Here is a 72089-nt window from a genome sequence, read left to right on the forward strand (position 1 = left end):
CATAATAGTGCGGTGCTCTTCGTCGATGGAAGCGTTGCAAACCGCTCCCAGCAGATTATCCGGTGCCTCTGAATGGACAGAGGTCACCAGCACAGGCGTCTTGCCCCTCTTGGAAGGAGGCCGCCTGCCTGAGTCCGGAACCATTGGAGGTTCCGGCGCGGTGTTCGGCTGGGGGCCGAACTCAGAGCCCTCGGGAGCCTTGCTCCCTCTGCTCCCTGAGTCTGGAAGGTCGCCTTGAGGCGCCTCTGGGACTGTCTCCCCACGACCCGGTGCCTCTTGAGACAATACCTCGGCGTTGTCTGCAGGGCAAGGGGAGGTGGCAGTCGGAAGGGGATCGCTATCGATATCCGACGAGCCCTGGGAGCCGTCCGACGATACATCGATGCGGGCTCGTGGCGGTCTGCATAATCATAATTCAGCGTTAGGAGAAGCGGTGCGACAAAGGTATGCTATGAACTACTCTGGCATCCGGATACTTACGACTTCGCCAGGGGCTTGGCCCTGAGCAGCCACTCTTTCGGGTTCCCTTGGCCTTCTTGGTCTTCTCTGGCACCTTGTAAGGAGCCGGGGTCAGCATCTCTGTCAGGAGAGCATCCGCAGTGTCTTCGGGCAGAGGGGCCGGACAGTTAATCTGCCCTGACGTCTCCACCCAGTCCTGTCAAAGGCATGGAGATCAGACCCCGCACATGATTAAGCTAGGGGAAATAAAATATCCTACCGGATGTATAAACTTACCGGATTCGCAGGGCGCTTCGCGCATAGCCCGCAGTCCTCGGAGAGAGAGGGAGGGACCTCGGCGCCCTTGAACAGCACCCTCCAGACGTCCTTGTGCGTCATGTCGAAGAGCTTACTCAGAGTTTGGTGTTGGGCCGGGTCAAACTCCCATAAATTGAAATCCCGTTGTTGGCACGGGAGGATCCAGCGGAAGAGCATGACTTGGACTATGTTGACAAGCTTAAGTTTCTTACTTGCCATGTTCCGGATACATTTCTGGAGTCCGTCCAGCTCCACCGATGAACCCCGGGACAGGCCCTTCTCTTTCCAGGAAGTGAGCCGCGTAGGGAATCCAGATCGAAACTTGGGGGCCGCCGCCCAGTTGGTGTTGCGCGGCTCGGTGATATAGAACCAGGCCGATTGCCACCCCTTTATGGTCTCCACGAAGGAGCCCTCAAGCCATATAACATTAGGCATCTTGCCCACCATGGCTCCGCCGCACTCCGCTTGTTGGCCGCCCACCACCTTCAGCTTGATATTGAAGGTCTTCAGCCACAGACCGAAGTGGGGGCGGATGCGGAGGAAAGCCTCACAGACGACGATGAACGCCGAAATGTTGAGGATGAAGTTCGGGGCTAGATCATGGAAGTCCAGCCCGTAGTAGAACATGAGACCATGGACGAATGGATGAAGGGGAAACCCCAGTCCGCGGAGGAAGTGGTGGAGGAAAACTACCCTCTCATGAGGTTTCGGGGTAGGGACGATCTGCCCCACAGCAGGCAGCCGATGCGCGATATTTGCGGCTAAGTATCCGGCGCCGCACAACTTTTTGATGTGCCCCTCTGTAACGGAGGAAGCCATCCATTTTCCCCCCCGCTCCGGACATGTTTTGAGAAGATTAAGGGGAAGGATGTGGACTTGGGCGTTGGAGCTCGAGTGCGCAGGAACGGATGAGCAAGGAGGAAGAAGGCGTGGGTAGAGAAAGGTTAAACCTTATCCCTTTATAAGGGCGGCCGAAACCATGCGCCCCCACTAGCCTGGTAAAACTCGCTTACCCACCAAGCGCCGTAATCGATGGCGCGGTTGGGTTACCCACGCCCGTATTGATGAGAATCCCGTGATAAGGGGACACGATCTCTGCTTTGACAAGACGTGTCAAAAAACTGCCTCGCGTTATGTGCGGGGCTAGTTAAAGGAAATGGTTCGAATAATCGCCGGGCCATGGCATAATGTCGTGTTGCTAAAACAAGTCAGCAAATTGGATTTGTGGAAATATTATTCTCTCTACAGTGGTATGTGGAACTTATTTTGCAGGGTCGGACACTATCCTTGTATTCAAATTCTTCCGTGGTGTATTCGGAGGAGGAACCCGCCTTGCAATGCCGAAGACAACACTGCGCACCGTACTCATCGTCATTCAAGCCTGGTTCAGGGGCTACTGAGTGAGTCCTGGATTAGGCGGTCTCCGGACAGTCAGACTATATCCCTTGGCCGGACTATTGGACTATGAAGATACAAGATTGAAGACTTCGTCTCGTGTCTGGATGGGACTCTACTTGGCATGGAAGGCAAGCTAGGCAATACGGATATGTGTATCTCCTCCTTTGTAACCGACCTTGTGTAACCCTAGCCCTTTCCGGTGTCTATATAAACCGGAGGGTTTTAGTCCGTAGGACAACATACAATCATACCATAGGCTAGCTTCTAGGGTTTAGCCTCTCCGATCTCGTGGTAGATCAACTCTTGTAATACCCATATCATCAAGAATAAATCAAGTAGGACATAGGGTTTTACCTCCATCAAGAGGGCTCGAACCTGGTGTAAGTGCATCTAGTGCCAACCCTAGTTGGTTTTGGAGTATTGACGACAAACCTAGTTGAGGGACTAATGTGTTTGTGAGAATTGCAGGATAACACAGATAGAAGTCCCTCATTGATTCGGTTTTCCTACCAGAGATGACCCCTAAAAATGTAAGAAGACATTGAAGACAAAGGCGGTATGTGAAGACATTCACATTGAAGACTATGACAAGAGAAGACATCGCATGAAGACTATGGAGCGCGAAGACTTAGTTCTTTCGTCGTTCTTTTTCTTCTTTGTTGAGTCATAGGAACCACCGTACTGTTAAGTGGGGTCCAAGAGAACCAGTCAGAATGACTGAAGTGATGCTTAACCAAAATCCTATGTCTTTGAGTGAAGACTATGAGAGCAAATCTTGTCCAGAGTTGGATAAGTCAGCTTTGCTTGTAGCCCAAGTAAAGTTGTCGTGTGTGTTTAAAATCTGACCGTTGGAACATGTGTCAGTTCCTTAGTGACCCAGGGTCATTTCGGACAAATCAGGTCGGGTTTCCTAGTGGCTATAAATAGCCCACCCCCTACAACCATAAACGGTTGGCTGCTCAGAGTTAGAGTACGACTTTTGTCGTTTGAGAGCAACCCACCTCAAAGCCTTTGAGAGAGAATTCCTTGCGGGGATAAAGCCCTAAACACCCAAAGCCAAAGAGTGTTAGGCATCACTTAAGTCTTCCTGTCTGTGTGATCTGAAGACTTATTACAATTGAGGACTGTGAATCCTCCAGCCGGTTAGGCGTCGCGTTCTGAGCATCCAAGAGTCATTGTGGATCGCCGGTGAACGAAGTCTGTGAAGGTTTGGAAGTCTACCTTGAAGACTTACCAGAGTGATTGGGCGAGGACTGGGTGTCCTTAGCTCAAGGGGAATAAGGTGAAGACGAGGTCTTCTGAGTTGAATCTCAGCCTCCCTAACCAGACGTACAGTTGTCACAGCAACCGTAACTGGTCCAACAAATCATTGTCTTCAATGAGTCACTAGTTTCATCCTTCCCTTCCCTTTGCTTACTGTTGGTTCTTGTGAAGTCATTGTATGATTGCATTATTTTGTCTTCACTGAGTGACTACTTGTTCTGATTGGCTTCACAATATCTTCCTACCTGACCTTACTGGCTAGCTGCTATTAGTCATTATGCTTTCACTTCATTGAATACTTGACTATGGTTTGCCTAGTGTAGTCTACCTTCCGCTTCATGGTAATAGGTTTATTTCTATCGTTTGTCTTCGAAACTTCCATGTTTTGAAGACTGCCATAAAAAACGCCTATTCACCCCCCCCTCTAGTCGATCACTAGCACTTTCAATTGGTATCAGAGCAAGGTACTCCCTTGTTCTGTGTGATCCGGTTTAACCACCTGGAGTTTTAGCTATGTCGACTGCAGGGATAATTAAAGTCTCCGCTGCTTGCCCCATCTTTGATGGAACTGAATATCCCTACTGGAAGAATAAGATGCGCATGCATCTTGAAGCCATTGATGTCGACCTATGGTATGTCGTCAAGAACGGCGTTCCCAAGGCTGGTGAAGGTGTCACCGCTGCTGATGTCAAGAAGTTTGTTCAACTGGACTCCACTGCCAAGAACATCATCTGTGTTCATCTGACCAAAGGACAGTATGGCCGCGTGAGTGCTTTGGAAACATCTAAGCTTGTCTGGGACTGGCTCTCCAAGGTCAATGAAGGCGTCTCAACCCAGAGAGATCAGAGAATCAGTGTCCTTTGCAACCTCTTCAACCGCTTCAAGAGAAATGACAATGAGAACGTCCAGCTTACGTTTGATCGACTCACTGACATCACAAATGAGCTTCAAGCTCTCGGCGCCACCGAGATCACCAAGCATGAAGTCGTCAAGACACTCCTGAGATCACTTGACAACTTGTTTGACACCCTAGCCCTGATGATTCAAGAATGTCTTGATTTCAAGACACTCGATCCGTCTGACATACTTGAGAGGCTCAACACACATGAGTTTCAGCTTTTTGAGAAAAGAGACATCTACAGTCCCAACTATGGGAGAACTCGTGCCTTGAAGGCAAAAGCTGTCTCCTCATGAAGAAGAATCTGACAGCAGTTCTGATGATCCTGAAGACATTGGAAAGGAGCTTGCTATGCTTGTGAAGAAGTTCCAAAAATTCACCAAGAAGAAAGGCTTCAGAAAGTCTTCACGGTCAAGCTCAAGGAATGATGAAGCTTCTCCTCATGACTACAAGAAGAGAACATGCCACAAGTGCAAGAAACCTAGCCACTACATTTCTGAGTGTCCGCAGTGGGACAATGAGAACAACAAGAAGAAGAAGAGCAAGGAATATGACTCTGACGACAAGAAGAAGAAGAAATACTCAAAGTCTTCTTCCAAGTCTTTCTCAAAGTCTTCATCACACAAGAAGAGCTCATCTGGCAAGGCACATGTGTTTGCTGGCAAGGAAATGGATTCAAAGGAGGAGTCCGCTTCTGAGGAGGCAGAGGTGGAGTCTGAGGAGGAGTCTGATTCTAGCGTTGCAAGTCTGGCTACAGCATACGTTGCCAAGTCCATCTTCAACACTGATGACAATGACTTCATCACCGACACCGATGCAAATGACAAGGACTACTCCGCTCCTACCTACTGCTTCATGGCACGCGGTGCCAAGGTAAACACACGCACTAGTTACTATCAAACATCTAGTGAAGATGACTCTGATTGTGGTTCAAAACCCAGCTACAAAACACTTGCTAAAATTGCAACTGAACGACAGAAAGCTATGGAACATATTCGAAAACTGTTAGACAAAAGCGATGATCTGTTAGACGCTGAAATGACTCGATCTCAGTCCTTAATTGAAGACATACAAAATCTTCACGTTAAGTATGAGGAACTTGAAAGTCGTCATGAAGCGCTCTCAACAACTCATGAAAAGCTTTCCTATGATTATCTTCAAAGGAAGCAAGATCTTGAGAAATTGAGAGCGGCTCATGAAGATCTTCAAAAGGAAAACGAGTCACTTCGCGCTGAACAGATCAGTTCCACCCAGGAAGGATTTGAACCACCATGTCTTAAATGCATCGAGCGTGACAACGCTACTTCTGTTGCTAAGTGTTCTACTACTGCTACTGTTGCAATATCTTCAACTGTTGATGTGGTAACTAACCCCTCTGTTGAGGATACCACTGCTATTGCTGATGAGAATGCTAGGTTGAAGACATTGCTTGAAACAGGGATGTACAAAAGTCTCAAAGGGCATCAGACACTATGTGATGTCCTCAAAAGGCACATCCTGAACCGAAACCCTAGGAAAGAGGGTGTTCGGTTCGAAAGGAAAATGAATGCTGATAGCTCTTACTGGAAACCTGAGCAGTACCCCAAAAACACATGGGTTGCTGCAAAGGAACCTTCAGCGGATCCATCCACTCTATATGGCTTCACTTGTGCTAATCCCATTGTTATCGATGAATCCTTTGATGCAAACTATAAACTGTTTAAGAATCAGAATGGTGAAGTGTTTGCCAGGTATATTGGAACTAACTGCAGGAATGGACCGCCAATGAAGAAGGTCTGGGTGCCGAAAAGGTGTTTGGAGAATCTTCCTATGATGTCATCATGACACCACAGGTGAAGAAGACAAACCACAGACCACAGGCTTCATACGGTCCAAAGGCTTCATACAGACAGAGGACTCACCTGAGTCGCACTAACGCAAATGTTTTGCAGGGAAACCGTACTCAGGCCTGTGAATATGAGCGCGTTTCATCAAACCGCCATGGTCATAAGACCAAGAACTATTCTACTTATTCGTATGAGTACTATTGTCCACCTACAAGACTTTTTGCTAGGGCTCCAAAGCCAAAGTTCTTAGATGCTGCACTTAGACTCATTGCTTCAAAGCCACCCTTGAAGATGTGGGTGGCTAAGAAAGCTTAACTCTCTTTTGCAGGGAAAGGTCTCCATCCGAAAACCAGAATCATCTGACGCTACTGCTGGAGACCTTAAACATCTTGTAGGGCGCAAGATCAAATGCCCAAATGGTCTTATTATGTACTTTGTTCCTGAATCGCTTGCTACTTGCCCTATCAGTCCAAATCTCGATCTAAGCTTTCATAATCCACTGGTTCGTCAAATGTTTTTGCTTCACAATTCTCTTCGTGAAGCCTATCCTCCTAACTACACTGTAGGGTACGACACCAGCTGCTTCAGAATGGATTATTGATAGTGGGTGTACCAATCACATGACTGGCAAGCGAAGCCTTCGTATGGACTCAACACTACGTCCATCTGACAAAAGTCACATCACATTTGCTGACACTGGTAAAAGCAAGGTATTGGGTCTAGGTAGAGTTGCAATCTCAAAGGATCAACACATGGACAAAGTCATGCTTGTTGAATCCCTTGGTATCAACTTAATGTCTGTTTCAATGCTTTGCGATTTAAACATGATTGTGATGTTTGGAAAATATCGTTGCCTTGTACTAATGTAATCTGACAAGTCTCTAGTGTTTGAAGGGTATCAGAAAGATGATTTGTACATGGTAGATTTCTCAGCAAGACCACAACTTGCCTTATGTCTTCTAGCAAAAGCTTCTGAATGCTGGCTCTAGCATCGGAGGCTAGGGCATGCTGGCATGAGGAACCTCCACACCCTTGCAAGGAAGAAGCATGTCATAGGCATCGAGGGTGTCAAGTTCAAGAAGGATCACTTATACGGTGCCTGTGAAGCAGGAAAGATGACGAGGGCCAAGCATCCCTCGAAGACAATCATGACAATGACTCAACCCTTCGAATTGCTCCACATGGATCTTTTCGGTCCCACTCATTACTCAACTCTTACTACTACTGCTTGTCTCTATGGCTTTGTCATTGTTGATGATTATTCAAGATATACTTGGGTGCATATAATCCTCTACAAGACTGAAGTGTAGGATGTCCTCAGACGCTTCGCCAATCGAGCCATGAACAACTATGGCATCAAGATCAAGCACATCAGAAGTGATAATGGCACTGAATTCAAGAACACTGGTCTAGACACTTATCTTGATACTTTGGGCATTACACATGAATTCTCAGCTCCGTACACACCACAGTAGAATGGCGTCATGGAACGCAAGAAGAAAACACTTATTGAGATGGCCCGGACGATGCTTGATGAATACAATACTCCAAGAAAGTTCTAGCCTGAAGCCATTGATACTGCATGCCATATCATCAACCGTGTTTATCTTCACAAGCTTCTCAACAAGACATCCTATGAGCTCCTTACTGGCAAGAAGCCAAATGTCAGTTACTTCAGAGTATTTGGTGCCAGGTGCTGGATCAAGGATCCACATCACACTTCAAAATTTGCACCAAAAGCACATGAAGGTTTTATGCTTGGATATGGAAAGGATTCGCACTCCTACAGAGTCTTCAACCTCTTTCAGTATAAAGTGGTTGAAACAGTGGATGTGTGGTTCGATGAGACTAACGGCTCACAAAGAGAGCACCTACAAATGTGCTAGATGAAGTTCCATCCAGTGAATCAATCAAACTTATGGGAACTGGAGAAATCATACCTTCTGAAGCTCAGCCTGAAGAGGAACTTATCATCTCCGCACCTGATCAACATGAAGACAATGCTCAGCCTGAAGACAATCCTTCTAACAATGACAATGATCAACAAGAGCAAAATCTTCGTCCTGTACATCCTCGTGTCACAAATGAAGTACAGATTGAGAGAATAATTGATAGCATCAATGCACCAGGTCCACTTACTCGTTCAAGGGCAACACAGCTAGCAAATTTCTATGGGCACTTCGCATTTGTCTCAATATCTGAACCCAAGAAAGTTGAAGAAGCCTTCTTGGAACCTGAATGGATTCAAGCTATGCAAGAAGAGCTTCAACAGTTTGAGCTGAATAATGTATGGGAACTGGTTAAGCGTCCTGATCCTCGCAAGCACAATATAATAGGCACCAAATGGATATATCGCAACAAGCAAGATGAGCATGGTCAAGTTGTCAGAAACAAAGCTCGTCTCGTTGCTCAAGGGTACACTCAAGTTGAAGGGATTGACTTCGATGAAACATTTGCTCCTGTGGCTAGACTTGAAGCCATACGCATACTGGTGGCCTATGCAAATCATCATAACATTCTTCTGTATCAAATGGATGTGAAGAGCGCTTTTCTCAATGGCAAGATTGACGAAGAAGTGTATGTTGTACAACCGCCTGGCTTTGAAGATCCAAAACATCCTGACATGGTGTACAAGCTAAACAAGGCGCTGTATGGCCTCAAACAAGCCCCTCGGGCTTGGTATGACACACTCAAATACTTCCTGAAGAGCAAAGCTTCAAACCTGGTTCCCTCGACCCCACTCTCTTCACGAAGACATATGATGGTGAACTGTTTGTGTGCCAAATATATGTGGATGACAATATCTTCAGCTGCACCAATCAGAAATACACAGACGAGTTTGGATATATGATGCAAGAGCAATATTAGATGTCCATGATGGGTGAGCTGAAGTTCTTCCTTGGTCTTCAAATACGTCAGCAACACAATGGCATCTTCATATCTCAAGAGAAGTACCTCAAAGATTGCCTGAAGAAATTTGGGATGCAAGACTGCAAAGGCTTCACGACTCCAATGCCAGCCAAACATCATCTGGGTCCCAGCGACAATGGTAAAGAGTTCGATCAAAAGGTATACCGCTCCATGATTAGTTCTTTACTGTATCTATGTGCATCTAGGCCAGATATTATGCTTAGTGTTTGCATGTGTGCTCGATTCCAAGCGGCACCAAAGGAATCGCATCACTTAGCTGTGAAGCGAATTTTTTGATATTTGGCTCACACCCCAACACTAGGATTATGGTATCCAAAGGGCTCAGAGTTTGATCTGGTTGGATTCTCAGATGCTGATTATGCTGGTGACAAGGTGGATCGCAAGTCTACATCAGGCACATGTCATTTTCTGGGATGATCACTTGTATGTTGGTCTTCAAAGAAGCAGAACTGTGTATCTCTCTCCACTGCTGCATCTGAATACATTGCTGCTGGATCTTGCTGTGCTCAGCTTCTATGGATGAAGCAAACACTCAAAGATTATGGCATTCATCTGAAGCAAGTGCCACTCTACTGCGACAACGAAAGCGCCATCAAGATTGCCAACAACCCAGTTCAGCACTCAAAGACAAAGCACATTGAAATTCGTCATCACTTTCTCAGAGATCATGTTGTGAAGGAAGATATTGATGTCATACACGTCAACACTGAAGAGCAATTGGCAGATATCTTCACCAAGCCCTTGGATGAGAAGAGGTTTTGCAAGTTACGGTGTGAGCTAAATATCTTGGAATCCTGAAATGTCCTGTGATCAGGCACACATCCTAACACTTATGCATATTGATGACTTAGATGTGCAACACACGAAGTAAAGTATATCTTCAATCAATGAAGACTTACATTCTAAGTGTGAATACATTAATGTGGAATTTGACTTCGGAGCGCCACGATAATTGTGCACTGTGTCTGGGTCTAATACTTCCTATACGGTGGGTAACGCCACCACCAAATTTTTTTGTTTGAAGTGTTTCACTCATGGCGTTACGTTTGGTATATCTTCACATTTGGTTTGGCTTCAATCTCAACCTGTCCTCATGATTATCTTCACTATGTTGATTATATATATATACTAGTGTTCTGTCCTCTATAGCATTCACTTATAGCTATGTTTTCTTGTTGAATCTTTTGAACTAAGTGAATGTGATCGGACCCTAACCTCTCTATGCTTTATATCTCAAACTCTATCTCTCCAAATCATATGCATTCTATTGAAACTGTCGAATATCTTCTCTGCGTCCTTGTCAGCAGAAGATACAGAGATAAACATTAAGTCCATTTTCAATGCTAATTCCTTCACCTGAAACCCGGAGAAGTGGGAACGACCACCCGACAATCCAGGCGTGCATGGGAACGTGGAACAACCTCCGATATGTTGCATGATGGCCACATGTCCTTCAAATGTGAATCGCCAAGGGCACCTGTGTAATAACACTGTGCCGTCCCTGTCTCTATAAATACACGCCTCACCACAATCGTTATCCTTTCTTCCACTCTCGCACAAACCCTAGCGCCACCGCTCTCCCTCGACGATGCCGGCGACGAAGCGCTTAGTTGCCGCGACCTCACCGACGCTATCTTCACGCCGGCCGCGGACATCGTCTTCTCCACCGTCGCCGTAGGAGTCCTCCATCGCCAAGTTAGGGCACGGACGATCGATCTGCTCGGTCTCCTCTCCCACTCCGTCTAGCAGTTCTTCGTGTGGTAAATAAAACTTCTTTTTTTCGTCCCCTTTCATTCTATAGATCCATCACTTTCTACCACAAGCAGTTTCTGTTCACACAAGTTTGATCTATTTCACACTGCATCTCATAATATGCCTAGTATGTTCACTTATGCTTCACAAAGTAGTTAGATTCCTCACTTGTACTTATTCGTGGATTCGTACAAATCTGGAACCAACTCTCTATCTATGAGTGAATGTCTTCGCACTATGAGGTCAATGTCTTCTAAACTGATTTATCTTCAAAATCTTCTGAGAATGCATATGACCTCTTCCCCTTCCTTCGCACCTTAATGCTGTCACAGGTACATGTCCGTGGGAGAATCCCTTGGTTCTCATAGTCTGCATTCATTTGCAGAATTCTTACAGCATCATATAAATTCTTCCGAAGCCAGTTCCTGTTTGACCAGCAAGCGGAAGCCTTTGAAACCTTTGAACATGTTGAAACCATTCAGTTTGAAGCTCATGGATACATAAAAATCAACAAGGAAGGGTGGCCGACAGCGTCGAGGGGGAATGTCAAGAGATCTGCCTGATGACCTCTCAGAGCTATACAAGACAGACATAGAAGAGGATTACAATCAGCGCAAGACACGAATCCAATGGATTCGAAGGTACTGGGCTGAGCAATGGTTCAAGTACAGGTTTGTGACCCAGGAATATGCAGAGAAGAATGCCATCAAGCGACCATGGGGAGACATCCTATACAGAAATCATCAACCCAGGTCCAGAGATGAAGCCATTGAACAAGGCTTCTATCCCTGCATGGTCCGTGGACCACAACCTGCAGATGCTGACCCATCGTCATTGCTATGGTGTCGTGACGACAATCTGTTCAAGCGCAACTTCTAGTTTGCTAAGAATTCGGCTAAGCAGAACAAGAAGTCATTGGGACTAGACTTCAACCCTGGTCCTTCTGCTCCCCGTGCCGATGGCACCCGCGAAGCTGAACCCAATCTTGTTGGGCCCTTCTACAACCTGGAAGGTCTCATCACTCATATCATGGTTCAAGGGATAGCCGTGGATGAGCCTGCAGATGATGCTGAATCTGATGAAGCGCCTGCACCGCCGAAGCCAAAGAAACTGAAGAAGCCTAAAGCTTCAAAGCCTGTCCTGCACCAAAGGTATTACATGTTAATCCACTGGCTACTGCACCTCCTGAAGACAGTGTGCAGTCTGAAGATCTATCACATATCTCCAAGAAGACTGAGATGAGAAAGAATACTGATCAGGCACTGACTGCTGCTGCTATTCTGCGCAATGACACCATTGATCTGTCCAGCGATGAAGATCTTGCAGATGACGCTCTTGAGCAACTGATCAAGAGCAAGGAAGAAGCAGAGATCTTCAATGATTTGCCTCTCTTTGATGTGGCAATCATCCATAACTTCATCGATGAGTGGTGTGACACACCCAACCTCGGCTTTGAAGACCTGCAACTTCCAATTGGCCTCAGTGTCGCCTTCACTGGTGCCATTGCTTCCGAGCTAGCTCTAGCTCAGCGCATCGTTGAACTGAAGCAAAAGATCGACTATGAGAAAGCTCAGTTCAAGAAGCACATGGCCAAGCTCAGCGTGCAAGATGTCAAAAACTTCAAGATCATGCTGCACGAGCTCAAGGAAGCCTTTCTCAAGAAGCGTGAAGAAGCTCAAGGTTCTCGTGAACGCATGAAGAGCCTGGCTGACAAGTGTGTGCAAGCCTACAATGAGGCTGAGAAGCGCAAGGCTCTTAGTCGTCCTGGCATCGACCCAAGAATGGCTGTAAAGAAGAAGAAGCCCTCAACTGACCAATCTGCACCTTCAAGGCAGGAAGAACCTCGCATAGTCTTCCCAAGCAGCATTACTGGCTCGAAGCAAAAGGTCAGGTCAACTGCTTCAGAACTGAAGAAGACGAGGACTGCCGAGGCTGAAGCCAGAAAAAGGAAAAATCCTGAAGCTTCTGATGTCGCTCCCTCTAAGAAGAAGCACAAAACCAAGAAGGATCGGGCTGCTCCCACAGAGCCCTTAGTTGTTGAACCTATCTCAATGGTTCGCCCTGCATCTGAACACCACGAGCGCCAACTGATTGTTCATGAGCCTGCTTCCATAGAGGCTCCTGATGCTAAAGACATTCCAGCAGTTGACCCCACCGCTACTGAAGACATTGGTCACCATGACAATGTTGAAGATGATGAAGTCCTTCCTCAGATCGAGCACCAACTGGTCGTCCTCTGACGCCAACTGCTCAGGATGCATCGTGGGCTGATCACCCATAGAGACAAGACACTCCAAGCTCTCCCCAACCGCAAGCAACCCCATCAGTGCAAGAATAAGATGACTTTGAGGCCCAACCAACTCCATCTCCACAGGCGTCGCCAGCGCTACGCAGGCTTCGCAAAGGACCAAGGCCTCAAGTCCCTCTTTCGAGCGTTCTAGAAGGAGAAGTGCCTAACCAATCTATCGCACGTCAAGTTTTTCCAGATGCCACTCCTACTGTGAATGTCTCCGAGTCTGAGGCTAAAGCTGCTGAAGACATTCCGGCTACATCAGCCGATGACAAACAAGAAGAAGAACGTGTCCCTACTCCCCCCATTACTGAAGAAGCCGTTCTCGAGGAGAACGTGTCTGTGCCCGACCCTCCAGCTCATCAAGTGGAGGTTGAGAATCTTGAGGCTGCCACCACCAACACAAATGAAGCCAATGACGTAGTCATGGCTGAAGCAAATGTGGAGCCTACACCAACCAATGTGCCAGAAGCCAATGAAGCCAATGATGCAACTGCTCCTGAAGCCTCTGTTGATGCCACTGCTCCTGTTCCGCCACCAAGGCCACACACTATCGAGCAAGCATTCAACTATGGACAACTTGTCACTGTCAAATGGCCCTTTCTGACTCCTCCGCCTGCTGCTGGTCCTCAGTTTGACTATCACGTTAAGCACAGGCCTCAGGTTCAGAAGCCAATACCAAGGTTGCCCAGGTTTCCAGGCACTGCATCTGCATCCGGATCTTTCAATATCAATGGCTTCAAGGCACACAACACCTTCTTCAATAGCACCAAGAACCCCTACTCAAAGGCAAGAATATCTTCTGATCGGTTCTGGAGCTATCAGCAGCGAAGTTATTACTCATGCATTCTGTACAATCAAGGTCGCATTTTCCCACATATGCGTCTTAACACTGAAGCCATAACTGGTCTGCCCTGTTTGGAAGAAGCTCTGGATTGTTTCAGAGAGTCTGGCTTGCTGCAGTTCGTCACTGATAAGGAGCACTAGAATGAGGAACTGCTGCTCCAATTCTATGCCACTCTTCATATTCGTGGCTACAACAGGGATCCGAAGACTTGGGTCCTTGAGTGGATGACATGCAATGTTCATCATGAAGCCAAAGCCTTTGATATCATTGAGCTTATTGGCCTGCCCACTCCAGGAGATCTGTATGAACCTGGTTGTCAGCTTCACAGTGCTGCTATGGAAAGCATCTTCCACAAGCATGAGCCCAATATGAGTCAGATGCTCAGCATGATGAAGCCTTTGCATCCAGATGCTGAATATCTAAGGAATTCTTTGTTGAAGACCTTGAGTATCTGCCACGTACTATCTATCACATCATAAGGCGAACTCTCTGGCCCATCAAAGGACATTCTCCACATGCCAAGCTAGAAGGCGCAATGAAGACTTTGGTCTTTCATATTCTTCATGGGAAAAGCTTCAATGCACAAGATTTCTTCATTCGCCAGCTTGCTACATCAGGATCTGACATTTTTGGCTTGAAGTTTTACGCTCCATGGATTATGTGGCTGATCAAACTACATTCAGCTATCACCTATCAGCCCTCTGCTCGCAATCATCGGATCTTTCTGCCTGACGTCGATATGTCAGTTGAAGCCATCTATCCAGAGCCTGCCAAGGAGCCCCTTAGTCTTCAAAATGCTGAGAATCAAAGCTTCTCTCAAAACATTGAAGGAGTTCAAGCAGTCACTCATGTTTATCCTCTGGCTGGTACTACACATGCACCTCATCGTGCCCTCACCGAAGCCACTAAAAGCACCATTGCCCAACGGCCCAAGAAGCGATCTCGTGTTCTCAATGACCGAGAGCTTCTGGTTGCCCTTCATCAGAAACAGGATAAGCATCATGACTGGCTGAAGCGCCAAATGCAAAGCCTCTTGGTGGACGTAAACAGGATTCGCAATCTTGCCACCAAGAATGCCTTTGTTTCCCATGAAACCTGTCGGCGTACATGGAAAGGGCTGACGCTTATGTGCTCTGAGGATGATCTTCAAGAGGATGGCTTCTCTGAATGCTTCAAGTTTGACTCCACACCTCCAAGAAGGACTGTGCTGCAACGAACTCCGTCTCTTGAAGACTCTGAGTTCTCTTCCTCCGCGGCAACTGTGAATGCCAAAGTGATCGATGATGAAGACGATGCTACTTCACCACCCCCTACTTCTGCACGCATCGACACTGCCCCAAGTTCGTCTGCACCGCCTATCAATACTGACGACCCTGCTGCTTCACCTACTCCTCATGGGAACAAGTAGATGCTTTATGTCTTCAAACCTTTTTGGTCCTTACTGACAAAAGGGGGAGAAGCATATGAGTTTGATAGTCTTCAAGCGGGTCCATATGGGCGGTGGTTTTATATTTTGCCTAGTGTTTACAACTCTTGCGTTTTGATACATTTGGTTCTTTGAGTTGTGTGCGACGATAAATTCCGCACTTAGATCATTTTGCAGACGTCCATTTTTCGTTATGCATGTCATTATCTTCACATACTTTTCATGCATGATGAATTGTCATCATAAGTTGAAGAGGATCTCCACAAGTACAACCTGCCATGTGCATTTGCATACCAAAAGCAAATTACTTATATGCACATCTTCAGGGGGATCCTTTTCCACTTATGAAGACATTAACCTATCCTTTACAATTTCACATATTTTATTCCCCGTTGAAAACTTCAACTAGTTTGTCATCAATCACCAAAAAGGGGGAGATTGTAAGTGCATCTAGTGCCACCCCTAGTTGGTTTTGGAGTATTGACGACAAACCTAGTTGAGGGACTAATGTGTTTGTGAGAATTGTTGGATGACACAGGTAGAAGTCCCTCATTGATTCAGTTTTCCTACCAGAGATGACCCCTAAAAATGTAAGAAGACATTGAAGACAAAGGCGGTATGTGAAGACATTCACATTGAAGACTATGACAAGAGAAGACATCGCATGAAGACTATGGAGCGCAAAGACTTAGTTCTTTCGTCGTTCTTTTTCTTCTTTTGTTGAGTCATAGGAACCATCGTACTGTTAAGTGGGGTCCAAGAGAACTAGTCAGAATGACTGAAGTAATGCTTAACCAAAATCCTATGTCTTCGAGTGAAGACTATGAGAGCAAATCTTGTCCAGAGTTGGATAAGTCAGCTTTACTTGTAGCCCAAGTAAAGTTGACGTGTGTGTTTAAAATCTGACCGTTGGAACATGTGTCAGTTCCTTAGTGACCCAGGGTCATTTCGGACAAATCAGGTCGGGTTGCCTAGTGGCTATAAATAGCCCACCCCCTACAACCATAAATGGTTGGCTGCTCAGAGTTAGAGTATGGCTTTTGTCGTTTGAGAGCAACCCACCTCGAAGCCTTTGAGAGAGAATTCCTTGCGAGGATAAAGCCCTAAACACCCAGAGCCAAAGAGTGTTAGGCATCACTTAAGTCTTCCTGTCTGTGTGATCTGAAGACTTATTTCACTTGAGGACTGTGAATCCTCCAGCCGGTTAGGCGTCGCGTTCTGAGCATCCAAGGGTCATTGTGGATCGCCGGCGAACGAAGTCAGTGAAGGTTTGGAAGTCTACCTTGAAGACTTACCAGAGTGGTTGGGCGAGGACTGGGTGCCCTTAGCTCAAGGGGAATAAGGTGAAGACGAGGTCTTCTGAGTTGAATCTCAGCCTCCCTAACCAGACATATAGTTGTCACAGCAACTGGAACTGGTCCAACAAATCATTGTCTTCAATGAGTCACTAGTTTCATCCTTCCCTTCCCTTTGCTTACTGTTGGTTCTTGTTAAGTCATTGTATGATTGCATTATCTTTTGTCTTCACTGAGTGACTACTTGTTCTGATTGGCTTCACAATATCTTCCTACCTGATCTTACTGCGTAGCTGCTATTAGTCATTATGCCTTCACTTCATTGAATACTTGACTATGGTTTGCCTAGTGTAGTCTACCTTCCGCTGCATGGTAATTGGTTTACTTCTATCGTTTGTCTTCGAAACTTCCATGTTTTGAAGACTTTCATAAAAATCGCCTATTCACCCCCCCTCTAGTCGATCACTAGAACTTTCACCTGGGTAAAACATCGTGTCCCCTGCCTCCTATTACCATCTGCCTTAGACGCACAGTTCGGGACCCCCTACCCGAGATCCGCCAGTTTTGACACCGACAGTCGGCTTAAAATGGAAAGTTAAACCGGGACTTTGAGTAGTAGTGCTCAATTTCACACATGTCGCCCCCAAGGGCCGGCTTAATCAGTATGGCTAAGCCAGGACTTATGACCATATTTATGAATAAAATCCGAATATGTAGCCCCCATGAGCCGGATGTAGTCATAGATTTGTCTTCAAAAAGAGCAATTTACATTATCCCCCAAGTGCTAAGTAAAATACTTGTATTGTGCTTGGGACTTCAAATAATGTGATCATAATGCTGCCTATATTTTGCATGTTGCAGGCTGAACTAAATATGAAGGAATCCCAAGTCAATGATCTGTGGCAAAACATTCAAACCCAGCAATCTGAGACTTCTAAGGACAAATCAAAGCTGAAGACTGCTTTGGAAGACATTGAAAAGCTGAAAAAGGACTTCAGTGCTGAGAGAACCGGCTGGGAGACCGAGAAGACAACTTTGTTTAAAAGAGCAGAAGATGTTGATGCTGCTCTTAAACCGGTGACTGATGAGTTATTTGGCTTAAGGCAGCAAATCAACAACATGAAAGTTGTAATCTTCGGTAAGTAATAGAATATTTTAACTTGTATCATCAACGTATCACAATCATTGGCTGGTTTATCAATACCTTTGCTGATGTAGTCTCAAGAAGCTCCAAGCTGGGTGAAGACATGCGCATAAGGCTGAAAGCTGTATATAGTCTTGTGGAGTAGTTGTACACTGGTGCTCAACGGGCTATTTCTGCTGCCTGCCATAAGAAGCAACCACCTTCCCTCATCAAGGAAGTGTTGGAGAAGTTGTCTGTGCTACCACAAAGGGTTGAGGAATTAAAGCGATCAACCGCCAGAGCCGGTGCCATCACCGCCCTGAGCCTGGCAAAGGCATGGCAAGCAGAACTTGACCCGGACGACATATCCACCAGCTGTCCCAGTTTAAAAGAAGATGGATCTCCCTTCAGCGCCGATGACTTCACCAAAATAGTAAGGGAGATGCGTCCTTGGGCAAGCAAACTGGCTAACAAAACTGATCTATCCAAGTATCGTCCGGTTTATGATGCTGAAAATGCCAAAGTGAAGGCGCCGGTTCATGAGGTCGTGGACCTTATCCCGCCAACACGTAAGCACACCTTCACTCATGACATTGACCCGTCAACCCTTATAGACGATGAAGCTGTTTTCAAAGCTTTGACTGGGATCAATTGGGCCGCATCTGACTTCTAGCTAATGGGTGAAGAAGAAGAAGAGACAGTGCAAGATAACCCGGAGTTTTCAACATGCCAAGGCCAAGACAACTAATCCAAGGGTCGGCTTATCATCCACAACATGGGATGTTGTGTGCATCAAAAGACTTATTCTTTTGGGTCGTTCAATGCCTTGCAATAGGCTAGATGAAAACCATGATCTGTCATGCAATCGTGCATGTTTATTTTTATAACAATTTAAACCGCCGATCTTGATATGGGTAGATCTGCTATTTCTGCTCACAATATTACCAATCATACAGGTCATACTTATCGTATTCCCAGCACACAAGAAGATAACAAGTGCACTAGTGGTTTACCCTAGGGCGGGTCATGATGTCCCATATAAAAGCCGCCGGAGACTGTATAGTCCATTACCAGGGCGGGTTATCAAAACCTCACATATTCATATAACAAGTAAATAACATACCTATGAAATTTGTTCATACTATCGGCTTACCACGCCATATGCAGCAAGGGTAACAATCCAAAGACTTAGAGTGCATCGCTCTAAGTGCACAATCGAAAGATACGGGCAACTTATTGTCCAAAGCCAGGCTGGGTTATCAAAAACCTCAGATATGCACAAATATGAGCCATAGAGATTCAGGCTACATGGCCTGAATCATTTTAAACCATATGTCAATATGGTACAAAAGATGAACCCAAAAATGTTCAAATAAAATAACAAACCAGAAAAAACAAGGCTTTCATAGGCTGCCAATCCTCAATATCAAGTGCTATTATTCAAACCTGTAAGTCGGGCCTCACATGACCAATCGTTGTTTTAACTTTGATAATTCATGGTCTATAAGATTGACTGTCAAGAGTTCAGCGAGTCATCCCAGGATTACCTGGGCAGAGTGGCAGACATACAAAGGCAGGATAACCCGGATTTTTAGTGAATACACCTGGCGTCCAAGCCGATCAAAAGGCTAAATATAGCTATGTTCATTGAACAGGAAGCCCCCAAGTGACCTATAATAAGCCATCAAGGCGGGTTACCTATGTTTGAACTGCTCATTACAGCAAGTTGTCTTTGGTAACCTTATAACTTGGGCAAAAAGCCCCCAAGTCATTTGCAACAAGGCATATAAGCCGGATCAAAGGGTAATCATAGCTATGCTCAGTGAGCAAGAAGCCCCCATGTCATTTGTAACAGGGCGTGCAAGCCAGATCAAGAGGGTAGTCATAGCTATGCTTAATGAGGAGGAAGCCCCCATGTGATCTTATGAATTGACAATAAAGAATTAGATACTCAGAAATGAAATGACAGAGGCCCTGAATTATCAAGGATGTCGGCTTTATTATACTAATCGTAATATATACATTGGTAGAAGTATGTACATCACAAGAGCCGGTGTCTCAGGTGTAATAAGGCCGAAGATGAGCAATGTTCCTCGGCCGGCGGGTCTCCTCCTCCGACTTGGGTGAGTCCTTGTGCTCTCGAATATTAATGAGGTAGTATGACCCGTTTGTTCATATCTTTGCTGACCACAAAGGGCCCTTCCCAAGGTGGGGACAACTTGTGCATGTCTGGTTGATCCTGGATGAACCGGAGCACCAAGTCACCTTCTTGAAAGGTCCGGGTTTTGACCCGGCGGCTACGATAACGACGCAGATCTTGCTGGTAAATCGCCGAATGAGCCGCTGGAAGGTCACGCTCCTCATCTAGGGGGTCAAGAGCATCGTGACGTGCTTTTTCATTATCAGCTTCAACATAAGCCGCCACACAGGGCGAGTCATGACGGATGTCACTAGGAAGAACTGCCTCTGCTCCATAAACCATGAAGAAAGGCGTGTAATTTGTTGATCTGTTGGGGGTAGTATTGATACTCCATAGCACTGAAGGCAACTCTTCCACCCAACAACCCGGCGTCCTCTGCAAAGGGACCATAAGCCGGGTTTTATGCCTCTCAAGATTTCTTGATTGGCTCTTTCAGCTTGACCATTAGACTAGGGGTGGGCCACTAACGAGACGTCAAGACAAATATGTTCTCGTTGAAAGAATTTTTTCAAAGCACCCTTGGACAGATTAGTGCCATTATCAGTTATGATGCTATGAGGGTAGCCAAAACGGAAAATCACCTTTTTGATGAATTGAACCTCCGTTGCCACATCACACTTGCTGACCGGCTCTGCCTCAACCTACTTCATAAACTTGTCAACTGCCACCAAGAGATGAGTCTTTTTGTCCTTGTACCGCTTAAAAGGCCCAACCATATCCAGCCCCCGGATTGCGAAAGGCCAAGTAATTGGAATCATCCTCAATTCTTGAGTCGGCACATGAGCTCTTCTTGAAAACTTCTAACAACCATCACACTTGCTAACCAAATCCTCTGCATCAGCATGAGCCATCAGCCAATAGAATCCATGACGAAAAGCCTTAGCCATGAGAGACTTAGAGCCGGCATGATGGCCACTGTCGGTGTCAAAACCGGCGGATCTCGGGTAGGGGGTCCCGAACTATGCGTCTAAGGCGGATGGTAACAGGAGGCCGGGGACATGATGTTTACCCAGGTTCGGGCCATCTTGATGGAGGTAATACTCTACGTCCTGCTTGATTGTTCTTGATAATATGAGTAGTACAAGAGTTGATCTACCACGAGATCGAAGAGGCTAAACCATAGAAGCTAGCCTATGGTATGATTGTTGTTCTTGGTCCTACGGACTAAACCCTCTGGTTTATATAGACACCGGAGGGGGCTAGGATTACACAGAGTCAGTTACAAGGAAGGAGATCTACATATCCGTATTACCAAGCTTGCCTTCCATGCCAAGGAGAGTCCCATCCGGACACGGGACGAAGTCTTCAATCTTGTATCTTCATAGTCCAACAGTCCGGCCAAAGGATATAATCCGGCTGTCCGGATACCCCCTAATCCAGGACTCCCTCAGTAGCCCCTGAACCAGGCTTCAATGACGATAAGTCTGGCACGTAGATTGTCTTCGGCATTGCAAGGCGGGTTCCTCCTCCGAATACTTCATAGAAGATTTTGAACACGAGGATCATGTCCGGCTCTGCAAAACAAGTTCCACATACAACCGTAGAGAGAATAATATTTCCACAAATCTAATCTGCCGATGTGTTTCGCAGTGTGACATCACACCATAGCCAGGTCACCATTCGAATCATCTTTCACAACCAAACTCAGCGTGTTTCGCGAGGCGGTTTCCTTGGCACGTCTTGTCGAAGCAGAGATCGTGTCCCCTTATTATGGGATTCCCATCAATACGGACGTGGGTAACCCAACCGCTCCATCAATTACGGCGCTTGGGGGATAAGCGAGTTTTACCAGGCTGGTGGGGGCGCATAGTTTTTGTCCGCCCTTATAAAGGGATAAGGGTTCACCTTTTTCTTCCCATGCCTTCTTCCTCCTTGCTCATCCATTCTCGCGCACTCGAGCTCCAGCGCCCAAGTCCACATCCTTCTCCTCAACTCTCTCCAAACATGTCCGGAGCGGGAGGCAAGTGGATGGTCTCCTCTGTCACAGAGGTAGACATCAAAAAGCTACGCGGGGCCAGATACTTAGCCGTGGATATCGCGCATCGGCTGCCAGCCGCGGGGCAGATCGTCCCTACCCCGAAACCTTACGAAAGGGTGGTTTTCCTCACCCACTTCGTCCGCGGACTAGGGTTTCCCCTCCATCCATTCGTCCGCGGCCTTATGTTCTATTATGGGCTGGACTTCCATGATCTAGCCCCGAATTTCATCCTCAACATCTCAGCGTTCATCGTCATGTGCGAGGCTTTCCTCCACGACCGGCCCCACTTTGGCCTGTGGCTGAAGACCTTCAATGTAAAACCGAAGGTAGTAGGCGGCCAACAAGCGGAATGCGGTGGAGCCATGGTGGGAAAAATGCCCAACGTTACATGGCTCGAGAGCTCCTATGTGGAGACCATAAAGGGGTGGCAATCGGGGTGGTTCTACAGCATCGAGCCGCGTGACACCAACTGGGTGGCGGCCCCCGAGTTTCGATCCGGAATCCCCACTCGGCTTACTTCCTGGAAGGAGAAGGGCCTATCCTGGGGATCATCGGTGGAGCTGGACGGACTCCAGAAGTGTATCCGGAACATGATAGGCAAGAAACTCAAGCTTGCCAACATAGTCCAGGTCATGCTCTTCCGCTGGATCCTCCCGTGTCAACAACGGGCTTTCATCTTATGGGAGTTCGACCCAGCCCAACACCAGACTCTACGCGAGTTCTTTGACACGACGCATAAGGACGTCTGGAAGGTGCTGTTCAAGGGCGCCGAGGTCCCCCCTCCCCTTACTGAGGACCGCGGGCTAAGCGTGATGCGCCTTGCGAATCCGGTAAGTTCTGTACATCTCGTAGGGTATTTATTTTCCATATTTTAACCATGTGCGGGACTTGAGCTCCCATGCCTTTGACAGGACTGGGTGGAGACATCGGAGCAGATTGACTGCCCGGCCCCTCTGGCCAAAGACCCTACAGACGCTCTCCTGACGGAGATGCGGACCCCGGCTCCTTATGAGGTACCGGAGAAGAAGATCAAGAAGAAGGCCACGAGAACCCGAAAGAGTTCCCGGCGCCAGGTGGTTTCGGACTCATCGTCCGATAACTCCGAGACGCACTCCTCCCATGAAAACGAGGAGGAGGAAGATGAAGATTCTCCCCCTCTAGCCGGGGGAGACAAGAAAAGGAAGGCCGCCCCAACCGGGGGGGGGGGGGCGAAGGGTCCAAGAAGGGAAGGACTCTCCTTCCGCATTGTTCCACCACCGTCACCGACAGCGAAGACGAGTGGTTACTCAGGGACAAGCCCCTGGCGAAGTTGTAAGTATTCAGATACTAGAGTAACTCATAGCATACTTTTATTGCACTGCTTTCCCTAATGCCGAATATGATCATGCAGTCCGCCCCGAGCCCGTATCGACGTATCCTCGTCGGGTGGTTCCTTGGACTTGTCGGATATGAATAGTGAGTCACTTCCAACCGCCTCCTCTCCTCGCCCTACGGACAATGTCGAGGTATTGTCTCAAGGGGCACCGAGCCGGGGGGAGATAGTCCTAGAGGCGCCTCAAGGCGACCTTCCGGACTCCAGGCGCGAAGGGAGCAAGACTCCCAAGGGCTCCAAGTTTAGTCCTCAGCTGAACACCGCGCCGGAACCTCCAGTGGTTCTGGACTCTGGCAGGCGGACCCTTGCAAGAGGGGAAAGCCGCCCGTGCCGGTGACCTCTGTCCATCCAGAGGCACCAGACAACCTGCTGGGAGCGCTTCGCGGCGATTCCATCGACGAAGAGCACCACACTATTATGAGTGCGGTGATCAAGAAGGTTCAGTCCCCCAAGAGCGAACTGACTGAAGCCTGTGCCAGCCTTCTAACAGGCTTTGAGGTAAGTATTTAAAATATAGGAAAATATTACCGCATAGATAGTAGCCCCTGATGCTCTGTTTGGTGTTCACAAAGAAAAGCCGCATACATGATCAAATAATATCTGCAGGAGTCTAATATAAGTATGTCTGTATGCGTATGCAGGCTTCGCTGCTAACCTCTGCCGCACAGACTGCGGAGGTCGCCGCACTGAAGTAGAACCTCGAGCTGTCTGAGAAAGAGCTCGGCCTTACCAAGAGGCAGCTCGAGGAGAACAAATGTAAGTAATACTTTGTGTAACATCCCAAATTTTCAATTTGGAATGTTATACACTAGATCATCATTGCATATCTTATTTATTGCATTTTGGTTGATCCTAGAAATTTCATGCAACTCAAGGACCCTCGGAGAGAGTTGGAGATTTCGTTATTTTCATATTTGAGTTGTCTCAAATTTTGAAAATAGGATCATTTGATTTTATTTATTTTATCTTCAATTATTTCTATTACAAAAATATGAGAGAGGGAATAAAATGACTTTCCCAAAATAAAGAAATATTGAGGATTTAATAAAAAAATCAAACAGGAATTTATTTTGGTTTTATTTGCTATTTTATTTGAATTTATGAAAAATGCGTGTTTTTCAAAATTGCATTTAGGCCCCAAATAAATGTTCATCCTGTGTGGCTTGATTTTAGAAGCCGGGGAAAATTTATTTTGGGATTTTTGGAGTCTGTTTAGTATTTCGTTTGCTTTTTCCCGAGCGTAATTATTTAAAAAAAGTCTGAACCGACCTTGGGCCGTAACCGGCCAGGACTCCTCCTGGCTGGGCCTTTTTATAGCGCCCCGAGGCCCCGGCCGAAGCCCAGCCGCGCCCCCCGCCCTTACCCTAATCCTAGCCGGCCCCCACCGCCGCCGCCGCGCCTCGCCGCCGCCGCTGCCGCGCCGCGCCGCCGCCGCCCCGCCTCCGCGTCGCCGCCCGCCTGACCCGCCGCCGCCGTTCGCCGGAGTCGCCAGAGGTAGTTTTTTTTCGCCTCCGGTTTTTCTCGAAAAACCGTTGGGTTTTCTGACGGTTTTGCTCGTTTTTTTAGTTTCGGTTTTTTTAAATAGATCGGTTTTTCTGGTTTATTTAAATAGCGAGCGTTCGCCCGTTCGTTTGTTTCAACGAACGTTCGTCGTTTTTCTTTTTCTCGGATTAAATACGCGATTTTTCTGATCGCGATTTCTGATCCGATTTTCGTTTTAGTATAACTTTTCGCTCGTTTATCGGAATCAGGCGATTCAAGCGCCTGGAGTTTCGTCTCAAAACCCTCTTTCCGTTTAACCAACTTAAACAAGTTTTTGCCACTGTAAAAATTTCCCTAGATTCAGAATAGTAAATGAAGCCTGTTTCTTTTGCCGTTTGTCTTTCGTTGCTTCGTTTGTTTTGATTCTTTTTGCCAACCGGAGTTCTTAAGTTGAACTTTCTACTTAGTTCTTTTGTTCGAGTTTTACCTATGCATTAGTTGAGTACTTATTGTATGCTTGTTTGTTTGCGATAGAGTACCCTGAGTGCGCCGCTTGCTACTTCGAATCGCTAGGTTTCCCGGATCATCAGCAAGGCAAGTAACACTTTGATCATGCTTTCCCTCTACCCAGTTTTATTGCATTAGATCAATCCTCACACATTGCATGATTAGGATCTAATTAAATTGTGGGTTTGGGAAGTAGTTGAGATAGTACATATTACCTGTTATTATCAAACCTTTGGGAGTTACTTCTACGTTTGCCTATTATGCCATGCTATGCTAGTAGACGTGGATTGGGTGAGTGTATCCATGACAGATGTGAGATTGTTAATTAATGGTTTACTTAAGGTGGCAACTTAAATACACATCTGGATGGATTGAGGCACCTGGGTATTCCAGCGATTGCCTGTTTTTCTTTATGGACTGCCACCTAGGCTCAAAGGGATCATGAGATTATTCATGCTAGAAACTTCCGTGTGCATCCACAAGCTATTATGGGCTCTAGCATAGTTGACTAAGTTGTGCGAACTCTTACAGTGGTAGACTAGCAGATGTAGGGGATGTAGGTTGGTACGATCTACCCGTTCGTAAGGTGCTAGCGCTTCTGAAAGACTATGTCTCGGTCATCCATTTCTCAAACACCATGTAGTGCGAGAAATCCAACGGAGGAGATCGAGTCTTGTGGGGAAAAGTGTGCAAACCTCTGCAGAGTGTATAAACTAATCATGGTTAGCCGTGTCCCCGGTTATGGACATCTTGAGTATCTAGTACCTGGATTATCATGTGAATCTCAACATGTTACTCTAAAATTAATTTTGTTGGGTTTTGTTTAATGATGATGCTTAATTGGGATTGAGAATGTTGTCAAACATTCTCAATGTTTAACAACTACCATGATAGTTAAATAAAATTATTCCTTTGCAGTAGGGAAAAATTGGCTTTACGCAAAACTATAACCATAGAGCTTTCCACCAGCCAAATATGCATATAGAATAGCCTGTTTCATTACATTACTCTCTATGTGTTACTTTGCCAGCATATTCCATGTGCTGACCCGTTTCGGGCTGCAACGTTAATGTTGCAGATTTTTCAGAGGACGATTAAGGAGTTTTAGGTCATGGTTCTATACTCAGTGATGCCGTTGGAGTTGATGGACTCACTTATCTTCCAAGCCTTCCGCTGTTATCGTCATTAGATGGCCTTAAGCCATATTTATTGTAATAAGTTCTCTTTTGAGACACTCGATGTAATAAGTGTGTGATTGCTACTCTGTTATAAATCCATCAAGTACTGTGTGGTGTCAGCATTACTGATCCAGGGATGACACCTGAGCATAGAGATTGGACCGTTTGAGGTCTGGTCGCTACAAGATGGTATCAGAGCACACGCTGATAGTAGGACACGACCACTAAGATAAAGACCTAGATCACTACTCACTCTCCTCTCTTTTCTGACTTCTCATCTTTTCTACTCTTTTAGGATGGCGGATGCAAGGAACAAGTTCACTCAACCGGATGAAGATACACCCTTTGGACGTCACTTGAAGGAAGTCACTAGATACCTGAACATAGGAGTACCAAGCTTCAAAGGAACCTACAACGCCACTTTACCTGAAGAGGAGCACTGGATGATTCAAGTTCAAGTTCCAGGAAGGACGTTCATGCCAGTCACTGAGCCCACAGAGTTTTCTTTTGATGCACCAAATTGGAGTCTAGGAAAGAGCATAGCAGCTCACATCGCCATGGGACGCATTGGAGAAGTCTACCGCAATGATCTTAAGGATGCTATCTACCAGATTTCTAGGCGCCGAGATGAGCACTGGGAGATGATCAGCACCAGAAAGGATAGATCAGTTGCAGCTTTTATCCAGGAGTTAAACCAGCACATTCGACGTCAGGAAAACCAGATGTGCGCCGACATGATAGATCTGAAGAAGGCAAGGACAAGAATCAAGGAACTGGAGGAAGAACTCAAGGCTACACGTGAAGATTATGAAGAGGAAATATAAGTATTGGTGGAGAAGAATGACGATCTGATCAAGAAGATTGGAATATTTATGGGAGGACCTACACCAGTAGAAGAGGATGTAGAACCCAAGGAGATTCGCCCGGAAGACTACATCATCATCGACGACACCGACTCGGATCCAGATGATAGTGATGATGACTATGTTGATGAAGCTGGAGCAGATATCATGGAGTCTACAACCGAAGAATATTTCTAGGAGACCACCTCATCGGTAGTAGTAGTCCACCATGTAAATATAGTAGTTTGAGCACTTTTGCGATAGTTAGATCGATTGTAAGCCCTTGTTTGATTGAATGAAGTGAATTGTTTGTTTTTGCCTCATGTGCATATGGGTAGTGTTTTCTCTTTAGACCCCTCTCTATTCTTAAATCTCATCTTTTTCTAAACCCTCAGATGCCTCCGAGACGTGACCCTGGATTTACCTTTCCACCGGAGCTCACTCAGTTGATCCAGCAGCAGAACACATTGATGCAGTTGTTAGTCCAGAATCAAAATCAGGGGAACAACAACAACAACCCACCACCACCACCACATGTTGATCACTTAGCCCATTTTCTTAGGCTGAATCCGCCGGTGTTTTCCAGTAGCACCGAGCCGATAGTGGCAGATGATTGGCTCCGTAAGACAGCTAGAGAGTTGACCACAGCAGGATGCACGGATGCGGAGAAGGTGAAGTTTGCCGCACATCAGCTTGAAGGACCCGCAGCATCATGGTGGGAGAATTTCACAGCCACTTTCCCCGTCGACGCTGTCACATGGGACCAATTTCAGCAGGCTTTTCGAACTGCCCATGTTTCAGCAGGAGCTATGACCATGAAGAAGCGAGAGTTTTGCAACTTGCGCCAAGGAAGACGGACTGTTGGCCAGTATGTGGAGGACTTTAGTAAATTAGCACGTTATGCCCTAGATGACGTTGCTACGGATGCAGCAAAGCAGGAGATGTTTCTGGAAGGACTGAATGATGAGTTGAGCATGCAGTTGATGGTAGCAACCTTCAACAACTACCAGGAGTTGGTAGATCGTGCTCTTATGATTGAAGGGAAGCAGCAGCAGATTGAGAATCGCAAGAGGAAGTATGGACAAGGGAAGCACAATTCAGGAGCTCAGCAGAAGCCACGTTTTACCCCTAGACCGGGAGGACATTTTCAACATACCCATGGAGGAGGTAGCTCGCACAATCACAATGGCACCAAGAATGGTAATGGGAATGGAGGAAGCAGCGGCCAGAACCGCACCAACCTATCGACCCCAGCCAAGAGAGACCTGAGCCAAGTCACTTGCTTTAAGTGCCAGAAGACCGGACATTATGCCAATGAATGTCCTGAATCACGGAATGGTAATGTCAATGGAAGCTCTGGGAAGAAGCCGAACCCTTTCAATAGGGGACAGGTGAACCACGTTAACGTGGAGGAGGTTGAAGAGTAGTTGGATGCAGTAATCGGGAAGTTTTTGGTTAAGTCATTTACTGCACTTGTTCTTTTCGATACGGGTGCATCGCATTCATACATATCAAGGGGATTTGTGGATAAGTATAAACTGCCAACCCAAGCCCTTAGGTATCCCATGTTAGTAACCTCGCCTGGAGCAGAATATATGGCTAGCCTATGGTGTGATCAGTTGCCATTAAGGATTGGTAACTACGTATTTCCCTCAGACCTAATAGTGTTGGAATCTCAAGGATTGGATGTGATATTAGGCATGGATTGGTTGTCGATGTATGGAGGAGACATCGATTGCGCCAGTAAGTCGATCTTTCTTACCACCCCAGAAGGGAGAAGGATCAAGTATGTATCCCGGCATGTGCTGAAGAGGACTCAAGTAAATTGTTTAACAGGAGTTGTGTAGGAGGAAGTACCAGTAGTGAAGGATTTCCCCGAAGTATTTCCAAAAGAGTTGCCAGGCATGCCACTGGATAGAGATATTGAGTTTTTGACTGAGCTTTTGCCAGGCACAGGGCCAATATCAAAGAGACCATATAGGATGACTGCAAAGGATTTGGTGGAAATTAAGAAGAAAAATAAGGAGTTACTGGATAAAGGATATATTCACCCAAGTTCTTCACCTTGGGGATTGCCAATACTTCTAGTGGAAAAGAAGGATGGATCGTTAAGGATGGTTGTTGATTATCGAGGTTTGAATGAAGTAACCATCAAGAACAAGTACCCACTACCGATGATCAATGATCTGTTTGATCGATTACATGGAGCTAAGGTATTTTCCAAGATCGATCTGCGATCAGGATACCACCAGTTGAAGATTCGAGAACAGGATATACCCAAGACGGCTTTTACCACCAGGTATGGGCTGTACGAGTATACCGTTATGTCATTTGGTCTGACTAACGCACCTGCATATTTTATGAACATGATGAACAAAGTGTTTATGGAGTTCTTCGATAAGTTTGTCGTAGTGTTCATTGATGATATCCTGGTTTACTCGAAGAATGAAGAGGAGCATAAGGAGCATTTGCGTTTGGTGCTTGGTAAACTCAGAGAACATCAACTATAGGCCAAGTTCAGCAAATGTGAGTTTTGGTTGAAGGAAGTTGGATTTCTCGGACACGTTATATCCGGAGAAGGTATAGCAGTAGATCCCGCTAAAGTTGATACCATGACCAAGTGGGAAGCAGCAACAACAGTTGGAGAGATCCGAAGTTTTCTTGGACTCGCAGGATACTACCGGAGGTTTATTGAGAATTTCTCAAAGATTGCGAAGCCTATGACGGAGGTGTTGAAGAAGGATACCAGGTTCATATGGACTGAGGAATGTGAGGCTAGTTTTCAGGAGTTGAAGAAACGTTTGGTTACCTCACCAGTGTTGATTTTACCGGATCAGACCAAGGATTATGAGGTGTATTGTGACGCTTCACGTCGAGGACTTGGAGTAGTGCTTATGCAGGAAGGAAGAGTTGTTTCATATGCCTCATGAGCCTCTTGAGTTGAATTATGCTACGCATGATTTGGAGTTAGCAGCCGTAGTGCATGCATTGAAGACTTGGAGACATTTTCTGATTGGAAACCATTGCGATGTGTACACGGATCACAAGAGTTTGAAGTATATTTTCACATAGAAGGAGTTGAACCTCAGACAAAGGAGATGGTTGGAGCTCATCAAGGACTATGATATGAAATCGCATTATCACCCCGGAAAGGCTAACATAGTAGCTGACGCGTTAAGCCGAAAGAGTCATGTCAACACCCTAATGACGGGAGATTTACCAAGGGAGTTAGCCGAAAATCTTCGAGAGCTATGTTTGGAAATAGTCCCGAAAGGCTATGTAGCAGCATTGGAGATTCAGTCTACCTTGATGGATAAGATCAGAGAAGCTCAAAGGACCGACAAGGAGATTGCTTCTATTAAGGAGAAAATGAGCAAAGGAAAAGCTAAGGGATTTCGTGAGGATGAGCACGATACCTTATGGTTTGAAGACCGTGTCTATGTACCAAATGATTCAGAGATCAGGAAGTTAATCTTATAGGAGGCCCATGATTCACCATATTCGATTCACCCAGGAAATACCAAGATATATTTGGATTTGAAGGATATATTCTGGTGGACCGGAATGAAGAAGGATATTGCGGAATATGTAGTAGTTTGTGATGTATGTCAGAGAGTAAAGGCAGAGCATCACAAGCCAGCAGGATTGCTACAACCATTGCCAATACCCGAATGGAAGTGGGATAAGCTAGGCATGGATTTTATTACAGGATTGCCCAGAACACGTTCAGGCTATGACTCGATATGGGTTGTAGTCGATCATTTGACAAAGGTAGCTCATTTCATTCCCGTGAAGACTACCTATACCAGTGCAAAGTTGGCAAAGATATATATGACCAGAATTGTTTGTCTGCATGGAGTTCCAAGGAGCATAGTATCAGATAGAGGAACCCAATTTACCTCAAAGTTCTGGAATCAGTTACATGAAACTTTGGGAACCAGACTGGAGTTTAGCACAGCTTTCCACCCGCAGACAGATGGACAGACTGAGAGAGTCAATCAGATTTTGGAGGATATGCTAAGAGCTTGTGCGCTAGATTACGGATCTAGCTGGGACGAGAATTTGCCGTATGGAGAGTTCTCTTACAACAACAGTTATCAATCCAGTTTCAAGATGTCCCCTTTCGAAGCCTTGTACGGAAGGAGGTGCAGGACCCCATTGTCTTGGGATGAAGTTGGAGACCGTCAGTTGTTTGGACCAGATCTGATTAAGGAGTCTGAAAAGAAAGTGAAATTGATTCGCGATAGGCTCTAGATAGCTCAATCCAGGCAGAAGAGTTGTGCAGATTCTAAACGCAAGGAGGCCGTTCACGAAGTCGGAGACCGAGTTTATCTTCGAGTATCACCACTTCAAGGAGTTAAGCGCTTTCGAGTTAAGGGAAAGTTAGCGCCATGTTTTCTAGGCCCATACAAAGTTTTGGAGCGTATGGGAGAAGTTGCCTATAACTTGGAATTGCCCGAGGGATTGTCGGGAGTTCACAACGTGTTCCACAATTCAGTTGGATAACGATTTGACCTATGAGGAGAAACCAATTAAGATTCTCGAGTTTGCCAGCCAAGTCACTCGCAGCAAGGTTATCAAGTTTTGCAAAGTTTAGTGGAGCCACCACACGGAGGATGAAGCCACCTGGGAGCGAGAGGAACATTTGCTCAAGGACCACCCTCACCTATTTTCTAGCCAACCCGAATCTCGAGGGCGAGATTCATCTTAAGGGGGGTAGGTTTGTAACATCCCAAATTTTCAATTTGGAATGTTGTACACTATATCATCATTGCATATCATATTTATTGCATTTTGGTTGATCCTACAAATTTCACGCAACTCAAGGACCCTCGGAGAGAGTTGGGGATTTCGTTATTTTCATATTTGAGTTGTCTCAAATTTTGAAAATATGATCATTTGATTTTATTTATTTTATCTTCAATTATTTCTATTACAAAAATATGAGAGAGGAATAAATTGAATTTCCCAAAATAAATAAATATTGAGGATTTAATAAAAAAATCAAACAAGAATTTCTTTTGGTTTTATTTGCTATTCTATTTGAATTTAGGAAAAATGCGCGTTTTTCAAAATTGCATTTAGGCCCCAAATAAATGTTCATCCTGTGCGGCTTGATTTTAGAAGCCGGGGAAAATTTATTTCGGGATTTTTGGAGTCCGTTTAGTATTCCTTTTATTTCTTTCCCGAGCGTAATTATTTTTTTTTAAAAAGTATGAACCGACCTTGGGCCGTAACCGGCCAGGACTCCTCCTGGCCGGGCCTTTTTATAGCGCCCCGAGGCTCCGGCCGAAGCCTAGCCGCGCCCCCGCCCTAACCCTAACCCTAGCCGGCCCCCGCCCCCGTCGCCGCCGCTGCCGCGCCGCGCCGTCCGCCGCGCCGCCGCCGCCCCGCCGCCGCATCGCCACCCGCCGGACCCGCCGCCGCCCGCCAGACCGGCGCCGCCGTTCGCCGGAGTCACCGGAGGTAGTTTTTTTTCACCTCCGGGTTTTCTCGAAAAACTGTTCGGTTTTCTGACGGTTTTACTCGTTTTTTTAGTTTCGGTTTTTTTAAATAGATCGGTTTTTCCGGTTTATTTAAATAGCGAGCGTTCGCCCGTCCGTTCGTTTTAATGAACGTTTGTCGTTTTTCTTTTTCTCGGATTAAATCCGCGATTTTTCTGATCCGATTTTCGTTTAGTATAACTTTTTGCTCGTTTATCGGAATCAGGCGATTCAAGCGCCTGGAGTTTCGGGGTGCTTTGTCCTCCAATACATCTCGCAGGTCTAGCGTGTTTCCCCATGCCTTGACATTTTTATTTGAGTGGTGTCGGGGTGCGGGCTGAGCTTTTGGCTGAAATGCCTCTCTGTCGCGGCCACGAGGTGGCCGATCAGCCGCGTCATACGCTGGAGATGTAGGTTTTAATGCTTCCTCCTCCAGTCGGGGTAGCAACCTGCGCTTTGGGTAACTCTTGGAGGGGCATTCGAGTTCATATTCCTCGGCCGCAAGGACTTCAGTCCATCTGTCAGCTAGCAAATCTTGATCAGCTTGAAGTTGCTGTTGCTTTTTCTTAAGGCTATTTGTCGTGGCTATAAGCCGGCGATTGAAGCGCTCTTGCTCGACGGGATCCTCAGGCACGACAAATTCGTCATCGTCGAGGCTTGCCTCGTCTTCGGAGGGAGGCATGTAATTATCATCCTCCGCCTCTCCATTTGCCGCTCTCTCGAGAAGGCTGGCTGCTCCATCCTCCTGCTCTAAATCTTGCTGGAGGGGATTGCCGTCATCTTCGGCACTGTCCGGAGTGCTATTATCTCCTGTGCCGGTATCACCGCTTTTGCTTTTGTGAGACTTAGAGCGGCGCCGCTGTCGTCGGTGCTTGGGTTGCTTCTTGGAGGGGTCATCCTCCGCTGTCCCGTCGCCATTGCCTTCTTTGGGTATGTCCACCATGTATATATCATATGATGAGGTGGCTGTCCAGTGCCATGTGGGCAGTGGTTCCTGTTTGTTTCCTGCATCGTCGTCCATACCGTCGATGTCTTTGGAGTCGAAGTCGAGCGTGTCGGTCAAATCATCGACAGTAGCTACTAAGTGGGTGGTGGGTGGGCTATGAATTTCTTCATCATCCGCATCCCAATCCTGCCGGACATAGTTCGGCCAGGACTCTCCTAACACGGAGAGAGACCTTAATGAGTTCAGTATGTCGCCGAAGGGCGAGTGCTGAATGATATCCGCGGAGGTGAACTCTATGATCGGCGCCCAGTCGGATTCGATAGGCACGGGCGCAGGCGGTTCGGAGTCCGTGGCCATGGAAGAATCCGGCAGTTTGGCGTCATGGCTCTCATGAAGGGTAAAGTCGATACTTGGCTCGATCACCATTGAGAATGCGGCCTCCGTGGTAGGGTCTATCCAGCCGTCCATGGATGGAGAAATTGGCTCCGAATTGAGGGTCGGAGTGGTTGCTGGTGCGGTGTCCTGAACACTGTCCGATGGTAGAGCTAAATCATGCTCATCATGACCGTGCGGCGCACTCGGCAGGGGCTCGAATCCGTCGAAGATCAAGTCTTCGCGGATGTCGGTCGTGTAGTTTAAGCTTCCAAACCTGACCTGGTGGCCAGGGGCGTAACTCTTGATCTGCTCTAGATGGCCAAGCGAGTTGGCCCGCAGTGCGAAGTCGCCGAATACAAAGATCTGTCCGGGGAGAAAAGTCTCACCCTGGACTGCAACGCTATCGATGATCGAAGGAGCCATCAAGCCTAACGATGACGACACAGAGGAACTCTCAATGAAAGCACCAATGTCGGTGTCAAAACCGGCGGATCTCGAGCAGGGGGTCCCGAACTGTGCGTCTAAGGCGGATGGTAACAGGAGGCCGGGGACACAATGTTTACCCAGGTTCGGGCCCTCTTGATGGAGGTAATACCCTACGTCCTGCTTGATTGTTCTTGATAATATGAGTAGTACAAGAGTTGATCTACCACAAGATCGAAGAGGCTAAACCCTAGAAGCTAGCCTATGGTATGATTGTTGTTCTTAGTCCTACGGACTAAACCCTCTGGTTTATATAGACACCACAGGGGGCTAGGGTTACCCAGAGTCGGTTACAAGGAAGGAGATCTACATATCCGTATTGCCAAGCTTGCCTTCCACGCCAAGGAGAGTCCCATCCGGACACGGGAAGAAGTCTTCAATCTTGTATCTTCATAGTCCAACAGTCCGGCCAAAGGATATAATTCGGCTGTCCAGATACCCCCTAATCCAGGACTCCCTCAGCCACAATCTCCTTCATTAGTCTCCCGTAGAATCTCACGGCCCTCCTCAGGACAAACGCAACGCTAAAACGCCTCTGTGACACTGCATCAGTGCAACTCTCCATTGACAATAGTCATTGACTTAGACCGCCGGGTTATCTGCCTAGCTAAAGTTTCATCCTCGGGTAACTCACCCCGGGTCATATAAGCCAAATATGGAATTGTCCAATCAGGAATAGCTTGAAGAGCCGCCACCAACCGTGCCTCCGGGTTAGGAACAACAAGATCTTCCTCTGTAGGCAATTTAACTGAAGGGTTATGCAAAAGATCAAGGAAAACATTAGGTGGTATCGGCTTACGCTGGGATCCTAGCCAGCTTAAATCATTAGCCGCCTCATTTGTCCCGCGATCAACATGTTCCACTTGTTAGCCCTTGAAATGACCAACGATAGTATCAACCTCTTGGCGATGAGCCACCATGAGTGGATCCTTGGAATCTCAAGTTCCTGAAACTTGCTAAACCACCAAATCTAAGTCGCCAAAACACCTCACCCGGCTTAGATTCATCTCTTTAGCCATCCGAAGACCATGTAGCAAGGCTTCATACTCAGGTGCATTATTAGTACAAAGGAACATCAACCTTCAGACATAAATTTGTTTACACCTCATGGGGAAGTAAAAATAACTGTCCCACGGGTTAGCCAACCATTCAGGAGTGCTTGAGACTTGAGACTTGATAGCTGCCCGAGGCTTGAAATTTATTCAGGTCTACACATGATGAAATCCACAAGTGCTTGAGACTTGATAGCTGTCTGAGGCATGCATTTCATACCATGGGGTCCAAGCTCAATGGCCCACTTGGACACCCGGCCTGTGGCTTCTCTGTTTTGAATAATATCCCCTAAAGGAGCAGAACTGACCACACTGATGGGATGACAAAGGAAATACTGCTTCAACTTACGACTAACCATGAACACTCCATAAAGCAGCTTCTGCCAATGTGGGTATCTCTTCTTAGATTCAATGAGTACCTCACCGACATAGTAAACCGGCCGTTGAACCGGATGTTCCTTGCCTAATTCTTTCCTTTCCACAACAACCGCTACACTGACGGCTCTGCTATTAGCAGCTACATATAACAAAAAGGGCTCCTTATCAATAGGAGCTGCAAGGATCGGCGGCTCAGCTAAGTACTTTTTCAACGCCTCAAACGCTTGATTGGCAGCATCACTCCAGACAAAGTTGAAAGCACAAGTGCTCCCTGGGTGATTTTGGTAATTAATGTCAACATATCTCTTGCTGGACTAATACTTTCATCTAGCATATTTCAGATAAGTCCAACATTGGAGTGGCATGGACTACAGGATGTGGGACCCCTTCAAGATGATGAAGACAAATGATTGGCTCAAGCTCAAAGCTTAGGACTCTACATTTTTCATTTTAGTGATCCAAGACCACATTGAGTCCATAGGAAAGCCAATACTATTAAGAGGGGATGAGGTGTTGCTTAATGGCTTGCTTGCTCAAAATGCTTAGTGATATGCTCCAAAGCCCTACCATTTTCTCACATCCACATTTGTCCTAAACCAAAAGTCAAACTCGGCCCCATCGAAACTTTCTATCCGGCGCCACCGAGTTCTCTTGACATAGCCACTGCCAAAAACCCTAATCAATTCGGTCTCACCGATGGGATCTCGGTCTCACCGAGATGGGCTTGCAAACTCTTTGTTGACTATTGCATTAATTTTGGTCTCACCGAAATATGAAATATGTCCCACCGAGTTTGCTTGGCCAACTCTCTATTTTGCTTATTACCCAAATCGGTCCCACCGAGTTTGTGTAATCGGTCCAACTAAGATAAGGCTTTACCCTAACCCTAGCACATCGGTCCCACCGAGTTGATCGTGTCAGTCCCACCAAAAATCCTAACGTTCGCATTTTGAACTAAATCGGTCCGACCGAGTTGTATGATTTGGTCCAAACTCTTAAAGATTATGGGATCAATGTGAAACATGTTCCATTGTTTTGTGACAATGAGAGTGCTATTAAGATTGCTGGCAATCCCGTGCAACATTCTCGAACTAAGCATATTGAAGTTCGTCACCATTTCATTCGAGATCATGTTGCTAAAGGGGACATTGATCTTAAACATGTTCGTACCAATAAGCAATTGGCGGATATATTCACCAAACTGCTTGATGAGAAAGTCTTTTGCCATTTGAGAGGTGAATTGAACATCATTGATGCTTTAAACTTGGAGTAGTAACTCCATTTGGATACATGCAAGGCATGAGCCTATGACTAATCCTTGACTTTTATCTTATGATGATGATCATAGGTCTTGGATATATTTGCACCCTTGCATGCTATCTAACCTTTGTAGGTACTTGGATGAATCTAAATCTATGAGATTGCAACTCACTAACATCTTGAGCAATCTCTACATCACAAAGTCTCTACTCCATGGTGGTTGAAAACAAGGAAGCATGAAACCCTTCAACATATCCTTTGACAAATTCTATGTATCAAATTTTATTTGGTATCAAATTTCATGATTGTGATTTTGGATGCACAAGTGATCTTCCTTGCAAAACTAACCCATGCAGGTAGATGAACTCAACTCCAAGTGGTGCTCCCAACCATTCTTGCGCTACATCAACCTTGAGCACCCCATGCAAGTTCAAATACATGATCAAGATCAACACCACCACCCAAGGTATGGCATTCCATCTTAGAGAAGCTTTACGTCAAGACATAGGTCAAAGCAACTCAATAGTGGATACATCAAATGCTTAAAAAAATGGTAACCCCATTTTGAGCTTAAACGATGAGTATGACTTACGATCAAGTGTTCTCACTTGACTCCTTAGTCAATATACTCTAACATAGGTGACTTTGTCACCGCCCAATTCTAGATGAAGTTCTCTAGTGTTTCCTTGAGTTTTTGCATACTACATCTAGATTTTCTTTTCTTTGTTGTAGTCCTGCATTTCCCTGCATCCAATTCATTGCAAATCATTCAGTTAATTCCTTGCAAATCCTTGTGAGATCTTATTTGCCTAGTGAGCTTAGGTGACAAGTGTTCTCTCTGTGTTGGACTCGGTCATACTGATCTATTGCTTTCGGTCACACCGAACCAACTCGGTGCCACCGAAGACTACAACTCGGTATCACCGATTTCACTGCAGAGAAGACAATTTTCCATTTGTTCCTATAGTTTTATTCCAGCTCCACTCGATGATTCTTGTCCTCTACCAGCATCACAATCTATATGCTGCTTTGCTCTGTGACTCAAGGACCAAACCTATTTGACTCACACTCCAGAAGATCCCTTCTCGAAAATTGATGTCAAAGGGGGAGAGAGATCACACCAAAGCTTATTCTCTTAAAAGAGGGGAGACAAATAAATAGGGGGAGAAAGAGAAAAAGGGAGAGAGAGGTAATCACATCAAAGGCCCCAGATGCTTGGTATTCAAGAGGAGAGAAGTCAAATGTCTTTAAGAGGGGAAAGACATGTCTATGTTATAGTTATGATCTGTTTTGCTCTGATTTTTGTTCCGCTATGTTCTCCCATTATCCAATACAAGATTCAGGGGGAGAAGGACTGCTAGGGAAGGAAATATGTGAATTCATTGCATATCTTTACCTTTTGAGGACATGTCTATATCAAATAGAGTACTCAGTACTCACTCGCTACATGTCATCCCAGTCTTGGTACTCTTGTGGTTTCTTTTGTTTGCTCTAGCTTGTAGTCATATCTGTGTTATCTAACCTTGTTTGCTCTCGTTCATTTCCTCCTAAGCCAACTCAATACCACAAGGTAAGTATATGCATCACACTCATGTGCATGAGGACTTCTTGCTGATGTACATATTGTTTGCAAGAAAGACTCATGAGCATGTACGCACGTTTCCTACATTTACATCTTTTTCTCTGATGCATATAGCCAAGATACATGTAACACATTGCTTACTCTGTCATGCTATGCATTCACATGTTCTTATATTCCATATTTATATGGTTGCATACATATAGGGGGAGCCTATGCATGTTACATGTCTTTCCAAAGCTTTACTTCTTATTCTCTATATCTTTATCTAAAGCTTTGACGTATGTTGTCATCAATTACCAAAAAGGGGGAGATTGAAAGCACAAGTGCTCCCTGGATGATTTTGGTAATTAATGTCAACATATCTCTTGTTGGACTAATACTTTCATCTAGCATATTTCAGATAAGTTCAACAGTGGAGTCGCATGGACTAGAGGATGTGGGACCCCTTCAAGATGATGAAGAGAAATGATTGGCTCAAGCTCAAAGCTTAGTACTCTACATTTTTCATTTTAGTGATCCAAGATCACATTGAGTCCATAGGAAAGCCAATACTATTAAGAGGGGATGAGGTGTTGCTTAATGGCTTGCTTGCTCAAAGTGCTTAGTGATATGCTCCAAAGCCCTCAACCACTTTCTCACATCCACACTTGTCCCAAACCAAAAGTCAAACTTGGCCCCACCAAAACTTTCTATCCAGTGCCACCGAGTTCTCTTGACATAGCCACTTCCAAAAACCCTAATCAATTCGGTCTCACCGATGGGATCTCGGTCTCACCGAGATGGGCTTGCAAACTCTCTATTGCCTATTGCATTAATTTCGGTCTCACCGAAATATGAAATCGGTCCCACCGAGTTTGCTTGGCCAACTCTCTGTTTTGCTTATTACCCAAATCAGTCCCATCGAGTTTGTGTAATTGGTCCAACCGAGATAAGGCTTGACCCTAACCCTAGCACATCGGTCCCACCGAGTTGATCGTGTCGGTCCCACCGAAAATCCTAATGTTAACATTTCGAACTAAATCGGTCCGGCCAAGTTATATGATTCGGTCCCACCGAGTTTGGTGATTTGTGTGTAACAGTTAGAATTTGTGTGGAGGCTATATATACCCACCCACTCTTCATTCGTGGAGAGAGCCATCAGAACATGCCTACACTTCCAACATACATTTTCTGAGAGAAAACCACCTACACTATGTTGAGGTCAAGATATTCCATTCCAACCACATAAATCTTGATCTCTAGCCTTCCCCAAGTTGCTTTCCACTCAAATCATCTTTCTACCAAATCCAATCCGATGAGAGAGAGTTGAGTGTTGGTGAGACTATCATTTGAAGCACAAGAGCAAGGAGTTCATCATCAACACACCATCTATTACCTTTTGGAGAGTGGTGTCTCCTAGATTGGCTAGGTGTCACTTGGGAGCCTCCGTCAAGATTGTGGAGTTGAACCAAGGAGTTTGTATGGGCAAGGAGATCGCCTACTTCGTGAAGATCTACCCTAGTGAGGCAAGTCCTTCGTGGGCGATGGCCATGGTGGGATAGACAAGGTTGCTTCTTCGTGGACCCTTCGTGGGTGGAGCCCTCCATGGACTCGTGCAACCATTACCCTTTGTGGGTTGAAGTCTCCATCAACGTGGATGTACGATAGCGCCACCTATCAGAACCACGCCAAAAATCTCCGTGTCTCCAATTGCGTTTGCACACTCCAATCCCATCCCTTTACATTCTTGCAACTTGCATGATTTACTTTCCGCTGCTCATATACTCTTGTCATGCTTGCTTGATATATATTGTGAATGTTTAAACCTATGCCAAAACTCCACTTCAACTTAAAGAAATTAAAAACTGTAACTTTTCTTGCTAAGAGTCTATTCACCCCCTCTAGACACCTCTTCTCGATCCTTTCAAAAGTGATATGTTATCTTCATCATCTGATACAGAGTGATAGCCTTTTCACCCAAACGACTTATAAACCGGCTTAAAACCGCAATATGACCCGCCAGACGCTGGACGTCATTAATACATGCCGGTTTAGCCAAAGAAGTGATAGCCTTGATTTTCTCTATGTTAGCTTCAATGCCTCTTTCAGAAACCAAAAAACCCAAGAGCTTGCCTGCTCGCACGCCAAAGACAGACTTGCCGGGTTAAGCATCATCTTGTAGACCCGGAGATTGTCAAAGGTCTCTTTCAAATAATCTAGCAAGGCCTCCTTCTTCCTGGATTTCACAACAATATCATCCACATAAGCATGAACATTGTGTCCAATCTGGTTATGAAGGCAATTCTAAATACACCGCTGATAAGTCGCTTGGGCACTCTTGAGCCCAAAAGGCATAGACACATAGCAGAAGGCTCCAAAGGTTGTGAAGAAAGTTGTCTTCTCCTGGTCCTTAACTGCCATCTTGATCTGATGAACACTAGAATAAGGATCCAGAAAACTCAAACGCTCACAGCCCGCCGTAGCATCAATGATCTTATAAATACAAGGGAGAGCAAAAGGGTTAGCCGGACATGCCTTATTAAGATCTGTGTAATCCACGCACATGCGCCAGGTGCCATTTTTCTTAAGTACCAGCACCATATTAGCCAACCATTGAAGATGAAAAACTTCAATGATGAACCTAGCCACCAAGAGCCGGGACACTTCTTCACCGATGGCCTTACACCTCCCTTCATTAAAACGATGAAGGAATTGCTTGACTGGTTTCAACTTTGGATCAACATTGACAGTGTTCTTAGTGAGTTCCCTCGATACACCTGGCATGTCTGAAGGCTTCCATGCAAAGATGTCCCAGTTCTCACGGATGAACTCGATGAGTGTGCTTTCCTATTTCGGATCCATATTAGCACTTATACTGAACTGCTTGGATGACTCGCCAGGAACAAAGTCAACCAGCTTAGTGTCATTTGCTGACTTAAACTTCAACAAGGGGTCATGCTCCGTGGTTAGCTTTTCAAAGGTGTCATATCTGCCGGGTCAACGTTATCTTTGTAGAACTTCAAATCCTCTATTGCACAAACAGACTTAGCATAAGCAACATCGTCCTCTTCACACTCCAAAGCTATCTTCCTGTTGTTATGTATTGTGATAGTGCCCTTGCGACCCGACATCTTAAGCTACAGATAAACATAACAAGGCCCTGCCATGAATTTAGCATAAGCCGGCCGTCCAAACGAGGCGTGATAAGGGCTCTTGTTCTTGACTACTTCAAAAGTCAATGTCTCAGTTCTGTAATCATGATCATCGCCAAAGGCTACATCCAAAGCTATCTTACCCACCGGGTATGGTGACTTACCAGGCACCACCCCATGAAAAATAGTAGAAGACGACTTAAGATCTTTGTCAGTCGAATTCATACAGCGAAAAGTATCATAGTAAAGGATATTGATGCCGCTGCCTCCATCCATAAGCACCTTAGTAAACTTGTACCCTTCAACCTAAGGCACAACCACCATAGCAAATTGACCCGAATTGTCAACCCGAGGCGGGTGATCCTCGCAGCTCCATACAATAGGATGTTCAGACCATCGCAAGTATCGAGGGACTGCCGGCTCGACCGCGTTCACCGCCCGCTTATGGATCTTATGGTCTTGTTTGCATAAGCTCATGGTAAACACATTATATTGACAACTATTCAGCTGCTTCGGATTACTCTGATAACCAGACTGCTGCTACTGATTCCCTTGACTAGGTTGTTGATTAAAACCACCTTGATTGCCTTGGCCCTGAAAACCGGAGCTTGAGCCGCCACCTCCAAAGTCAGGTCCGTGAGAGCCAGATCCTGACCCGCCATGCGGGCCATGATTGTTTTGGAAAAATCTGGAATTTCTATACTCTCTAATGATGAAGCAATCTTTCCACAAATGTCTGGCCGGCTTCTCTTGCGTACCGTGCTTTGGGCAAGGTTGATTCATCATCGCCTCAAGGTTGAACTTTGGCCCTCCAAACTGGGGCGTTGACGTTTTCCCCTTACGATGCTGATTATTACCCAGTTGTTGGTATTGGCCACAAAGTCTGAACCGCTGTCCATCTGCTTGCGCTTACCATTGTTACCTTGACCCGCCGTATTATGTTGTTGTCCCTTTGCATTGCTACTCTTCTTCCCCTTGCCGGTCTTCTCCTCATCAGACTCAGGGTCCTTAGTACTATTATAGTCGTCATATTTGACAAGAGCCACCATGAGCTCTCCCATATCATTGCAGTAGCGCTTAAGCCTCCCCAGCTGCTGCTTAAGGGGAAGGAACAAACAATTCTTTTCCAACATTAGGACGGCTGAACCGGCGTTAATGCTGTCCGATGAGTGGATAACGGCCAAGATCCGGCTCACCCAATTGGTGGTTGACTCGCTCTCACCCTGGACGCAAGAGTCTAAATCAAGAATCGACACAGGCTGCTTGCACGTGTATTTGAAATTTTGGATAAAACACGTCTTTAGTTCGGCCCATGACCTGATGGAGTTAGGGGGCAATCCTTTCAGCCAAGTGCATGCCGGCCCATCCAACATCAGGGTGAAGTATTTAGTACACACAACATCACTAACATCCAACATCTCCATGGCCATCTCATAGCTCTTAATCCAGGCCTCCGGGGGCTGATCCGCCGTGTAATTAGGCACCTTGCGGGGGCCCTTAAAATCCTTAGGCAAGGGCTCGTTACGTATGCCGACACTAAACATGGCACACCAAGGGTTCTAGAGGTCACTCCTGCCTCCACAAACACCAATGGGTAAGCCGGATATTGTTGTTGAGATGCCAACTGAGCTGCCAGCTCAGCCTCCCAACGCACCCTGCCCCGATCCACCAAAGCCTGAGCATCATTACCAGTACGCAGCGGGTCATGCCTACGAGGCTGGTTATGGTGCCGCTCACTGCTTGAAATTGTTGGTGAATTAATATGCCTGCTATAACTCCGGCTTGGACGCGGGGTTGAATGAATCCGTTCACGACTGTATGAGTAAGCCGCTTGTTGAGCCACTGCTGTCTGAAGAAGCACTCCGGCCCTTCCTATCTCCATCGCGGCTGGAGACTCGCCCTCAACGGGGAGAGCCACCAAGCGTGTAGCTGCAGCAATCATATTGTCCAGAGGGTTGGAATAATGACCCGGCGGTGTCAGAACATGCTGAGGCGGAGTCAAATTCAAACGAGGCGGGTCTATAGCACGTGGCTGAACTGGCGCTCCGGTCACGGGTGCCTCAACAACCCAGTTTACCACGGGAGGGTCACTGGTTCCTGCCCCAGGTGTGTTGAAAAGGTTCCTAGCATGAAACTCTATGGGTAGGCGGGTTTGGTGCTTCCTCCTCATAACGACATTTGAAGCATTCTGATCCAAGGTAAGCCAGAACGACTCTGCCTGAATCCGTTGTATCTCAGCATCCAAAGCAGCTCGTTCCGTTTCCATCCTAGCATTCTCAGCATTAAATTCCTCCTTGGCTTGAGCTACATTGTATAGCAATTTTGCAACATCCACCTTATGATGTGCTTGATTTTCTGTTGTCACCTCTGCAGCCAATAAGGTTGCCAAAGCCTCCAAGAGCTTAGATAACACCTGAGCCGGCGGACGCGTAGAGACGCTAGCCTCAGCCGTCGCTACAGTCGTTGAACTGGAGGTCATAGCCACAGTAGTCATTGACTTGAGCACTGGTAGTGTGCTACCCATGAAGATCGCAACTCTGTTCAGTGGCTCATAGGGGTCCGGGATACTGTCGCCATCGGAACAGCCCCCAAGCCCGCCATCTTGCAATTGATATATGGAATTGGTCTCGCCGGTTGAGGACTCATCACTAGAGTAGATGGCCACCTCTCCACCGGACACAGATCCTTCCTCAAGATCCACTCCTTGAGTAAAACCCACAAAAATGTGCCTTATGGCAGCTTGAACCTTGGTGGGTCATGCATGATACGTCTCCAACGTATCTATAATTTATGAAGTATTCATGCTGTTATTTTATAATTATTGGATGTTTTACAATCATTTTATAGCAACTTTATATCATTTTTTGGGACTAACCTATTGACCCAGTGCCTAGTGCCAGTTGCTGTTTTTTCCTTGTTTTTACATCGCAGAAAGTCTATATCAAACGGAGTCCAAACACCGCGAAACTTTTTGTGGATGTTTCTCCCCTCTCTATCTTGTTGTGATGAATTGAGTTTTTCCCTTTGAGATCTCTTTGTCATCAGATTGAATACTTTTATGGATGTGAGAACACTTGATATATGTCTTGCAATTGAATACTTGTGGTGACAATGGGGTATTGTATTGATTCACTTGATATATGTTTTGGCACTCAACTCACGGATTCCCGTTGTGATATTGGGGTAATCTATGCATAGGGGTTGATGCACATTCTTGTCTTTGTTTCTTCGGTAGAAATCTTGGGGCACTCTTGTAGTTCTTTGTGTGGATTGAGTATTATGAATATGAATATGCTTTGGTGTTATTCTAGTACGAACTCTAGTATAGATCGAATGGAAAAATAGCTTTGCGTTATTTTAGTACGAACGCTTGAATAGATCAAACGGAAAGAATAGCTTTGAGGTGGTTTAGTACCCTACGAACAATTCCTATCTTTTGTTCTCCGCTAATACGAACTCGGGAGTGATTCTTCGTTACACTTTGAGGGATAATCATATGATCCAACTATGTTAGCATTGTTGAGAGATTGCACTAGCGAAAGTACAGACCATAGGCCTTGTTTTTAAGCATTGCGACACCGTTTTTGTGCGCGTTTACTATTTGCTACCTTGCTGTTTTTATAATTTCAGATTACAAAAACCAATATCTACTATCCATATTACACTTTTATCACCATCTCTTTGCCAAGCTAGTGTACCTATACAATTTGCCATTGTATAGGGTGTGTTGGGGACACAAGATATTTCTTGTATTTGGTTGCAGGGTCATTTGAGAGAGATCATATTCATCCTACACCTCTCACGGATTGATAAACCTTAGGTCATCCACTTGAGGGAAAATTGCTACTGTCCTACAAAACTCTGTGCTTGGAGGCCCCACACGTGTCTATAAGAATAAAGTTGCGTAGTAAACATCAGTGCATGCCAAGCCGTCTCGACTATGTCGGTGCAGATGTCTGGCTCAGGCTCCGACTCGCTGATCTTCGTGATGAAGACATAGATTCCGCTGAAGGGGACCCGGTACCCATACTCGGTTGAGCCGGCCTCGGGGCCCTAGCCAGCGTCGTCGATGTAGAGCTTACTGTGGAGGCTTTTTGTCGTCTGGCCGACAACGTATCCCTTGATCCCAGCGAAGCTGCCCTTCAAGAACTCGAAACCACCATGTGCTGGCCCCACGGTGGGCGCCAACTGTCGTGGAGTTAACACGGCAAATGTCCTAGCAAAAGGACTTAGGTGTGGAGCCATCGCAGCTAGGTTAGCTTGAAGGGGTTAAACGGGACAAAGGACATAGAGAGTTTACCCAGGTTCGGCCCCTCTCAGCGAGGTAAAAGTCTACTCCTGCTTCAGGTTGTATTGCTTGGGTTTCGATTACCAGGGAGCGAATACGCTTGACCTAGTTCTAGATCAGTTTTTCTTGAGTTAACCCGCTGCCGGGTCACCCGTTTATATATAGGTTGATGCCCGGCAGCTTACAGAGTCCCGGCTGGCTCATATAAAAGGTGTCCGACTCGGTATCTAACTAAGCTTGCCTTACAATACAAGTTAAACATATGGGGGCTCACACCCGTGGGCCTCAATTCGTCCTCGGATCTTGGGCCTTCAATAAGCTTGCTCTATAAACCGCCATCTTCATATCTTCTTGGGAATCTTCATCTTAAGCCGCCAGTGGCATGACCCGGGCCCTCCTGGGTGGGTCATATCCAATAGTTATATCCGCAACAAATACCAAACGAAGTCGAAATGGAACAAAACTTTTTAACGTTTTTTTGGACCATAAGACACCCAGGAAGCTTCAGTAGGAGGCTAGAAGAGCCACAGGTTGGCCACAAGCTCACTAGGCACGCCCTAGGGTGGTGGTGGTGGGGGGCGGGGGCGCTCCCAACCTTATGGGTCCACCTTGGTACCTTTAACCCTAATCTCAGCTCCATAAATACCCAAATATTCCCCATAGACCAGAGGGCACTCCAGAAATACTTTTTTGTCGCCGCAAGTTTCTATCCTCGTGAGATCTCATCTAGAAACCTGTTCCGATACTCCGCCGGAGGGGGATTCGATCACGGAGGGCCTCTACATCAACCTTGTTGTCCTTTCAATGATGTGTGGGTAGTTTACCATAGACCTACGGTCAATAGCTAGTAGCTAGATGTATTATTCTCTCTCTTTGATCTTCAATACAATATTCTCCTCGATGTTCCTGGAGATCTATTCGATGTAATCTTCTTTTGCTGTGCGTTTCTTGAGATCCGATATATGGATTTATGATCAGATTATCTATGTATATTATTTGAGTCTTCTCCGAACTCTTTTATGCATCATTAAGATAGCTTTGTATTTCTCTCCGATCTATTGATTTCGTTTGGCCAACTAGATTGATTTTTCTTGCAATGGGAGAGGTGCTTTGTAATGGGTTCAATCTTGCGGTGTCCTCACCCAGTGAGAGAAAGGGTAGCGAGGCACGTATTTGTATTGTTGCCATTAAGGATAAAAAGTTGGGGTTTATTCATATTGATTGGATCTATCCCTCTACATCTTGTCATCTTGCTTAAGGTGTAACTCCGTTCTTGTTAACTTAATACACAGGATGCATGCTGGATAGCGATCGATGTGTGGAGTAATAGTAGTAGATGCAAGCAGGAGTTGGTCTACTTGTCACGGACGTGATGCCTATATTCATGATCATTGCCTTAGATATCGTCATAACTTCACGCTTTCTATCAATTGCTCAACAATAATTTGTTTACCCGATGTATGCGTTCTTTCAAGAGAGAAGCCTCTACTGAAAACTATGGCCCCCGGGTCTATCTTTTATCATATTGCTTTTAGATCTATAAAACCAAAAACCCAAAAATATATTGCTGCAATTTATTTATCATTACTTTATTTTGCACATCTGTTTATCTTTTATACCTATCCCTATCAGATGTCATCCTTGCAAGTAACTATGACATCCTTGACAACCCCTTTATCGTGTTGGGTGCAAGTATTTGTTTGTTTGTGTAGGTGCTACAATTGGAGACTTGTGTCTTCCTCGTACTGGATTGATACCTTGGTTCTCAAACTGAGGGAAATAGTTATCTCTACTTTGCTGCATCGCCCTGTCATCTTCAAGGAAAAACCAACGCAAGCTCAAAATGTAGGAGGAAGAATTTCTGGCACCGTTGCCGGGGAGGATCTACATCAAGCCTACCAAGCACGCATCATAAACTCTCATCTCTTGCATTTACACTATTCGCCCTTTGCCTCTCGTTTTCCTCTCCCCCACTTCTAATACATTTTCAGAAAAACACAAAAATATTTTCCTTTTTATTTGCCTTCTTTTCACTCATATTTTCGTTTGCTTTTTGTTTTCTTGTGTGCTAGATTGCTTGATTTTTCACGATGTCTCAAGAAATACTAAGTTGTGTGATATTTCCAACACTAATAATAATGATTTTATTAGTACTCCTATTGCTCCCGCCACTAGTGTGGAATCTTGTTATGAAAGAACTATTTTCTGGTAGTCCTAATGAAGATGCTGCATCCCATCTTAATACTTTCTTGAATTGTGTGATATGCAAAAGATAAAAGATTTGGATAATGATATTATTACATGAAGCTATTTCCGTTCTCGCTACGAGATCATGCTAAAACTTGGTTTTCATGCTTTCCTAAAAATAGTATTGATTCATGCAATAAGTGTAAGGATTCTTTTATTTCCAAGTATTTTTCCTCCCGCTAAGATCACCCCCCTTAGGAATGGTATAATGAATTTTAAGCAACTTGATCATGAACATGTTGCACAATCATGCTGGATTGAATTTTGCATGTGGAAATCTTTTAGATTCCACTACAGATGGTACATTTATGGAAATCACATTAGGAGAAGCTACTAAAATCCTGAAAATGTTATGGAAAATTACTCTCAATGGCATACAGAAAGATCTTCTACTAGTAAAAAAGTGGATGCTATTCAAGAAATTAATACTTTGAGTGGAAAGATGGATGAACTTATGAAATTGATTGCTGGCAAGACTGCTCCTATTGATACTAATGATATGCCTTCTTCTAATTTGATTGAGAATAATAATGAATCTATGGATGTGAATTTTGTTGGTAGGAACAATTTTGGTAATAACGCGTATAGAGGCAATTTTAATCCTAGGTTGTTTCCTAGTAATTCCTCTAATAAATATGGTAATGCCTACAACAATTCTTATGGAAATTATACTTAGATACCCTCTGACCTTGAGAATAATATTAAAGATTTTATTAACTCCCAAAAGATTTTCAATGCTATGGTAGAAGAAAAAATTCTTAAGATTAGTGATTTGGCAAGAAACGTTGATAGAATTTCTCATGAGATTGATTCTTTTAATATTACATCTATGCCACCCAAGCTTGATACTAATTAGTCTCTGAAAGCTATTCAAATTTCTATTAATGAAAGTAGTGAGAGAACCGCTAGGATGCGTGCTAAGAGAGAATGGCTAGAAAAATTATGCTCTTCTAGTTTTTTGCGATAATCATGATGAAGATCTTAAAGTGATTGGTGGGAATCCTATTAAATCTTTGTTTCCTAATATAAAAATTGATAAATAAGGCGCTGAAGATGAGTCTAGCTATAAGGCGTCCCAATAATTTGGAGGGAGAAGATCTTAATGAAAAAAATTGATAAAAGTGGGTTTGGCGAGGTCAAAACTTTAACTAGTGATGAGCCCACTCTTTTGGATTTCAAGGACTTCAATTATGATATTTGTTCTTTGATTGATTGTATTTCCTTGTTACAATCTATGCTTAATTCACCTCATGCTTATAATCAAAATAAATCTTTTACTAAACATATCGTGGATGCTATGATGAAATCGTTTGAAGAAAAAATTGAGTTGGAAATTTCAATCCCTAGAAAGCTTTATGATGAATGGGAACCTACTATTAAGATTAAGATTAAAGATTATGAGTGCAATGCTCCTGTGATTTCGGTGCTTGCGTTTCCACTATTCCAAAACTTTGTGTGATGTGCTAGGTTTCCACCAACTTGATGATTGTTCTTTCAATTTGCATCTAGCGGGTTCCACTATCAAGAAACCTATCGGAAGAATTAATGATATTCTTATAGTTTCTAATAGGAATTATGTGCCCGTAGATTTTATTATGCTTGATATAGATTGCAATCCTACATGCCCTATTATTCTTGGTAGACCTTTCCTTAGAATGGTTGGTGCAATTGTTGATATGAAAGAAGGAAACATTATATTTCAATTTTCGTTAAGGAAGGGCATGGACCACTTTCCAAGCAAGAAAATTAAGTTACCATATGAATCTATTATGAGGGCCACTTATGGATTGAATACCAAAGATGACAATACCTAGATCTATGCAATATGCCTAGCTAGGGGCGGAAAACAATAGCTCTTGTTGGGAGGCAAACCAACTTTATTTTATGTTTTTTGTTTTTGCTTCTGTTTTTCAATAAATATGCAATTATACTTCTATGTGTTTTAGTGTTTTAATTAGTGTTAGTGCCAAGTAAGACCTTTGGGATGATTTGGGTGATAGTTGATTTGATTTTGCTGAAAAACAGAAACTTGTGCGCTTAGTGCTGGAATTTTAAAAATTCACAGAAACGTGATGTTGATCTGAATTTCTTGCACAGGATTTATATACAAATTTCCTTCGTTTTCCTATTTTTTCAGAATTTTTGGAATTATAAAAGTTTGGCTAAAGTCGATATTACTACAGGCTCTTCTGTTTTTGACAAATTCTGTTTTCATTGTGTTGTTTGCTTATTTTGATGAATCTATGGGTAGTATCGGGGGGTATGAACCATGGAGAAGTTAGAATACAGTAGATATAATAAAAATATAAAATTGTAATGAGTTTGCAACAAACCTAAAAGTGGTTATTTGCTTTGTTTCACTCACAGATCTCATGAGTTTTCTGTTGAGTTTTGTATTGTGAAGTTTTCAAGTATTGGGTGAAATTTTGATGGACTACGGAATAAGGAGTGGTAAAGAGTCTAAGCTTGGGGATGCTCAAGGCACCCCATGGTAATATTCAAGGGCAACCAAGCATCTAATCTTGGGGATGCCCCAGATGGCATCCACTCTTTCGTCTATGATCCATCGGTAAATTACTTGAGGCAATATTTTCATTCACCACATGACATGTGTTTTGCTTGGAGTATCTAGTATTATATGAGTCTTTGCTTTTTAGTTTTCCACAGTCATCTTTGTTGTACACACCTTTCGAGAGGGACACACATTAATCGTGAATTTATTAGAATACACTATGTGCTTCACTTATATCTTTTGAGCTAGGTAGTTGCTCTAGTGCTTCACTTATATCTTTTTAGAGCACAACGATGGTTTTATTTTGAGAGTCTTATATATAGTACGGAAATTTTCTTGGGTTATGAATTTAGTCCTAATAGGATGGGTATTCAAGAGGGATATAAGAAAAACTTTCATGAAGATCATTGAATATATGAGAAGTTTGATTCTTTGCATTTGTTTTGAGATATAAAGATGGTTATATTAGAGTCATGCTAGCGAGTAATTGTGGTTTACTAAGAATAATTTTGTTAAGGTTTGTAACTCCCGAAGCATGCGCGTGTGGTCTCTCGTTATGCGAATGAAGTTGGAGCATGATTTATTTTTGATTGTCTTCCTTATGAGTGGCGGTCGGGATGAGCGATGGTCTTTTCGATCCAATATATCACCCAGGAGCATGCGTAGTAGTACTCTGCTTCGAGGGAAAATAAACTTTTGCAATAAGTATGCGAGTTCTTTATGACTAGTATTGAGTCCATGGATTATACGCACTCTCACCCTTCCACCATTGCTAGCCTCTTCGGTACCGTGCATTGCCCTTTCTCATCTAGAGAGTTACACTACTGCAGGATGCTGCTAGCGCGACACTACGATCAGAGACCCTTCGACGAAACTGTGTGCGATGCCATAATCACAAACGGTGGTGTGATACGTCTCCAATGTATCTATAATTTTTTATTGTTCCATGCTATTATATTATCAACCTTGGATGTTTTATATGCATTTATATGCTATTTTATATGATTTTTGGGACTAACCTATTAACCTAGAGTCCAGTGCCAGTTTTTGTTTCTTTCCTTGTTTTAGAGTATCGCAGAAAAGGAAAGTCAAACGGAGTCCAATTGACCTGAAACTTCACGGAACTTATTTTTGGACCAAAAGAAGCCCACGGAGTATCGGAGTTGGACCAGGAGAGTCCCGGTCTGTCGACGAGGGTGGGGGTGTGCCCACCCCCTGGGCGCGCCCCTCTGCCTCGTGGACAGCCCGGAGGTCCACCGACGTACTTCTTCCTCCCATATATACCCATATACCCTAAAAACTTTGGGGAGCCCAATAAATCTGGAGTTCTGCCGCCAGAAGCCTCCGTAGCCACCGAAAACCAATCTAGACCCGTTCCGGCACCCTGGAGGAGGGGAAAATCCCTCTCCGGTGGCCATCTGCATCATCCCAGCGCTCTCCATGACGAGGAGGGGGTAGTTCACCCTCGGGGCTGAGGGTATGTACCAGTAGCTATGTGTTTGATCTCTCTCTCTCTCTCGTGTTCTTGAGGTGGTACGATCTTGATGTATCACGAACTTTGCTATTATAGCTGGATCTTATGATGTTTCTCCCCCTCTAATCTCTTGTAATGGATTGAGTTTTCCCTTTGAAGTTATCTTATCGGATTGAGTCTTTAAGGATTTGAGAACACTTGATGTATGTCTTGCGTGGGATACCCGTGGTGACAATGGGGTATTCTATTGATCCACTTGATGTATGTTTTGGTGATCAACTTGCGGGTTCCGCCCATGAACCTACACATAGGGGTTGGCACACGCTTTTGTCTTGACTCTCCGGTAGAAACTTTGGGGCACTATTTGAGGTCCTATGTGTTGGTTGAATAGATGAATCTGAGATTGTGTGATGCATATCGTATAATCATACCCACGGATACTTGAGGTGACATTGAGTATATAGGTGCCATTAGGGTTTTGGCTGATTTGTGTCTTAAGGTGTTATTCTAGTACGAATTCTAGGGCTGTTTGTGACACTTATAGGAATAGCCCAACGGATTGATTGGAAAGAATAACTTTGAGGTGGTTTCGAACCCTACCATAATCTCTTCGTTTGTTCTCCTCTATTAGTGACTTTGGAGTGACTTTTTGTTCCATGTTGAGGGATAGTTATGTGATCCAATTATGTTATTATTGTTGAGGGAACTTCCACTAGTGAAAGTATGAACCCTAGGCCTTGTTTCAACGCATTGCAATACCGTTTACGCTCACTTTTACCACTTGTTACCTTGTTGTTTTATATTTTTAGATTACAAAAACCATTATCTACTATCCATATACCACTTGTATCACCATCTCTTCGCCGAACTAGTGCAGCTATACAATTTACCATTGTATTGGGTGTGTTGGGAACACAAGAGACTCTTTGTTATTTGGTTGTAGGGTTGCTTGAGAGAGACCATCTTCATCCTACGCCTCCTACGGATTGATAAACCTTAGGTCATCCACTTGAGGGAAATTTGCTACTGTCCTACAAACCACTGCACTTGGAGGCCAAACAACGTCTACAAGAAGAAGGTTGTGTAGTAGACATCAAGCTCTTTTCTGGCGCCGTTGCCGGGGAGGTGAGTGCTTGAAGGTATATCTTTAGATCTTGCAATCAAGTCTTTTAGTTTCTTATTTTATCACTAGTTTAGTTTATAAAAGAAAATTACAAAAATATGGAATTAAGTTTGCCTCATACGCTTCATCTTTTTAATATCTTTCGTGAGTATGATGGAAAGGAAATTGTGCCAAAGTGTTAGAAGAAGAATGCATTAAAATGTTTGGCACTAAATCTTTGAATGATGAGCATGATTGCAATGTTGCTTGTATGAACTCCTTGAATATCCATAGTACTAATGATGATTGCATTAGTTATGATGAAAATGTCTCCTATAAAGATGTCAATTTTTGTGGAGTGCATTGGATTTGCAAGTACACACCAAATAGGGAAGATAGATACTGCAAGAGGCATAAGCATTTAGAAACTAAATTGCTGCAAGAAAGGCTAGATGTTTGTGCTGAAAGATTCAATATTTATCGCCATCCTTGTGAACCTTGCAATGAACATGGTCATTTAAAGCTCCAATGCTATTTGTTTCATGATCAAGTCGTGTCCAAAAATTGTGATAACTTGATTACCCTTGAGCATCATAAAGAGCTTAGTCTTCTTTTGGGTTATGAAGAAATGAAACGAATAACTGAGGGTATTCCAAAATTAATCTTGATAAATTTCTTGATTTTGATCTAGAGGAAATTTATATGTATTGTGCGGTGAATTGCATTGAAAACCCTTATATTGCCAATTACATAAAGAAAAGAAAACAAATAGAGGATGAAGAGAATACTAATGAAAGGGAAGAGACTTCCCAATATCCTCCTATTATTTCTTATGATGAATCAGGTAACGAGGAGGAGCCTTCTATTCAACCAATCTCATTAATAAGGAGCTCCAAAAAGAAGATTAAACCCACACATGATGTGAAGAAGAAAAAGAAAAGGCGGAGAAGCAAAGGTAGAAAGGTATCTCTCCCAAATAATGTTGCTCCTATTACTCATTGTTATGATGATAATTGCTATACTATTAGTGCTATCCATACTATTGATGATGAGAGTGATTATGCTTATGATATGAAAAGGTCGAAGCTTGGGGATGCTATGATTGATGAAGATGATGTTTTTGAGAATATATTTGCTGCAATTAATGTTTGTCCCAAGCTTGGGGATGCTACGTTTAATGAATATGATATTTTTAGTCTCCCAAGTTTTGATATGCAAATTTATAATGATGATAGCATGCCTCCTACTTATCATGATTATATTGTTGAACGTGGATTTGGAGAGGTCATGACTTTATTTAGTAATGATTCCACTATCTTGGAAGAGGTTTCAATTGATTATGATGAGAACAAAGTTGCTACTTATGATGATTATTGTGATGACACTTATGCTATAAAAAGTAGTGATGATTATATTTATAAACTTGTCATGATTATGATTACCCTTTTTTTTGAACATTACTCTTTTAATGTGGAAACAATTTATAGTATTCTAGTCTCTTATTATACTCCCACTATTTCAAATGAGAAGAATTTTGCTTCTATGGAGAGTAATAAAATTTCTATGCTTGTAGATCATGAAAAGAATGCTTTAGGTGCTGGTTATATTGTTGAATTCATTCATGATGGTACTGAAAATTATTATTAGGGAGGAATATATGCTTGTAGGAATTGCAATAATATCAAGTTTCCTCTCTATGTGCTTAAAGTTATGAAGTTATGCTTGTTTTACCTTCCTATGCAAGTTGACTCTTGTTCCCATAAGTTGTTTGCTCACAAAATCCATATGGATAGGAAGTGGGTTAGGCTTAAATCTGCTAGTCATATTCTTCAAGATGCTCTGTTTATGTTACAATTGTTATCTTTTATGTAAGCATCGTTGAAATCATCATGCCTAGCTAGGGGCATTAAACGATAACGCTTGTTGGGAGGCAACCGAATTTTATTTTAGCTCCTTGATTTTTGTTCCTGTTTAGTAATAAATTAATAATCTGTACTCTGTTATGATTGTGTTTTTTATGTGTTTAATTAGTGTTTGTGCCAAGTAGAACCTTTGGGAAGACTTGGGGAAAGTCTTTGCGATCATGCTGTAAAAAACAGAAACTTTAGCGCTCACGAGAATTGCTGCCAGTTTTTATTGGAGAGCGATATTGAGTTAATTCTTTTTTCAGATGATTAATAGACAAATTAGTCAGGTCCAACAATTTATTTGAGAATTTTATGAGTTCCAGAAGTATACGTTTGATACAGATTACTACAGACTGTTCTGTTTTTGACAGATTCTGTTTTCTATGTGTTGTTTGCTTATTTTGATGAATCTATGAGTAGTATCAGAGGGTATGAACCATAGAGAAGTTGGAATACAGTAGATATTACACCAATATGAATTTAGAATGAGTTCACAACAGTACGTAAGTGGTGATTTATTTTCTTATACTAATGGAGCTTATGAGTTTTCTGTTAAGTTTTGTGTTGTGAGGTTTTCAAGTTCTGGGTGAAGATTCGATGGACTATGGAATAAGGAGTGGCAAGAGCCTAAGCTTGGGGATGCCCAAGGCACCCCAAGGTAATATTCAAGGACAACCAAAAGCCTAAGCTTGGGGATGCCCCGGAAGGCATCCCCTCTTTCGTCCTCGTTCATCGGTAACTTTACTTGGAGCTATATTTTTATTTACCACATTATATGTGTTTTGCTTGGAGCGTCATTTTATTTCATTTAGTTTTTCTTGCTAATTGAATAAAATACCAAGATCCAAAATTCTTAAATGTTAGAGAGTCTTCATATAGTTGCATAATTATTCGACTACTCATTAATCTTCACTTATATCTTTTAGAGTAGTTTGTTGTTGCTCTAGTGCTTCACTTATATCTTGTTAGAGCACGGTGGTGGTTTTATTTTATAGAAATAGATGAAGTCTCATGTGTCACTTATATTATTTTGAGAGTCCTAAACAGCATGGTAATTTTATTTGGTTATGAATTTAGTCCTAATATGATAGGCATCCAAGTGGGATATAATAAAAACTTTCATATAAAGTGCATTGAATACTATGCGAAATTTGATTCCTTATGATTGTTTTGAGATATGGAGATGGTGATATTAGAGTCATGCTAGTTGAGTAGTTGTGAATTTAATAGATACTTGTGTTAAAGTTTGTGATTCCCGTAGCATGCACGTATGGTGAACCGTTATGTGATGAAGTCGGAGCATTATTTATTTATTGATTGTCTTCCTTATGAGTGACGGTCGAGGACGAGCGATGGTCTTTTCCTACCAATCTGTCCCCCTAGGAGCATGCGCGTAATACTTTGTTTCGATAACTAATAGATTTTTGCAATAAGTATGTGAGTTCTTTATGACTAATGTTGAGTCCATGGATTATACGCACTCTCACCCTTCCACCATTGCTAGCCTCTCTAGTACCACGCAACTTTCGCCGGTACCATAAACCCATCATATACCTTCCACAAAAAAGCCACCATACCTACCTATTATGGCATTTCCATAACCATTCCGAGATATATTGCCATGCAGCTCTCCACCGTTATGTTTATTATGACACGCTCCATCATTGTCATATTGCTATGCATGATCATGTAGTTGACATTGTATTTGTGGCAAAGCCACCGTTCATAATTCTTTCATACATGTCACTCATGAGTCATTGCACATCCCGGTACACCGCCGGAGGCATTCATATAGAGTCATATTTTTGTTCTAAGAATCGAGTTGTAATTCATGAGTTGTAAGTAAATAAAAGTGTGATGATCATCATTATTAGAGCATTGTCCCAGTGAGGAAAGGATGATGGAGACTATGATTCCCCCACAAGTCGGGATGAGACTCCGGACGAAAAAATAAATAAATAAAAGATGCCAAATAAGCCCAAATAAAAAAAGAGAAAAAAGAGGCAAAAAATAAAAAAGAGAAAAGGCCCAAATAAAAAAATAAAAAAATGAGAGAAAAAGAGAGAGGGGGCAATGCTACTATCCTTTTACCACACTTGTGCTTCAAAGTAGCACCATGATCTTCATGATAGAGAGTCACCTATGTTGTTACTTTCATATACTAGTGGGAAATTTTCATTATATAACTTGGCTTGTATATTCCAGTGATGGGCTTCCTCAAAATGCCCTAGGTCTTCTTGAGCAAGCGAGTTGGATGCACACCCACTTAGTTTCTTTTTGAGATTTCATATACTTATAGCTCTAGTGCATCCGTTGCATGGCAATCCCTACTCACTGACATTGATATCTATTGATGGGCATCTCCATAGCCCGTTGATACGCCTAGTTGATGTGAGGCTATCTTCTCTCTTTTGTCTTCTCCACAACCACCATTCTATTCCACCTATAGTGCTATATCCATGGCTCACGCTCATGTATTGCGTGAAGATTGAAAAAGTTTGAGAACATCTAAAGTATGAAACAATTGCTTGGCTTGTCATCGGGGTTGTGCATGATTTAAATACTTTGTGTGGTGAAGATGGAGCATAGCCAGACTATATGATTTTGTAGGGATAGCTTTCTTTAGCCATGTTATATTGAAAAGACATGATTGCTTGGTTAGTATGCTTGAAGTATTCTTATTTTTATGTCAATATTAAACTTTTGTCTTGAATATTATGGATCTGAATATTCTTGCCACAATAAAGAATTACATAGAGAAATATGTTAGGTAGAATTCCACATCAAAAATTATGTTTTTATCATTTACCTACTCAAGGACGAGCAGGAATTAAGCTTGGGGATGCTGATATGTCTCCAACGTATCTATAATTTTTGATTGTTCCATGCTATTATATTATCAACCATGGATGTTTTATATGCATTTATATGCTATTTTATATGATTTTTGGGACTAACCTATTAACCTAGAGCCCAGTGCCAGTTTCTGTTTCTTTCCTTGTTTTAGAGTATCGCAGAAAAGGAAAATCAAACGGAGTCCAATTGACCTGAAACTTCACAGAACTTATTTTTGGACCAGAAGAAGCCCACAGAGTATCGGAGTTGGAAAAGGAGAGTCCCGGGCTGCCGACGAGGGTGGGGGGTGCGCCCACCCCCCTAGGCGCACCCCCCTGCCTCGTGGACAGCCCGGAGGTCCACCGACGTATTTCTTCCTCCCATATATACCCATATACCCTAAAAACTTCGGGGGGCACAATAGATCGGGAGTTTCGCCGCCAGAAGCCTCCGTAGCCACCGAAAACCAATCTAGACCCGTTCCGGCACCCTGCCGGAGGGGGGAATCCCTCTTCGGTGGCCATCTTCATCATCCCGGCGCTCTCCATGACGAGGAGGGAGTAGTTCACCCCCGGGGCTGAGGGTATGTACCAGTAGCTATGTGTTTGATCTCTCTCTCGTGTCCTTGAGGTGGTACAATCATGATGTATCGCGAGCTTTGCTATTATAGTTGGATCTTATGATGTTTCTCCCCCTCTACTCTCTTGTAATGGATTGAATTTTCCCTTTGAAGTTATCTTATCGGATTGAGTCTTTAAGGATTTGAGAACACTTGATGTATGTCTTGCGTGGGATACCCATGGTGACAATGGGGTATTCTATTGATACACTTGATGTATGTTTTGGTGATCAACTTGCGGGTTCCGCCCATGAACCTATGCATAGGGGTTGGCACACGTTTTCGTCTTGACTCCCCAATAGAAACTTTGGGGCACTCTTTGAGGTCCTATGTGTTGGTTGAATAGATGAATCTGAGATTGTGTGATGCATATCGTATAATCATACCCACGGATACTTGAGCTGACATAAGAGTATCTAGGTGATGTTAGGGTTTTGGTTGATTTGTGTCTTAAGGTGTTATTCTAGTACGAACTCTAGGGCTGTTTGTGACACTTATAGGAATAGCCCAACGGATTGATTGGAAAGAATAACTTTGAGGTGGTTTCGTACCCTACCATAATCTCTTCGTTTGTTCCCCGCTATTAGTGAATTTGGAGTGACTTTTTGTTGCATGTTGAGGGATAGTTATGGTATCCAATTATGTTATTATTGTTGAGGGAACTTGCACTAGTGAAAGTATGAACCCCACGCCTTGTTTCAACGCATTGCAATATCGTTTATGGTCAGTTTTACCACTTGTTACCTTGCTGTTTTTATATTTTTCAGATTAGAAAAACCATTATCTACTATCCATATACCACTTGTATCACCATCTCTTTGCCGAACGAGTGCACCTATACAATTTACCATTGTATTGGGTGTGTTGGGGACACAAGAGACTCTTTGTTATTTGGTTGCAGGGTTGCTTGAGAGAGACTATCTTCATCCTACGCCTCCTATGGATTGATAAACCTTAGGTCATCCACTTGAGGGAAATTTTCTACTGTCCTACAAACCTCTGCACTTGGAAAGCCCAACAATGTCTACAAGAAGAAGGTTGTGTAGTAGACATCATGGTGCAAAAACCGTCAAAAAAGGTGCAAAACGTATGTGATGGAGGATGCATCAAACACAGTTCAGATGTTAGTTGCGTGTGCGATTGAGGGCATACGGTTTAGTTCTGTTAACTATTTGCGATGAGGAGGAACAAAAGAAACGTGCAGCCAGATGAAGGTGTGTGCGATGTACAGCATATGGTTCACTCAGATGAACTATTTGTGATTAGGAAACACAAAAGAAATGGGCAGCCAGATGAAGGTGTGTGCGATATACGGCATGCGGTTCACTCGGATGAACTGTTTGTGTTGAGGCAAGAGAACAGAAATGGTTCGATAGAACAAGATGTTTGTGATACACCGCAAACAGGTTTGTAATAAAAAATGTGTGCGAATACCGATAATAACAGAAATAGTTCCCCAGTGTGGTCCGTGTTCATCTGATCATCATCTCCTTCCTGTGCTAGCTCGATGTTCATTCTATGTTAAGTTTCCATTAATTAATGGCATTTTATGAACACGCCACCATTTCTCGCCATTTCCTCACCTATTAATATTGCGCATAGGCGGCGCGCGACGCACGGAGGCGACAAGCGCAGCCTGTAGCACATCCACCTTTTCCTAGCATGCCAACCCACCAAAGTGTCGCCTCTACCATCAACCTTGTCAACGAGGAAAACAAGCATGCTCCACAGCCCGTCGAGGCCAAGGCGCTCCCCGGCTATGCGATGGATGACATTGTGATGCACGTCATCGCCAGGGTTGAGCAGACCTTTGGCGCATGGCGCTTGGGTGCTGCGGATCAAGATAGGCATGTCAGTGCCGACAGCTTGCAGCTCGCCACACAACATGATCGATGGCGTGCCGCAGAGCAAGCTAGGCGCATCCGCGCCGATAGGCTGTGGCTCGCCGCACGGCGAGACCATTGGAGCGCCACAGAGTGAGAGGCGCGTCGTGCCACACACCAAGAGCGGATCCATCGACGCTTGCCTACTATCGACACGGCATCGCAGCTGGGTACACGTCCGGTCAGTACCCCCATTCCTCGCCAGGAGTGGGCAGAGGCCCTCAGCGTCGTCTTGCACCAGAGGCCGGCCGCGCCGTACTTGCACCAGACGCCCACCGCGCCATTCACATGGGTGTCGTCGTTCACCTTGTCTAAGCCCGTTGGATGCCAACGCGTTGGTCCGTAGGCTCGACCACCTCCTTGGCCCAGGTCTCCACCTAGGCGTAGTAGAGGAACATGGCCGTCGCAACCTCTAGCTGGTGATCGCCAATGAAATAGCCAACTTGGAGCTTGAGATCGCGCTCCAGATGTACCGCGAGTGTGTTGACCGCTTGGACGAATGTCTGCACGAGTTCAGGCAGAGCCAAGAGCTACCGTAGGCAAGGGCTCCTGGTCATGGTCTCATGGACGCGTTTTATTTTGGAAAGTCGTTTCGACGTGGATAACTATGTATTCACAGCAATCACAGTATTGCTTTGTTTATTGCTCTGTTTCAATGTGTGTACTCTGTTTTCCATACTTATGTGTTCTGTTTCAATGTGTGTATATACGCTTTTCATTCTGTATAAGTGGATGATAACAGCTAGATTCAAATTAGTATAAAAAATAGATAGATTCAAATTATATATATTAAATGTTCATTAGTTCATCATAGAATATATATATATATAAATAATCTCATCACATATACGTGATGATACTTAACTACTAGGTACAATGCATAAAATTGAAAACGAACAATACTAAAACTAATATTCCCTCCTGGGCCAGTATTCCGGCAGCCCCTCGCCAGCAGCTCCCTGGTGCGCGGCGTCTTCCCAGTGCTGAGGCAGTACTTCGCCTCCTCCGCCTCGCAATGCTTGACATACCGATCTGCCTCTTGCTAGCAGACGCGCGCGGCCGATCTTGCCATTTTTTTGGGCGCCCATCGGAGCTCCTCGTCGGTGGCACGCTAGAGCTTATCGGCCCACCTCCACGCAGCGACGTGGCGCCCAGTGCCTATGACCTTCCTCGTGAAGTACCCATCTTCGTACACCACCTTGGCATGACGATGCACCTGGACCCTAAGCTCCGCCGCCTCCTTTTTCCAGGCGGCATCACGAGCTTCACAGGCTGCCTGGTACCTGGCTTCCTCCTCTTCCTTCTCCTTCTTGAATTCCACTAGCCTGGCTTTCTCAGCCGATGACAGCGACTTCCACAGACAAAGATTGTACTAGCCCCAAAAACCAATCCAAAGTTGGGGGGTCCGGGGCAACCTCGTTAGGTGGCGCATAGGGGTCCTCATCGCTGCTAATCGAGTGAGTGTCCTCGGGGAGCGGCGACTCCTCGGCGGCACGTGGGCAGACCGGTGGTGCCATGGCAGAGATTTGAGAGAGAGAGAGAGAGAGAGAGAGAGAGAGAGAGAGAAAGGGCAAGCGAGGGGAGGATGTAGATGAGAATGCAGGCGGGACGACATTAGCAAGGTAGTATTTATTGGTGGCCGGAATATAGATCGACGGGGACAGTACAAACGCCGGTCGCCGGAATTTATGAGTACTGTAGTTTGAATTACACACGATTCCCGCATCAAAATCCGTGTGTGAACATAATAGCCAAAATCCGCGTGTGAACATAATAGCTGACTGTTTCCAATGCAGAACCATGTCTGATTAATGATCCCTGCCGTTCACCTACCAAACCTCGAGCCATGAGATAGACTGCCAATCGTGTGGGGGCCGGTTGTCTTGCTAGATCTTTACATTTTCTTTTTTGAACACCAAATATTTACATTGTCTGATGATTTTTTAACTCACACACAAGTACAAAAAAATATGATTTTTCAAACTTTTATGGTTAGGCGTTTCATGTAGATGTAGTTCAAATTTGAATTACGGTCATTAAATGGTTAAAAAATCACTTAAATGTCTTTAAAAGGTCAAATGACCCCTGAAATTTTCCAAATTTTCACAAGACAGTTGTATCAGTGCACGTTAAACGTAGAAAAAAATTGAAGGACGTAAGAGGAAGCTATCTCCCGTTCGTCATCAAACATGCATTGTTCCCTCTCAGAACCACGAACCTTCTAGTGAGTTGCTCCGGTTTGTGTGGGGTGTGTGTCCTAACTTTCGTCAAACAGGCCAATTTTTTTACCACATCATCTTGGTGGCATGACATTAATCAAGCAAGGTTTCATGTTTTTCTGATCATTTTTTAATTTTTGGAATTAATATGGCATGCTACTCCATGTATGTGTGCCCATGCATTGAGACCAATATGTTTGAAAATTCCTTCTAATTTACTGCACATGAAATTAACTCGCACACAAGTACACAAAAGTATGATTTTTCAAACAGTTATGGTTAGGCGTTGCATGTTAATGTACGTCGTTCAAATTTAAATTATGGTCATTAAATGGTAGAAAATCACTTAAATGTCTTTAAAAGGTCAAATGACCCCTGAAATTTTCAAAAAATTTACATGATAGTTGTATTAGTGCACGTAAGACGTAGAAAAAAATTGAAGGCCGTTAGAGGAAGCTATCTCCCGTTTGTCATCAAACATGCATTGTTCCCTCTCAGAACCACGGACCTTCTAGTGAGTTTCTCCGGTTTGTGATGGGTGTGTGTCCAAACTTTCGTTAAACAGGCCAATTTGTTTACCACATTATCTTGGTGGCATGACATTAAATCAACCAAGGTTTCATATTTTTCTAATCATTTTTTATTTTTTGGAATTTAAATGCCATGTCACTCCATGCATACGTATGCATGTGTCCATGTCGTGAGACCAATATGTTTGAAAATTCCTTCTAATTTACTACACATGGAATTAACTTGCACACAAGTACACAAATATGATTTTTCAAACCATTTTGGTTAGGCGTTGCATGTAGATGTAGTTCAAAATTGAATTACGGTCATTAAATGTCTAGAAAATCACTTAAATTATTTAAAAGGTTAAATGACCACTAGAACTTTCAAAAATTTCACATTACAGTTGTAGTAGTGCATGTTAGACGTAGAAAAAAATTGACGGCCGTAAGAGGAAGTTATCTCCCGTTCATCACCAAACATGCATTATTCCCTCTGAGAACCACGAGCCTTCTAGTGAGTTTCTCCGGTTTGTGAGGGGTGTGTGTCCAAAATTTCGTCAAACATGACAATTTTTTTACCACATCATCTTGGTGGCATCACATTACATCAACCAAGGTTTCATGTGTTTCTGATATTTTTTTAATTTTTTGGAATTAAAATGCCATGCCACTCCATGCATACATATGCATGTGTCCATGTCGTGAGACAAATATGTTTGAAAATTCCTTCTAATTTACTGCACATGGAATTAAGTCACACACAAGTACACAAATATGATTTGTCAAACCGTTATGGTTAGGCGTTGCATGTAGATGTAGTTCAAATTTGAATTTAATGGCTAGAAAATCACTTAAATGTCTTTAAAATGTCAAATGACCCCTAGAATTTTCCAAAATTTGACATTACAGTGGTAGTAGTGCATGTTAAACATAGAAAAAATGAAGGCCGTAAGAGAAAGCTATCTCCCCTTCGTCATAAAACATGCATTGTTCCCTCTCGGAACCACGAGCCTTCTAGTGAGTTGCCCCGGTTTGTGAGGGGTGTGTGTCCAAACTTTCGTCAAACAGGCCAAATTTTTTACCGCATAATCTTGGTGGCATGACATTAAATCAAGCAAGGTTTCATGTTTTACTGATCATTTTTATTTTTTTGGAATTAAAATGCCATGCTACTGCATGCATGTGTGCCTATAGCTTGAGACCAATATGTTTGAAAATTCCTTCTAATTTACTGCACATGGAATTAACTCGCACACAAGAACACAAAAATATGATTTTGCAAACCATTTTGGTTAGGTGTTACATGTAGATGTAGTGCAAATTTGAATAACGGTCATTAAATGGTTATAAATTCACTTAAATGTTTTTAAAAGGTCAAATGACCCCTGAAATTTTCAAAAATTTCACATGACAGTTGTATTAATGCACTTTAGACGTAGAAAAAAAATTGAAGGCCATAAGAGGAAGCTATCTCCCATTCGTTAACAAACATGCATTGTTCCCCCTCGGAACCACGAACCTTCTAGTGAGTTGCTCCGGTTTGTGAGGGTTGTGTGTCCAAACTTTCGTCAAACGTGCCAATTTTTTACCACATCATCTTGGTGGCATGACATTAAATCAACCAAGGTTTCATGTTTTTCTGATTTTGCTTTAATTTTTTGGAATTAAAATGTCATGCACTCCATGCATACGTATGCATGTGTCCATGTCGTGAGACCAATATGTTTGAAAATTCCTTCTAATTTACTGCCCATAGAATTAACTTGCACACAAGTACACATATATGATTTTTCAAACCCTTTTGGTTAGGCGCTGCATGTAGATGTGTTCAAATTTGAATTACGGTCATTAAATGGCTAGAAAATCACATAAATTTTCTAAAAGGTCAAATGACCCCTAGAATTTTCATAAATTTCACATTACAGTTGTAGTAGTGCATGTTAGACGTAGAAAACAATTTTGAAAACCGTAAGAGGAAGCTATCTCCCATTCGTCATCAAACATGCATTGTTATCTCTCAGAACCACGAGCCTTCTAGTGAGTTGCTCCGGTTTGTGAGGGGTGTGTGTCCAAACTTTCGTCAAACATGCCAAATTTTTTACCACATCATCTTGGGGGCATGACATTACACCAACCAAGGTTTCATGTCTTTCTGATATTTTTTAAAAAATTTGGAATTAAAATACCATGTCACTCCATGCATACATATGCATGTGTCCATGTCGTGAGACAAATATGTTTGAAAATTCGTTCTAATTTACTGCACATGGAATTAAGTCACACACAAGTGCACAAATATGATTTGTCAAACCGTTATGGTTAGGCGTTCCATGTAGATGTAGTTCAAATTTGAATTAAATGGCTAGAAGATCACTTAAATGTCTTTTAAATGTCAGATGACCCCTAGAATTTTCCAAAATTTCACATTACAGTTGTAGTAGTGCACGTTAAACATAGAAAAAAAATTGAAGGCCATAAGAGGAAGCTATCTCCTATTCGTCATCAAACATGCATTGTTCCCTCTCGGAACCATGAGCCTTCTAGTGAGTTGCTCTAGTTTGTGAGGGGTGTGTGTCCAAACATTCGTCAAACATGCCCAATTTTTTTCCACATCATCTTGGTGGCATGAAATTACATCAACCAAGGTTTCATGTGTTTTATTTTTTTAATTTTTTGGAATTAAAATGCCATGTCACTCCATGCTTAATTGTGTCATAGCCTTCAGACCAATATGTTTGAAAATTCCTTCCAATTTACTGCACATGGAATTAAATCGCACACAAGTACACAAAATATGAGTTTTCAAACCGTTATGGTTAACTGTTGCATGTACATGTAGTTCAAATTTAAATTATGGTCATTAAATGGCTATAAAATCACTTAAATGTCTTAAAAGGTCAAATGACCCTCGAAACTTTCCAAAATTTGACATGACAGGTGTATTAGTACTACAAAATTTCTCGTACATTTAAAACACCATCCGTTGCCACTATACTCCAAATTCGTCTTTCACAACTAGTACAAATATCTTCAACATCACACAATTGTTTTCAAGGAACCATTTGTGATGAAAATATCTAGGTCTATTTAAGTATCCCTCCTTAAGCTTTGCCGTCTCATCTGCTCCCGTGCCGGCAACCCCCGAATGCATGAATCCCGATCCCCATTCCTGCACCCCCTTCTTGCAAAGATGGCGCCATGGAAACGCTTCGTGAAGGCCCGTATGATGGCCCCGTCCCCCCGAGCATCGCCGCCTGTGCCCAGAGCGCGACCACCTATGTCGAGAGTGTCGCCGCATCCGCATTGAGTGTGACCGCTTCCACCAAGAGGGCATCTACCGACAGGGCAGCTGCAGCACCCGAGACGGCTGCAGCTGCTACTGCGACAGTGGCTGCAAACGCCGAGAGCGCTCGAGCTGCCGTTCGTGCTCCTGATGTCGCCCTGGCCTGGGTCGAGGCCATCCACGCCAAGATCGAGGATGCACACGCCAAGATATTCCAGGAAACCTTGGACTCCAGCATGCAACCCATGTCTGAAAAGGCAGCGGTGGCCATGGAGCACCTGATTCCTCATGAGGTCACTGAGAAGGAGCTGGAGATGCAGGAGGCGGTGGAGATCGAGGAGCGCTAGGAGGAGGAGTTGTGCGTGGCCAAGGTCGAGGTAGTGAAGAGTCTTTCCGTCGAGGAATTGGCGGTGGAGTACCAACGCGAGCTATAGCGCAGCCACTACTACGAGTACTACAACCTTGAGCGCAGCATCGAGGATGAGGACGAGGACACGGTCGACTTCAGCAGGGGGGATGCGGAGTCCACCAACGGCGGCATGTCGCCAGGAGATGTCATCGACGTCACATCTCACACCGGAGATGCATAGGCCGGCGCGGCGGCGAATTTGTTAAAATTATGCATACTTAGGCTTTGTTTTGAATGCTGGTCTTTTGTTAGAGCAATGTTTAGGTCAACTGGCTCTGTTTAATTACTAAAATTGCTCGATTCAGTAAGTGTTGTCTGTCTGCTGTACGCTCTTTTGTGTGCCCAAATTAGCAAGCGATGTTAAATTATGCAATGACGTACCCGTGGAAATTTCTACCAAAATTTGAATTATCAAACTCATCCCATGCGCGTAAAGTATAAGAATCGTTTGTGATGCACACAATCGTTCATAGTGAATGGTCCGGCGGCACCGCGCGCAAAGTTTCCCTCCACATTTCCAAAATTTTGGCCTACCGCCAAAATATCCACCCCCGTCCCCTTCCCCCCTTCCCCACCCCATTTCCTCCCAAAACCACTAGTCACATTTACCCTGTTTCCTCCTTCCTTTCTAAGCTATAGCCGCTTCCTCGCACTCGCCGTCTCGCATCCTACTGTCAGGGTCGCCATGGTCTTCTTCAAAGACATCTCCAGCAGTTCCTCCTCCGGCGACTACTCCTTCACCACCTAGGTATGCCTCTCTTCTCTCTCTCGGGCTATGACTTGGAATGAAGGAATTTTACCCGGCGGTTGATTTGAGTCATTTCTTCCTCTTGTAGCTCCCTAAGACCACCAGTGGCAACGAATGGAGCGGGGTGGCTGAAGATCTATCTGCTCGTTGTCACCATCAATCTCCATGCTTGAAGCTAGTTGCGTTTGATCCTATGGATAGTGGGAGGAATTTTCTGGCATGTGCGGAGAAGGTTAGACCCTCTTTCGTTGTTTCAAATCATTTGTTAGATGTGATTCAAACACTGTCATGGTTACAACCCAGTCATACCACAACTTCAACCAAACGCATCCTAAGACAGTGTCACAATTTGTACCTAGTATCTTAAATTGTTGCCATCTCATAAGTGGTGTCATTAGAAAATTATTTGGCACTGCTTCAGCAATTTGTGCACCCAACTTCGGTCCACAACTCCGAGCAGGCAAGCAGTAAAATACTAAATCTTTATGGCACGAAAGAACTGGGCATCGGAGCAACTACGTGATCCGGAGTCCGGGTCCCTGATTTTTTTCCGCTGCATCGGCTCGCCAGTGCAGGGCACCGGTGCGAGATGTAGCAACAGTTTTCTTTATCCCAGTTTTGGCATACATAGTGGACGACCTTAGTGCTATTGGTTCTATGTTACTAAATTCGTGCACGTACACACCTGTTAGTATCAATTTGTTGTCATCCAAACACTGTCGCTATGATGTTGCAGTTATATTTACCTTCCTCATAAATGTTCAATTTTGTTATTTATTGTACATGAGTAAGAACTTGTAGCGTCGTTGTAGTTAATTATAGCTTCTGATGTTCCAGAATTTGGTTGTTGTCTCAGTACCAATTATTTCATTTGCACATTAATCTTTTTGAGAAGATATATCATAATTAACATGTTTCTTCAGTTTTTCAAAATAAGCATTGGTGATTTTCTATGTTTCTACAAACCAATTTCCCCTAAAATTGTTACTGGTCTAGTTTTAAATATTATAGGATGAACGGAAGTGTTCTTACTTGGAGTGGGTTGATCAAGAGTGGCCATAGTCTTTGAATATGTGCCTAGCGAAGCTCTGGAGCATGTATGAGGAAGAGAACACACGTAGGCTTAGAGAAAGTGTTGTCAACGCTAAAGCATATTTGAAGATGCGGGATAAAAAATTGAAGATGGAGAATGAGCTCATATTTTTTAAATCAGACTTTGCTAAGATGGTGTTAGCGAAGGAGGAGGCACTTTCCCAGTTGGCCCATGCAAAACAGGTTCTTACTGAACTGAAAGTAGAGGTGGATAAGACGAGCCTGGAAGATCTTGATTAGGGAAATGAATATATTGTTCTTATGAAGTTGAACTAGCTATATGTTGTACTGTGTTGTTTTCATGTAGCTACCGTACTGTGATGTTATAATATATTTATGTGCCTGATATGAAATTGGCGAACAGCTGTTCGATATGAAATGTGAATTTGCATAATACTAGAATTATTAATTGTAAACTAATAAACCTGCTAAATGTGTCATGGACCTTTCCAAACGGTTCTAGCAGAAAAAGCGCTTGTGATGGATAGGCCAATGCCACACCGTTTTCTTCATCAAATCGTGTGTGATATAGTTGATAAAAGCAAACAGTTAACCATGGAAAACCATGTGTGATAGTTATGCCTTTCACACACGAGCCTACACATAAAACTGTGTGGGATGTACGTCTAAACGGAAACGTGTTCTCTGGATTGACTGTGTGGAATGTACATAAGAATGGAAATATATTCCTTGAGTTGACTTTGTGTGGTATACATACGAACGGAAATGTTTTTCTGGGATTCACCGTGTGGGATGTACATACCTACGGAAATGATTTTCTCGGATTACCAAGTGGGATGTACATACCTATGGAAATGATTGGGTTTCGATGCCTTGCCTGGTCGCACACGGCCCTAGCTTGGGTCCTAGGAGGGCCTATCCCCGATGATTTCTGGGTCGTGTGCGAAGGACATGCTATCACACACACTCACTTGGCGATGGTTCCAAATGCTGTCGCAGAAAGGGGTTAAAAACCATTTGTTTAGGACCGACGTGCACCAGTGTTAGTACAAACTTCGCTGGTGCATCCAAACCCCGTGATATGATACCCTCTTTCACACATAAGCTACCTTATATCTTCCTCAAAACAGCCACCATACCTACCTATTATGGAATTTCCATAGCCATTCCGAGATATATTACCATACAACTTCCATTGTTCCGTTTTGTTATGACACATACCATCATTGCCATATTGCTTTGCATGACCATATAGATGACGTAGTATTTGTGGCTTGTCCACCATTCTTATTTTTATACATGTCATGCTAGATCATTGCACATCCCGGTACATTGCCGGAGGCATTCATATAGAGTCATATTTTTGTTCTAGTATCGAGTTGTAATTCTTGAGTTGTAAGTAAATAAAAGTGTGATGATCATGATTATTAAAGCATTGCCCGATATGAGGAAAGATTGATGGATACTACGATTCTCCCACAAGTCGGGATGAGACTCCGAACTAAAAAAGGAGGCCCAAGGGCCCAAAATTTAAAAATTAAATTAAATTAAAAAGGAGAGAGAAAGAGAGAAGGGACAATGCTACTATCCTTTCCACACTTGTGCTTCAAAATAGCACCATGTTCTTCATAATAGAGAGTATCCTATTTTGACACTTTCATAAATTACCAATGGGAAATTTTCACTATAGAACTTGGCTTGTATATTCCAATGATGGGCTTCCTCAAAGTGCCCTAGGTTTTCGTGAGCAAGCAAGTTGGATGCACACCCACTTAGTTTTGTTTTTAAACTTTCATACACTTATAGCTCTGGTGCATTCGTTGCATGGCAATCCCTACTCCTTGAATTGACATCAATTGATGGGCATCTTCGTATCCCATTGATTAGCCTCATCGATGTGTGACTTTCTGCTTTTTTTCTTCTCCACACAACCCCCATCATCATATTCTATTCCACCTATAGTGTTATATCCATGACTCACGCTCATGTATTGCATGAGAGTTGGAAAAGATGAAGCACATTAAAAAGTATGAACCAATTGCTTGGCTTGTCATTAGGGTTGTGCACGATATATACTTTGTGTTAAGAAGATAGAGCATGACAAGATTATATGATTTTGTAGGGATAACTTTCTTTACCCATGATATTTTGAGAAGACATGATTGCTTTATTACTATGCTTGAAATATTATTGTTTTATGTCAATATTAAACTTTTGTTTTGAATCTTACGGATCTAAATATTCATGCCACAATAAGAAAGCATACATGATAAACATGTTAGGTAGCATTCCACATCAAAAGTCTTATTTTTATCATTTACCTGCTCGAGGACGAGCAGGAATTAAGCTTGGGGATGCTTGATACGTATCCAACGTATCTATAATTTTTTATTGTTCCATACTATTATATTATCCATCTTGGATGTTTTATATGCACTATTATGCTATTTTATATCATTTTTTGGGACTAACCTATTAACTGAGTGCTTAGTGTCAGTTGTTGTTTTTTCCTTGTTTTTGTCTTTTACAGACAATCAATACCAAATGGAATGAAACTTCTTGACGATTTTTCTTGGACCTAAAGACACCTAGGAAGCTCCAGGAGGAGGCCAGAAGAGCCATGAATGGGCCACAAGCTCACCAGGCACGCCCTAGGGGGGTGCCCCTGACTTGTGTGCCCGCCGTGGCACCTTTAACCCTAATCTCAGTTCCATAACTACCCAAATATTCCTCGTATACTGGAGGGCACACCACAATACTTTTCTGCCACTGCAAGTTTCTGTCCTTGTGAGATCCCATTTGAAGACCTGTTTCGGTACTCGACCAGAGGGGGATTCGATCACAGAGGGCCTCTACATCAATCTTGCTGCCCTTCCTATGATGTGTGAGTAGCTTACCACAGAACTATGTGTCCATAGGTAGTATCTAGATGTCTTCTTCTCTC

The sequence above is a fragment of the Triticum aestivum genome, chromosome 3A (genome assembly GCF_018294505.1).
Source record: "Triticum aestivum cultivar Chinese Spring chromosome 3A, IWGSC CS RefSeq v2.1, whole genome shotgun sequence".
NCBI classification, from domain to species: Eukaryota; Viridiplantae; Streptophyta; class Magnoliopsida; order Poales; family Poaceae; genus Triticum; species Triticum aestivum.